We start from the raw sequence: 69,197 nt of genomic DNA, 5'->3' as shown, positions 1-69,197 counted from the left end.
ATGTTTGAGAAGAAGCAGGATCTTCAGAAAGCAAATAGTTCTAGAAAAGGGTACATTAGGGCTTAGTTCTGAGAGGATGAAAAGAGATGTAAGTTTCCAACATCAGGGCAGTTAAGCTGGGGCCAGGTGTAGAGATGAGGATGCAGAGGAGGTAGGCATCAGATATGAAACAGAAATGATGAAGAGAAACCTAAAATGGTCAAGGAAAACCTCTAATCTTTAGCTTACAATAAGGAAACTAAATCTTCAGGCTTTCCGAGTAAGCTATGCCTTTGGGGTTTGGATCAATATGCCACACAGGTATAGATCTGTCTCTATAATACCTGAACTGGGCTCTATTTAACATCTTTCTTCAGAACTTTTATTCAGTTACAGTTATTTCAAGCTGCACAATAATGGATTCTATGTATATAAAAGCTTAAAACAGCTAAAAGAGACAGAGAATGGAGACTCAGGGAAACAGGTAGAAAATAGTAGTGTATTATAATACTAAAGTCATCTCACCACTGTGGCTACAAAAAAGAGATAAAGTAGGATGAGGGTTTCTAAAAAGGCATTGCACTTGTGATAGCGAGGTCATCGTCATTTGTCTTTTGTTTTTTTTCTTTCTTTTTTTTTTTTTAGAAAATATTTCAATAGATTGGAGAAATTATCAGTAGGTGGAAAAGAATAAGTAAAAAGTGTATATAATTTGTAGTTTTCCTCTAAGACAAAATCTACAGAATGAGTGAAGATGTCAGGATATTTTGAGGAGGGGAGATGGGGAGTTCAGGGTCCTGTTTTAAATTTTTTTTTTTTTAACGTTTATTTATTTTTGAGACAGAGAGAGACAGAGCATGAACGGGGGAGGGGCAGAGAGAGAGGGAGACACAGAATCGGAAGCAGGCTCCAGGCTCTGAGCCATCAGCCCAGAGCCCGACGCGGGGCTCGAACCCACGGACCGCGAGATCGTGACCTGAGCTGAAGTCGGACGCTCAACCGACTGAGCCACCCAGGCGCCCCCAGGGTCCTCTTTCAAAAGGCTTTTATTGGTCCTCTTTCAAAAGGCTTTTAAGATGGAGGGACATTGGAGGGGTGAAAATAAAGAAAGAAGAAAAGTTCTTACCCAGCTTTCACTATTCATGCTTCAAATCAAAGCAAGTAATAGTAAGATCATGATGCAATAATTAATGTGATAATAAAACCCCTCTTATTTTTTGATTCTGAAGGAAAAGTGGGGAAGTAATGAGAATGGAGGAAAGAAGTGGAGATGGAAAGTAACCAGCTGTGAAGGAAAAGGGACTATCACAGCATTTGCAGAGCATGCTGTGGGTGACACATGAGGACAAGGCACTCTCACTCTGATATCAAGGCAGAAAATGGCAGGGTGCCTGGGTGGCTCAGTCGGTTATGTGCCAGACTTTAGCTCAGGTGATGATTTCACGGTTCGTGTGTTCGAGCCCTGTGTCAGGCTCTGTGCTGACAGCTCAGAGCCTGGAGCCTGCTTCGGTTTCTATGTCTCCCTCTTTTTCTGCCTCTCCCCTGCTCACGCTCTGTCTCTCTCTCAAAAATAAATATTTTTCAAAAATTGAAAAAGAAAATGGCAATATAGTTTTTAAAAAGGAATGATAAAAAAGGGAAAATTTTCCATCATTTAAGGGGAGACTCAAACAAGAGTTTAAATATATGTGCAGCTTTTTAGCCAGCAGACTCACAGTGAAGCTGGTTTCCATCCATTTTCGTCCAGCCATTTCAGAGTTTGTGAAAGAGAAGAAACGTTTAGAGGTGATTTATTTCACTCCCATATCTCCAGGCAGGGAAGGATCATTCTGCTGCTTAGTGAGAAGTTGCATCTGTCATAAACCACCCTGCTATTATCTTTCCTTCCAGATATATTACTTGCATATTATATTTTGGTTACAGGTAAGAGGCAAGTGTGCCAGGTATGGCAGGGAAAAAATTATGAAAGCCATAACTAGCACTAGAGAAATGGAATTGCTGTAAGACTGACTACAGACTTCGAATCCTGGTACAGATTTGGAACTTAATAAAGTTTGCTGAATGAATGCCTAAGTGAACGGTTGGAAAAAACAGATGAGATGGGATTAAACAGAATTTTTAGTGCAATGACTACATTTTCTTCTCCAAGTCACTCACCTCCAGATTAATGGATGGAAGAACTGTCAGCTGGTTCCTTCACTAGACTATGCATACATCCTTGACCCTCCCTTCAACTCTAATTTATTAGCATTACAGAGATGTCATCCTAGGGTCTATGGCAGAGAACAGCAGAGATGGGCTGAACGGCAATTTCAATGATATTCTCACTCCCTCTAATTCCTCATATAATTGTACACAAGCTGTTCAGGATGTTTAGCATTTGTGTTGGTGACCATCTGCAGATCTTCTGGCAATATACACTGGAGTGTACCAACAGCTGGAGACACCAGGCAGAACTCAGGGTGAGTGCTAACAGCTACGAGAATACTCTCTGCTTAAAACACAGGGGCTTTTTTGAAGAGTCCAGAAGCTTCTCCCTAGGGAAGAAGCTCAGGGACTTCTGCTGAGACTGAGAATTCCCCAAAGAGTTCTCAAGATGTTTAGTTGAGAACGGAAGCCATGAGACGCTGAGAAATCCCAATCCTTTATGTGGGCAAGGGATAGCTTCAAGATGTTAGGGTGCTTCTAGTTCTAGATTTCTTTTTCTGAAACGAGATAAGCAAGATATAGCTAGGCTTGGAGTACAGTATTACAAAAAAGAGTGTTTTGATTCGGATAAAAAGATAAAACTGATTCCAATCTCTGATAATTTCTGACCATGTGACCATGTAACCTAGGAAAAATTAATGTCCCAGAAAAATCATTTCCTTATGTTCTAAAAATGGAAAATTTCCCTCTTTTTTTTTTTTTTTTTTTACTCAGACTCTAGTACTATCAGGCATGTTTTAGAATCATCTGCCAGTGTAATTTGGTTTGAGTTTAGGGAGAAGAAAATGTCCACCTTGGCCTTTAGTCATAAACTATGTGTTTCTTAATTACTACTGGCCATTTCCTGTGTATTCTCCACTGTACACGTGTGGTTTGGGTCATAATTCAGAAACTCGTACTTCAAATACCAGCTTAATATCTTAAAATAGTTCATTAGCCCATTTTAACTACAAATATGTATATCAGGAGATTTTCCAGCATAGATTTAAACAATTAGAGGGAACAAATACCTGAACAGAACAGCTGATACTTAATGGATACTCAGTAAACACAATTATTAAAATAATTAGTAGGGTAACTGTGATTCTAGTTTGCCAAGAATGGGCCTAATTTACACTTATTGATTTGGTTTCCCAACCAGTTTGGGAAAACAAGCTGGGATGGGTTGGTAGACCTCCACTTCAAACTCCAAGTTTCTGCTGCACATTCATCTAATAGCCTGTGCAATACATGGGCAGTGACCACAGTGACCCTACTTTAACTCATTTCTAAATCTGAAAGATGACCCATCTCTCTTTTCTTGACCATTCCCAAAGTAATGTTAGTAAAGCTGCAAAGACAGTAGGCAGGGTCGTTACTGGCATGCAAGCACATAGACACAGTTGGCTCCTTGCAGGTTTAGACAATGGTACTTGACAATGATCCCCCTAACAGAGGCTTTTTTTAAAATTATTTTTTTATTTAAAAAAATTTTAATGTTTATTTATTTTTGAGAGAAAGAGAGACATAGAGTGTGAACAGTGGAGGGGCAGAGAGAGAGGGAGACACAGAATCCAAAGCAGGCTCCAGGTTCTGAGCTGTCAACACAGAGCACAATGCAGGGCTTGAACTCACAAAGCACGAGATCATGACTTGCACCAAAGTCAAATGTTCAACCAATTGAGCTACCTAGGTGCTTCACTTCCAGATGCTTTTTATTGGAGCCAACCACTTGTGTCACTCCTTGTGCGAAAGCCTGTGGAATAAATGAAGTCATGAGGCTGCCAGCAGCCTGGGATCAATAGGAAATACTTTGGTTAAGTGATCCAGAAAAGAAAATGTTCAAGGAATAAAGACTGATGAATGTTTAGTGTTTATCACTTCTTGTAATTGTATAACTTATTTCATTGTTTGATAAACTAATTTTTAATAAGCCCACTGGCAGCAAAGATCCTACAAAAATTAAAGTTCATACTTTTTAAGTTCTCTGTTAGAGCTTCTTAGGAAATTTGATAATGAATTCATAACTTGAGCAAAATCTTTGCAAATGTGTGACATCACTATAGTGGCTAACTTGATAGAATTGATCCCATAACAACCAGAAGAAAAAAAAATTAATATCTACTTCTAAAGTAGGTGAATTCTCTTAAGAACATTGTATGTGATGGTGATAATTTACCATACATAGATACTGAAGGCAGATTTCATGCTACATTCTCATGATTTTTCAAAAAGATTAAATAATTGTCTATTCAAAATAAGTGTATTCCATTTTTATTACACATTTTTCAGTCATTGTGAAAAGGGACAGGATAGCTGTTACAGTGTTGATTTCATTAGCATAAGCTAAATTATGTTCATTTTAAATGACTATTCAGATGCTTTAAACAGAAAATAATTTTTTTTCAACTTTGTGTTTTGTATTTATATTCTTAAGCTTTACAGAGATATAATTGACATACAACATTGGGTAAGTTTAAGGTATATGATACACTGATTTGATACACTTACATGTTGCAAAAGGGTCACTACTGAGGCATTAGCTAATACTTTTATCATGTCATACAATTACTGTTGCCATTTTGTGGTGAGAACATTTAGGATCTAGTGTCTTAAGAACAGTCAGGTTATAATACATTATTGTCAACTATCATCACAATACTGTGTGTATTAGATCCTAGAAATTATTCCTCTTCAAACTGTAAGTTTGTACCCTTTAACCAACATCTCCCCATTTCCCTGACTCCTTATTCCCTGGTAACCACCATTCTACTCGGTTTCTATAAGTTCAGTTTGGATTCTATATATAAGTTATATCACACAGTATTTGTCTTTTTCCCTTTGACTTATTTCACTTGGCATAATGTCCCCCCAAACCATTCATGTTGTTACAAGTGACACACTGTCCTTATTTCCCCTAGCTGAATAAATAATTCATGTATGTGTATGTAGCACATCTGTATCCATTCATCCATGGATGGATGCTTAGGCTTTTTCTATATCTTGGCTATTGTGCATAATGCAACAAACAGAAGAATAGATGTCTCTTTTATATCTTGCTTTTATTTCCTTTGGCTATGTACCCAGAAGTAGGATGTTAGTTATATTTTTAATATTTTGAGGGACCTCTATACTATTATTCATAGTGGTTGCACCAATTTACAAAGCCACCAATAGTGCACAGGTGATCCCTTTTCTCTGTATCCTCACCAGCACTTGTTATCTCTTGGCTTTTTGATGACAGTCATTCTAACAAGCATGACTTGCAATTTTGACTTGCAGTTTTGACTTGCAATCCCCTGATGATTAATGATATTGAACATCTTTTCATGCACTAGTTGGCCATTTGTATGTCTTCTTGGAAAAATGTTTATTCAGTTCCTTTGCCCATTTTTTGAATCAGGTTTTTTTTTGTTATTGAATTGTATGAGTTCTTTACATATTTTGGATATTAATCACTTATCAGATATTTGTATAAGGGCAGAAACAAAATGGACAAAAGATTGAACAGATGCTTCAAAGTGAGAAAATAGAAATGCCCGATAAACATATATGAATACAGGAGTGTGATTTTAAGTTAGCAGAAAATTAACATATGATATTGATGGCCGATCTTTTTCAAGATTTGGGATTCTAGAACACCTAGCTGACTTGTTCCAGGATATGCTAGCAACTGAATCAAGAACAAGAGTTGATGTGTGTAGCTGTTAAATTTGAATATGGCCTCCAAGGTCTTCTACTCTGTTTGTCCATTTTCTATTGGATTATTTGTCTTTTCCTAATGATTTGTAAACTTTTTCTTTTCTCTCTTTCTTTTTTATTTTTAATAAATGTAGGCTAAGCCATTTGTTGGTAATCTGTAATACATATTTTCTAAATCCTGTTTAAACTATTGTAATCAGATTTATATGCATTCCATATGTCTTTGCTGTTTTTCACTTGTGATTAAGTATTGTTAATACCTTATTAGTGAATTTTTTTACTTTCCCAGAAGGTTTCTATCAGTCTTCCACTGAATGCCTTTCTGAGGGACTTCCCCGACATCAGATTATCCCCAGGTATAGCCTAACTCAAGGCAATCTGGATAACCATGGGATTAACTATTTAGTTTGACAATTACATTTAGACTAGGGTTCTAATTATGATATTTGGGCTGGATGGTTATTTTTTGTAGAGTGTACTGTGCATGCAGGGTGTGTCATGTAAGATGCTCTGGCAGCATCCCTAGCCTTTACCCAGTTGATGTTGATAACATACCTCCCTCCCAGGTTACAAAAACCAAAATTGTTTCCAGATATTGCCAAATGTCTCCTGGTAGCTAAATTGTTCCCAGTTGGGTACCATTGTTTTAGGAGGCCCAGAGTTCGGCTTTCATTCCTCCAGGAACATGTGGAAATAATCATGGTGACTGTAAAGTCCCCCATCCCTACTGGCATTTTGTAGCTTCATCTTCCTTTTGTTTTAGTTTATTGAGGAGGACAGACACAACCTGAGATTGTTTCGAGAGTGCAGAGTGTGACATCGCTGTACAGTAACCCATGAGAATTTAATACCTCTCAAATCCATGTTATTATCCCTCCTCTTATTAATAGACACTGTTGAAGCCTTCACTTTGTGATGCCTATCTTCACACTGGAAAAATATGAGCTTCCATTTCTTATAATTAATAAAGTATGTCTAACTTGTGCTTTGTTGTGCTACAGCCCTCAGTGCCCATGGCTACATCTGTAAGGTTATGGGAAAATTATGCAAGGCACAGAAGCACGTAGCACCCTGATCTGATGATAGAATTATGGAGACAGATGCAATGCTGAATGTGAAGGCTAAAATGTAGCCCAATGGTACTATCCTGGGGTATAAAAGATGAGGTGTCACTCCCAACTTTTGACTTTCTGTCTTTGCGAATTCAGTAAGACAATTTCTCAGAGCTTCAATCTCTTCAACAACTGAAAAAATAGAAAGAATGATAAATAAAATTGGATACATGAGAATCAAAGTAGAAAGTGTGCCTAGAGGTAAATTTTACATATATTAGCATTTCAAATGCAATGCATGTATCTGTGAAAGCTTTTCATTAGTTGCGAGATACTATCTCCTTACAGGCTGAGTATTATTCTTAAGCATATGACACTGCTGGAAACTGTCTCTTGATTTACCTGAGGATAAATTTGCAAGAGATTGTAACTGGTTTGTGGTGAGGACTTGGGTCAATGAGTGGGCATAAGAAAATGTAAGAAACTTTTCTATAATCCACAAGGTTTTTAGGTTGTATTAGGAAGAGAATTTGAACCATTCATCACCCACCAAACCTAAGGCAAAAATTCCTCCCTAATCCCATATAATTTATTCCTACTTTCAAAATCTGTGAGCATCTGTAACATGCGTACTTTTGCAATAAACAACTTAAGAAAGTTTTGTCCAATCTTGGAGTACTTTTGAACTCTTTAACAAACAATTTCCCGTTATAAAACATGGCCTCATTTCCACATTCATTTGTTAATAGTTATTTATCAGAGATCTATTCTGTGCCAGAAATACCTACGTATTAGACACAAAGACATAAAGAAAATAGATATGGTTCTTCCTTCACTGATAACAGACTCTTTTTTTGGAAGAAGAAAAAAGAAAACTCATTGCAAATCATATAATGAGTATAATGTATAAAGAATAAAAAAACAATTTCATAAAGAGAGGGTCATACTTTGAATTGAGGGTATAGATAATCTATGAGGAAATTATAAAAAAAGTGAATACAAATGAGTTATATGAAATTTAAGTCAAGAGCAGTCTAAGAAAAGCGGACAGATAATGAAAACTTACAAGAAATAGAAAAATTTGTAAATGCAACAAATTTTCAGAAGGCCAGTTTGGTTGTAGTTTGATTATCCGACAATGTTGGAGAGACAGAGACGGTCTAGAGCATGTATTGTTTTATATTATGTACTTTATTGATTTAATTATTTAAAATATTAATTATAGTCCCAAAGAAATTCAAGTTCATATTTAAAATACACATTACTTCATTCTATACTTCTTTTTTAAAAAATAACTCGCACGGATGATCAGTTAGAAAGCAGCAAAAGTAAACATTTAGAAACTAAATAGTTTCTTGCAGTATTTTACTAAAGAGATGCTAGTGAGGTGCTAGGATGAGTAAAACAATGAGGTGAGAAAATTAAGACATAATTTGAGGCTAGAATCGAAAGAACTAAGAACTTAATATAAATAGATTGAACGCAGGGATGAGGAGTACACTCCTGGTAGACAGACACTACCATTTCACTATATTGTTGAAATTTGTTGTTTTTATCAGAGGTGACATCATAAGGTATCTATTATTATTGTGTTAACTGGGATAGAGTCCCAGGATATACTTCTTGTTTCCTGTTTTATGTTCATGTTCAGCATCCAGTTTGAATAAAATAAATCTGCTGATAAAACAAGAAAAGTGTATTGATGATTATTTGTGGCAAATATTAGCTTTTTCACAAACTGACCTTGATCTCTTATATAAGAAATTTCCCCAGTATGCATCCTACATTGTCTGATTGTTACATCTGCTTCTGACATAATTTTGCTACAACTCTTACTCTAATCTGTCTCGTTTTCACACAGTACACAATGGGATTCATCATTGGAGGCACAAGTAAAAGAACATTTGCCATGAGAACATTGAAGAGAGGTGAGACATGTCGGACAAACCGATGGACAATGGAAAGGTTAATGATGGGCAGATAGAAGATGATCACTGCACAGATGTGTGAAACACAAGTATTGAGGGCCTTGAGCTGCTCCTTTCGGGATGCAATTCCCAGTACAGTCTTGAGGATCAGGAAGTAAGACACAGCAATAAGCATAAAGTCTACCATAACCCACAGTACTCCAAAAAAGCCATATATGACATCAATTCGGTTGTCAGAGCAGGCCAACTTCATGACATCCTGGTGGAGACAGTAGGAATGGGATAATTGGCTTTTATTACAATATTTCAAACTTCTCAAAGTGAAGGGGAAGGGTAGCACTAGGAGGACACTCTTAAGGGATATCACTATTCCTATTTTGACAACTCTGATAGGAGTAAGAATGGAGCTGTATCTCAGAGGGCTGTGGATGGCTAGGAAGCGGTCAAACGACATGATCAAGAGCACTGAAGATTCCACTGCTGCAAATCCATGGATGAAGAATTCTTGGGCAAAGCAGGCATTGGCAGAAATTTCAGGGGCATTGAATAAGAAGATCCTCCACATGGTGGGTAGAGAAGAGAAGGACAGGCCCATGTCAGACATGGCTAACATGGAAAGGAAGTAGTACATGGGCTCATGCAAAGAGGGCTCTGTCTTGATGACCAAAAGGATGGTGCAGTTTCCCAGAATAGCAAAAATATACATGCTACATATGGGGATAGAGATCCAGATGTGTGCATATTCCAGCCCTGGCATCCCAACCAAGAAGAAGGTGGTGATTTCAACATCTGATGTATTAATAATGGACATCATACATTTAAAGGACTCTGCAATGAAACAGAGATTCTTTAGTTGGTAAAATATGAATATCTGGAAATTTGCTAGAAAAAAATGCAGTTGTTGAAATTTCTGGCTCTTTTTAAGCTCTCTTTTGGAAGAATACAATATTTATGTGACTATCATATAGTGAGAAGTGGATGCCAATTTAGACTAAAATCTGCCTGTAGAATACATGAAGAAAATTTCTTTTGGCCATATTTTTCCTATAGAAAAACTAGAAATTCATTTTGTATTCAGATATTAATTTAATTTAATTTTCCCTTTAAAATATTAGTAAACTCTAGTCAAGTAATGTGGAATTCCCTATTTCTTGCTTTCACATTACAGGTAAGAAGTTGGGTAAAATATATGATTTCTAAAATGACACTATGAAGGCAAAAGAATCTCACAACCCAGTATCTTCCTACCTATTCCACAAAAATATTCTTTCACAAACTACCCTTAGTTCTATTCCCTGCCATCTGAAAATTGTTGGTTATTTAAAAATGCTTTTAAAAATTCCCACTGTTTCCAAATCCTGTATATATTTGTAAGGGCAGTTACTGCAGAGATTACTGACGTATTATGTCTCATGTTTTCCTGACCGGGAATTTGTGATCACTTGTGTAGTGTTGACAGAAGAATGATAATAATGATAGAGTATCACAATTTAAGAGAATCTGAATTCTGTTGAAGAATGATTTCCTATTTACATAGTCTCCAAAGGACAATTTTCCCAGAGATATGGCCTTTGGAGTCTTCTTCCTTTTGTATACGAAGTTGTATGTGGTTGATTGTCAAAAAAAAAAAAAAAAAGAGTGAAAACAAAATAGATGAGGATATCTGAGTACTTACCAAAAAGCGGACATTTTGGAGAACACTTCTGAGAGTAGCTGAAGGATTCCAACAAAGTCCAGAAGTTACCCAAGGCACTTCCTTATATATAAAGGCTTGCCTCTTTTTCTCTTTCTCAGTCTTGTACCTGCCCAAGGGGCACTGAACCCTTGGGGAATTCCAACCAGGACAAGTCTTTTCTGAGAATAAGAATAAACTTGTGCAGATGCAATAAATCCACAGAGATGGTTAATACCAAAGAAGTGAAATAAGTATCTAGACTTTGAATTAAGGGCCATTTTGTTTGGAGAGAGGCCTTTAATAACCAGGAGTGGTAAAGACCTGGTAAATCCTGTGAAAAGCCTCTGACACTTCCGTTGGGTTTTTGGCTCAGATATTACTCCTTTGTTCTGAAAAGTGTCAAAGCAGAAATGCTGTGAGTTCAATCAGTGCTTTCAAGGAAGTGATGTAGGACAAACACCTTATGATATACATTTTTAGCCTTCTGGTTAACTCCAGAGCCTGTATCCATCCTTCTAGATCCTTACTCCTAGACATCATTAACTAAATATCCCTTAAAATCAACTTATCCAATAGACTTCATTGTCTCCTTTTCCAATTCTGATTTCTTCTTAGGGAGCTATCTCTATAAGAAGCCTTTATGCTTAATATTTAACAAACCCCAAATCTGAGCCCTTTAACCTCTTCTCACTCACATTTTGTTCATAGCAATAGCCAACATTTGTTGAGAATTTAAATTGTTCCACTTATTTTCATTCATTATTGATGATGATTTTGAGTCCTTGGATCTTTTAAATATGACAAGTACACTTATTATCTTCATTTTACTGATGAAGAAAATGTTCTCAAGGAGGTCAAGTAGTCTCTCCAAGATCATTGTACAGTAGAGGTAAGGTAGGAACTCAGGTCTTCTGGATTCCAGATAACTAAGCATATTTCATGCAATGGGGATGGCCAATCAATATTTATGGAGTTATGGATCAAATGGATGGTAGAATTCTATAGTATTTTCTTCACTCTAAACTGCCTATTAGTTAATTCTAGGGATTATATGGAACATGTAACCTCACATTTGTTGACCTTTCAACAAAGAAAATACTTAAGGATTCCAGAGAAAATTCTCTTGAAGCAAAAAATGTATATATATATATATATATATATATATATATATATATACTCACCTCCATTAATACAGAGTCTTGGATGAGAGCTAATATTGAGTAGATCAAAGAGAGGAAGTATAACAAAGTATTACCATAACCCTCTACAATAACCTCTCTTTAACTTTTTGAAAGTCACTTTATTTTACAAAGGTCCTATTGTTTTCATCCTCCTCAGAGGATGAAAGTTCCTTTGGCTATATTGTCAGGAATTCTCCATCTTCAACTCTTGCTTTGTATCTCAACTTTCCAGTTCCTTCTCATAAAGGAGATGGCAGAGTGCATCTGGGTTTTTATTATTATTGTGTGTGTCACAACTGCAATAATGGTGTTATATGTTTATTGGCTTATTGCCCAACTTTGGAGACTGATTCCATTTGTTCTATGGTAATATTAATAAGCTACAACAGAGAAGTTATCACATCTGTTATTGTTATTTTGATATGTCCAGTCCCTAGCATGTTGAAAGGCATGTGGTAGCTTAGTAGATGTTTGTTGAATCAATTAATGAATGAACTGCATTGTAAAACATGGCATCTTAAATCATATACTGTTTTTAACTTCGTTGTCTTTAGTATCTTTCCCATTTGGCTATGCTTGCTATGAAGTAAAAGGATAGATTGTGGTAAATCTAACATCTGTTCATATGGACTTTTACTGTGTAAGCTGGCATTATTTATATTTTTGCATACATAATTTATATAATCTTATTTTGAAAGTTTTATCCGCATATAATTATTCAAAGATAGAATATTAATAGGCAATAGGATTAATTATGCATATATATCATAGTTATTAACATTTGATCATATAAGTTTGAAGCATTTTTTAATAATAAAAAGACATTACAGATTAATTGAAGTTTCTTGGCTCTATGCACCAAATGTTAATAAAAATATGCATGTCAAACAGATGGGACAGCTTAAGCAATCCCTCAATGGAAACATATAGGTAAAGTTCATTTATTAGGAAAGAACAGTTAAAAACAAAGATATAACTTCAGTTATATTCAGGAAGAGGGTTTCATGACTCTTGGATAGGTGCTGTCAGTGAAGATAACATACAGCTAGGGGCACCTGGGTGACTCAGTGGGTTGAGCCTCCGGCTTTGGCTCAGGTCATGATCTCACAGCTCATGGATTCGAGCCCCACATCGGGCTCTGTGCTGACAAGCTCAGAGCCTGGCGCCTGCTCCGGATTCTGTGTCTCCCTCTCTCTCTGCCCCTCCCCCACTCACGTTCTGTCTCTCTCTCTCTCTCTCTCTAAGGATAAATAAACATTAAAAAAAAATTAAAAAAGATAACATGCACCTGGATGCCTGTCTCTATTCTTAAGCATAAGATTCCAGAGATGACTACTTTTTCATTAAGATTCACGATTGTTACTAAATACATTGGTTTGTAATTACTCGTGTAATGATGTTTGTATTTTCTGGGAACTACCCCTACAATCCCTATAGGCCATCATATGAGCTCATTTCTCATGTATATTTTAATAATCGTTTTCCTTAAGTAATGGTTTTGACATATTATTTCTCACTGATATCATTCTGCCAACTTTGGCAGTTCTAGTAGACATCTACTGGGTTTGTTTGCTATCATTTTCATTTATTTGTTTTTGTTTGGTTTATTCCAGTCCATTTCAGCAACTTTTCTAGAAAGAGAAATCCTTACTTTATATTTGTAATCACAATGTTTGAGGTAGTGGCATAGGACTAATTTTGTACATGACTAATTTTGCCATTGGCATTAAACTTGTCTCCGTGGATATAGTGTCCATTCTCTTTAGGATATTAAGAAAGCAGTATTCAACCCCTTCCCTAGATCTCTAAGTGGAGATGATAATATGAATTCTCTCTCCTCTATTAGATAAGATGTAAGAAGTGTCCCCACTGCTTGTTTATCCAGCTTGTGACCACTTACCATACCATGTGGGTTAGCTTCATTCAGAATACTGACAAAGTAGAAAAGAGAGGTGAAGACAGTTAGTGGTGCTAATGACCTCTTTCCTGCACTGAAGTATGCTGTAGCCACCCCCCTTGCAGGTTCCTATAACTTTTACTCCATATCCATGTGCCATTTTAATATCTAAATGTTTTGTTTTTGAGATAATATTATCTGGTTTGTTGTCACTTGTATTGGAGTGTGTACCTCACTAAAGCAAGCTTTTTGATTTTCAGAGTTGAGTGTGGATTAATATATTCGTTTATATTAGAATTAGGTTTAAATTCAGCAGGGAACTTTTAGTGAGATCCTATAGATCTGATGAGATCTTATATATATTTGATATTACTCCATTTTAAAAATTAAATTATTTTTTCAACACTTTAAAAACATTATTTTAGGGTGAGAGAGAGAGAGAGAGAGTGAGAATCTTAAGCAGGCTCTACACTCAGCACAGACCCGGACACAGGGGGCTCCATCCACAACCCTGGGATTATGACATGGGCCAAAATCAAAAGCCAGGTGCTCAACTGACTGACCCACCCAGGTGCCCCTTAAAAATTAAATTCTAAAGAAAGTGCTCATCAAGATAAGCGTACTTTTAATCCCCTTTACCTATTTCACTTATTCCTGTTTCCTCTGGTAGTGACCAGTTTGTTCTGTGTATTTAAGAATCTGGGTTTGTTTTTATCTCCTTTTTAATGTTTGGTCGTTTGTTTTGTTTCTTAAATTCCATATATGAGTGTTTGTCTTTATCTGACTGACTTTTTATTTCACTTAGCATTATACCTTGCTACAAATAACAAGATCTCATTCTTTTTATAGCTGAGTAATATTCTTTTGTATACATACATACATATATATATATTTTTTCTTTATCATTGACCTATTAATGGACAGTTGGATTGCTTCCCTATCTTTGCTATTACAAATAATGTTGCAATAAATATAGGGGTGCATATCTCTTTTCAAATTAGTGTTTTTGTTTATTTAGGGTAAATATGCAGCAGCGAAATTACTGGATTATATATGGTAATTCTATTTTTAATTTTTTTAGGAACCTTCATACTTTTTTTTCCACAGTGGCTGTAACCAATTTACATCCCCACCAACAGTGCACAGGGGTTCTTTTTTCTCCGCATCCTTGCTAACATTTGTTATTACTTGCCTTTTTGATTTTAGCTGTTCTGGTGGATATAAGGTAAAGGCTCGTGGTAATTGTGATTTGCCTTTCCCAGATGATTAGTAATGTTGAGCATCTTTTCACATGTCTGTTGGCCATTTGTATGCCTTTTTTGGAAAATGTCTCTTCAGGTCCTCTGGTCATTTTTTTTTTTTTAACGTTTATTTATTTTTGAGACAGAGAGAGACAGAGCATGAACGGGGGAGGGGCAGAGAGAGAGGGAGACACAGAATCGGAAGCAGCCTCCAGGCTCTGAGCCATCAGCCCAGAGACCGACGCGGGACTCGAACTCACGGACCGCGAGATCGTGACCTGAGCTGAAGTCGGACCCTTAACCCACTGAGCCACCCAGGCGCCCCTCCTCTGGTCATTTTTAATCAGATTATTTGTTTTTATGTGTTGGGTTCTATAAGTTCTTTATCTGTTTTGTCTATTAAACCCTTATAATACATATCATTTGCAAATATCTTCTCCCATTCAGTACATTTCCTTTTTTTTATTGATAGTTTTCTTTACTGTGCAAAAGCTTTTTATTTTGGATTAGGGTCTAACGGTTTAATTTTGCTTTTGTTTCCTTTGCCATGAGGATACATATGTAGAAAAATGTTTCTATAGATGATGTCAAAGAAATTACTGCCTATGTTTTCTTCTAGGAGTTTTTTTGGTTTCATGTCTCACATTTAGACCCTTAATCCATTTTGAGTTTATTTTTGTGTATGGTGTAAGAAAGCAGCCAGTTACATTCTTTTGCATATCGTTGTCCAGTTTTCCCAATACCCATTTGTTAAAGACATTATCTTTTTTCATTGTACATTTTTGCTTTCATTATGGTATTAATTGACCCCATAAGTATGGTTGTATTTCTGGGCTCTTTGTTTTGTTACTTTGATCTATGGGTCTATTTTTGTGCTAGTACCATACTGTTTTGATAACTACCACTTTGTAGTATATTTTGAAATCTGGGATTATGATACCCAGATTACTCCATTTTAAAAATGATGTCTAAGTACTATTTACATAGCTTTTATTTTCCTTTCTGTCCCAGTTAGTTAATTTGTAGAATAAGTGAGTTCCACATTAACAGGGTTCCCCAGACATAGTTTAATTTGATTCTTTGGATTTACTATCATACATTTTATTCATATTTGCAAAATTGATTAGAACCATGTTATTTTTTAAGTATTACAAAGTTTATGAAAAGTAGATTGCAAATGAAATACAGTAAAAATGGAAAAGTACAGCAGTTTTGATGGTTTTTCACAGTGATACAGTTATGAAAGGCACATATTCACATTTGACCTAATCATCTAAGGATGGCCAAATCCACCTGTTTAGGCTTTACAACCACATGTACAGGTATCTCTGTATGTAAATATTTACATGTATTTGCATGTACTTATTTGTTGTTCTTCTGTATATTAACAGAACAGTAATTCAACTGTATCTTTTTCATTAAAGGATGTGTAGATTTAGTCCCCTTAAGGCTACCAGTGTTCCCAAGCTATCTGAGAGGAGCCTGCTTTTCCTAGAACCTCTAGAGCAAGCATGCACATCCTTCATAAACACTTAGAACTATTTTATTCTCTTAATCAAGGGAAATGGTGAAAGCACACTTCCAAATAAGAACGCTGATAGACATAAAAATATTTATACTTGTATTTTAGTGATTTATCATACAGCTCTTATTAAAGTGATTTCTAAGGCTATAAATCCACTCCCTCTTCTACAGGTACAGAAAAATCATCTAGATCCCATAGCAGGGTTTTGTCAAATAGAAAATTTGCTCTTAACATAAAATGTTTAATAAACACACAAACAACTAGGATATTCCAGGTCCTTTGCTGGGTATTGACAAAGACAGAAGTGAAACTCTGCTTCTTTTTTTTTAATTTATTTAAAAAATTGTTTTTAATCTTTATTTTTGAGAGAGAGAGACAGAATGTGAGTGGGGGAGGGGTACAGAGAGAGGGAGACACAGAATCTGAAGCAGGCTCCAGGCTCTGAGCTGTCAGCACAGAGCCTGACACGGGGCTGGAACTCACGAGACACGGGGCTTGAACTCAGGAACCATGAGATCATGAACTGAACTGAAGTCAGATGCCCAACCAACTGCACCACCCAGGCACCTCATGAAACTCTGCTTCTTAAGTCACTCATACATTGATTAAAAATATAGACAATTTAAAATAAATTTAAAATACTGTTTAAAAATGTAGATTTAAATTTAAAATTTAAAAGTACTATTGTTTAGTATCATAACAGTAGTAAACAAAGAATGTTGTGCAGACTTAGGTAAAGCATAGTTAACCAATATACACTTAAAGGAGGTCATTTGTGGAGTCTATTGCAAACTATTGAAAATATAAATAAGTGAAATATCTGCTTATCTATGTTTTGAATTTAATTTAAATTATTTTATGTATGTGAGGCTTACCTCTCCAAACACATCTCACAGTCCTATAGGGCAGAGAATTTTTAATAGATTATATGAATTGCTGATCACACACACACACACACACACACACACACAAACGCATACACACTAGATATTCAGAACTTGCTGATTCTTTTGTGGGTAAGTGTGTGAGCTTAATCTTCCAGCACATTTTAGTCACTGCTGATTATGCCTGTGATAATTAAAGCCACAGACATGTTATTTTATTTTTTTTCTATTTTTGTTTAGAATCATATTTTAAAAATCTTTTAAGTCCTAATTAGGACTGCACTGCTATTAAGGTTGATAGATAGGTGGTTGCATAGAGAAATAACAATCAGAAAAGAGGTGGGACAATTAGATATAAGAAGACTATAACCCCACGCCTAACGCCTAAGACATCTTATCTAGATTTTGTTGCTGCTTAATTCAATCAATAACTTGACATTTGAGGGCCTACTTAGTATAGGCAGTGTAGCTTTGCGTTCAGTCTCTATTCTGTCATTACTATCTTCAGGTTCCTACAATCGTTCAGAAATTGCTGAGTTGAGTTTTCATTGTGGCTGACAATGCTCATCAACCTTGTTATCACATAGTTTTGCCAGGATCCGATTTCTAATCTGCTGACTCATCACTGAGTACACAGTGGGATTCATTAGAGGGTACCAGAAGGAAAATATCAGCTATAATGGCCCTAATGACTGGGGAAACATTTTTTGGCAAAGCGATGAAGGGCAGCCAAGGTGACGATAGGCACATAGAAGATGAACACAGCACAGATGTGGGAGATGCAGGTGTTGAGGACCTTGAGGTGGCCCTTGTGTGAGGCAATGCCTAGAATAAGTTTCAAGATCAACATGTAAGACACAGAAATGCACCCCAAGTACAATAAGGATGTAAGAGCCACAAAGAGTCCGTAGATAACGTTGACCCTGTTGTCAGAACAGGCCAGCTTCATGACATCCAGGTGGAGGCAGTAGGAGTGGGATAGAAGGCTTTTCCTACAGAATTTCAGCCTCTTCAGAATAAAGGGGAAAGGGAGGGCAAACATGATACATAATGCAGCAAATATGAGGCCGATTTTAAAGACTCTGGCACTGGTCAGGATGGAGGTGTATCTCAGAGAGCTGTAGATGGCTATGAAGTGATCTATGGACATGATGAGAAGAACTGATGACTCTATAGCTGAGAATCCATGAATGAAAAACTCTTGGGCAAAGCAGCCATTGGGGGAAATTCCGGTGGCATTGAACAAGAAGATTCTCAGCATGGTTGGAAGGGAGGAGATGGAAAGTCCCAGGTCAGAAAAGGCCAGCATGGAGAGAAAATAATACATTGGAGCATGCAGAGAGGTCTCTGTTTTTATGAAAAAGAGGATAGTGCAGTTCCCCAGGATGGCAAGGAGGTACATGAGGCAAATAGGGATCAAGACCCAAATGTGAGCATGCTCCATGCCTGGGATCCCAATGAGGAAGAAGGTAGAGATTTCCATTTCAGAGGTGTTCAAGACTGACATTGCAGGAATGTGAGGGGCTCATAATATGAATCTCAGAAGAAACTTCCTGAAATGGCCTAAATAGGTTAGCGTATGCTTTAAAATGTTGGTGTGAAATCTTAGGATTGCACTTTTTTTTTCTTTGTATAAGAATTCTTGGACTAAAACAACATATTTTATAATATACTTGTAGGAGTAATAGCAGGACTCATATAGATAGGATATGAAAAGAAACATGAATATAGATTAATATGCAGTAATTGCTATCAGATAGATATTTCAAATATTTTAAATGCTTTTCCTAATCTCATTATACAAGAAGGAAGCAGTAAATTTCACAGCTTCTATAGCCATCTTTTTAAGGATTGTCATGCCTTTAAGTTTGAAACCTGTTTGGAGAAATATAGGATCAAAGAAGGATGTCACTTAGTACAATTGCATTTATAGTTATAAATGAATATTTTTAAAAACAGTTTTCTTTCAAAAAACGGGGCTAGCAAGGGTTAACATCCATATCTAAAAGGATGAAGGTAGACCTGTATGTCACATTTTATGCAAAAGTTATCTCAAAACACATTATAGAGCTCAATCAAAAAAGAGCTACAACAATAAATGTCTTCGAAGGAAACTTAGTTGGTAAGTTTTTGTCATCTGGGGTTGTGCTGTCTGTGAGGTCACTGCTGCTCTTTGTCTTCCCTCTGGCTTCACAGAATCTCATATAAGCAGATACCATTTTGATGTGCACTAAATGAATGAAAAGTTATACCCTCAATGCAGAGGTATGTATAAATTAAATTTATAAATGTAATTATATGTATAAATTAAATCATAAAATGAATTTTATACAAAACCCACCTTCACACCATTGCTTAAAAATCTGTGAACTCATAGTTTTTTGTTAGAATTGTACAGTCCCTTTCTGTTCATATATAGAGAGAAAATGTAAAGAGATATTTAAACCTATAAAGAAGCATGCTGAGTTAGGACAGACAATAGAGCAAGTAACTCTTAGTGGTCCCTATAGCCTTCTCACTGATGCCCCTGAAAACTCAGTAGTTTTGCATGTCTGCACCCAGAAACACCTATACTAACCTGTGAGGCAATAACTCTACCATTCAGCAAACATGTCACCCCACAGCCAGCCAGGTTCCAGTACCTGTCTCTGAATTTCTCTCTGTGCCAGGTTAGTGATTCTGGCCTAGACTTGACTGGTTGCTATCATTTAGCAGGACTCTGGACTTCTACCATGCATTTACAGAATTGTTGGACTTTTTAGAGGGTTAGGGTAATGGCATCCATCCTAATCACTTGGAAACCACAGCCAGCCAGATACCGTGTGAAATTTTTGCTTGAGCTGGTACAAAGGCAAGTGGCAGCTATGAACATTTGGAAACTTACCAGTAAGTTGGTAAGTGGTTGTACCCACATGGAAGAGTAAAGAGGAAATGGAGGTGGCATGCAGTCACCAGAATTTCACTGCTATGTAGGCACAACAGTCCATCCTGACCTGCAGAGTCTAGTCCTGCCTCCCTGCTGCTTTCCTATTTGCCCAGAAAGCGTTGGGGATTCCAGCTCAGCAGGATGTACCCAGAGAAAAAGAAAACTCCCTGGAGGTGAAACCTCAAGAACCCAGGAGAGTCATCCAACCCCCTGTAAATGAGATGAACTAATCCTTTTAGCAAAACATCCCTTAAGCCTCCTCTGCCCCCTCTGGCAGAATATGCTCCTGGCTTCAAAGATCAAGAGCATCATGTGAATACTCTTAGAACAGTTTCACAGTGTCTGATAACTATGCCTGTATGTGTCTGCCTCCTTCACTACACTTTACCCCCTTAAACTTATGTGTGTTTCCTTCTACAAACTGACAAGATTTTGAACATTAAATTTGCATCTAGTATTTTCAAATATGGTAGTTTGCAACTGCATTCAGACTTCACTGTGGAATTTTATAAACATAGAGATTTCTAGGCCTACTCTAGAGTCACTGAATCTCTTTACTTGACATTCATGGTATAGTCTTTGCATTTTCTTCGTATAGTATGTGTATTAGTTCCTATGATTATTATGTTATATATGAGTATTGTTTTCACTGTAAAAGTGAAATTGTCAGTTGCATTATATGTACTATGAGCTCTCATTAGACTTTTTATATTTGAATGGTGTAAGTAAAATTAACAATGAGCATTTTAAGATAAACGTAACACTCTTCCATTAGCTTAAAATCAATATCTTTTTTTAACTTTTTAAATTTTTTTAAAATTTTTTTTAACGTCTATTTACTTTTGAGACAGAGAGAGACAGAGCATGAACGGGGGAGGGTCAGAGAGAGAGAGGGAGACACAGAATCCGAAACAGGCTCCAGGCTCTGAGCTGTCAGCACAGAGCCCGATGCGGGGCTCGAACTCACGAGCCGTGAGATCGTGACCTGAGCCGAAGTCGGACGCTTAACCGACTGAGCCACCCAGGCGCCCCTAAAATCAATATCTTAAAACAATAGTTTTTGTTTGACTCTGATGCATTCATGAAAGCTCTACAGTTAGCAACAGTCCAGAGTTTTATCTTCAATATAAAAGGACCCAGTCAGAGCTTGTGGAAAAGGCCTGCACCCAATACTTCAAACTTCAAAGGACAGACTCTTAGGTCTAAAACTTTCAGCGGGTTGAGTTGTGATTTCCAGAACTCTTTTCATTCAATAGACGATATTTCATGAGACTGCTAACCCAAGATCCAACAGAAGAGTTCATTGCATAGGACTGGCTGAACTGATGGGTAGCATCCTAATATGTTGTTTGGAATATTGTTGATGTTATCATCTTGTTCTATTTTCTGAATATATAAGGAGGATTTTTCTCTTTCTCTTAAGCTATTTCCAACCAATCATAATCTAGTAGACTCTGCTTTTGTAAAATGCAATGAAACATTTTGAAGTTATAACAGATTCTCATTAAATCCTCAGTGTTCAGGAACTCTTACTGAGTGTCTTTGCTTTTCATACTACGTGTATTTGCATAGGTGCAATAAGATCCTGTCCTCTTTTCACCAAGGTATGATTTGGAGGATTGGTTATGCAACCAAGTCCTTTCCTAGAATGTCATATTTGAAAATGTTGCTCATTTAATCAAGTATGACTAGTGACTTTTAGTGAACGAAGTTTGACTGTATAAAATCTGTGCTGACAAAGCCCTCTCAAATAAATCACCCTGTTCCTTGGTTTATAGGCATAGCCAGTAAAACTGGTAAGGGAGATCACTTCCATGACAGAACAGGATACTGGGACATTTTGGGGATATGAGTGAAGAAAATACTGCCCAAATGTATACATACCTGAAGGAGTAATTTGGTGAAGACAACTTCTTGGTTATAGCTCCCTATTCTGGATATAGCATATGATAGCAGCTTTTAAACATCTAATCTGATTCTGTATGGAAGTCTCTAGCACTGCAAACTTAAGAAGGCCCATCTGGTATATCATCATTCTTTCTGCATCTGTGTAAGTAATGAGATAAAATCTAATGAAAGCCCAATCAAGAATAATCTTTCTTTGAAATTATATTTAATTTAATTTAATTTTTTAATGTTTATTCATTTTTGAGAGACAGAGAGAAGGACAGAGTGTGAGCAAGGGAAGGGCAGACAGAGAGGGAACACACAGTATCAGAAGCAGGCTCCAGGCTCTGAGCTGTCAGCACAGAGCCCAATGCAGGCCTTGAACTCACAAACTGTGAGATCATGACCTGAGCCTAAGTCAGAGATTTAACTGACTGAGCCACCCAGGCACCCCTGAAATTATATTTTATTTAAAATGGGGGAGACTATACAGGAAAACCTGTGCTTCCGTGGGAAGCTACATTTTTATAGCATGTTCTTATGGGTTATCTGATTTTGATATGCAGGGACTTGGTATTTTCAATACTTTTGAGCTATTTTCCAACTCTGTAAGTCTCTGTAAGTTGTAGATACTAACAGCAACAAAGTAATTCAGGTAGGTAGACCAGCAAATAAATTCTGACTGGTGGAGGGTCAGTAAGCATGTCTCACAAAGTGAAAGAGACTATTTGTAGTCATTTGCCAAATAATGTCAACATTCCTATCTATAAATATATCTTTTATATGGGATCTCCTTTGAACAGTTTGTATTATTTGCCTGGTTCTTTCATTAAAAATAAGTTAAATTAGTTCTCTAATGGATGTTCATTTTATGCCATTGTGAGAGCTATTATTTTTACCTTTTTTGAAAATTAGTCCTTTTAAATTTTATTTATTTATTTATTTATTTATTTATTTATTTAGTTTTAGAGAGAGAGCATGAGAAGGAGAGAGGAGCAGAGGGAGGAGGAAGAATCTCAAGCAGGCTCTATGCCCAGAGCAGAACCTGATGCAGGGGCTCAATCTCATGACTGTGAGATCATCACCTGAGCCAAAATCAAGAGTTCAACGCTTACCCAACTGAGCCACTCAGGCACCTTGGCTTGCTTGCTTTATTTATTTATTTATTTATTTATTTATTTATGAGAGAGAGAGAGAGCATGGGCATGAGCGGGGGACAGAGAGAGAGAGGGAGAGAATCCTAAGCAGGCTCCATGTCCAGTGTGGACCCCAATCAGGGCTCCATCTCATGACTGTTGGGATCATGACCTGAGCCAAAATCAAGAGTCAGAGCCGAAATCAAGAGTCACATGCTTAACTGACTGAGCCACTCATGCACCCCTGAAAATTGGTCTTAGTCAGGGTTTATATCTTTGCCTGAGAGAGAGGCAAATCATATACATTATAAAGAGTTATGACATTTAGAACTCCCACAGAAACCGGGAAGACAGGAAACTTTCTATGATGTATAACATAGACAGTGATATTTTTAATGCTCAGGAAGCAAATACTGAAATAAATGAAATAGGTGAATGAATTAAATTCTTCTTATATTTTTGTAACACTGGATGTGTTTATTGTCTTTTTTATTGGTTCTATGTGTGCTCATATCATTGTCCATTTCAATTTTAGTTCCTGAGAGCATAGGCATATTTAATAAAAGTCAAAACTATGAATTGGAGAGCACTATTTTATTTATTTTTTTAAGATTATCGACTTATTCTTGGTGGGGGGGGGGATACCAGGGAAAGGGGAGAGAGGGAGAGAGAGAGAGAGAGAGAGAGAGAGAGAGAGAGAGAGAGAATCCCAAGCAGGCTCTATACTGACAGTGCATAGCTCAGTGTGAGATTTGAACTCATGACCCCATAAGATCATGACCTGAGCTGAGATCAAGAGTTGGACATGTAAACGACTGAGCCTCCCAGCACCCCTGGAGAGCACTATCTTAAATGAAGAGGCAATCCTCTGTCACTTCTGATTGCTATCCAATTGTTATATAAATGTATACTGTTAATTCTCAAATGAATATATAGGATATTACTTTAAGTATGATGAAATTGACAAGCATATATTGTGTTCATGAGGCTGGTTAAAGCAAGCTAGGTGAAAGTGGACACTTAGAATACAATTTTATATTTATATATGAGCCCTACTCTTAAATCTTAATCCAAAAACATTGCAAGGCTGATTCTTCAATCTTAATAAACATGTTGGAAAGATGATATTGTAATGCAATTAATATATGGCATGATTCCTTGTTGATTCATTCTGTTTGTTTTGTGTCATTCACTGATTGAGATTTCATTGTGGTTAAGCATGGCTGTCAGCTGTGTTTCTGACACAGCTTCCCTAAAACCATATTTCTTATCTGTTGGCTCTTCACACAGTATACAATGGGATTCATCAGTGGAGGTACCAACAGGAAAACATCAGCCATGAAGATCCTAACTATTGGGGAGCTGTGTTTGGCAAACTGGTAGATAACAGTTAGAGAGAAAATGGGAACATAGAAGATGAGCACAGCACAGATGTGGGACACGCAGGTGTTGAGGACCTTGAGCCTTTGTTTCTGTGATGCTATGCTCAATACTGCTTTCAGTATCATCATATAGGACATGAAAATAAATCCTAAGTCTAGGGTGCCTGTGACAGCCACAAATAAGCCATAGATGACATTGACCTTGTTGTCAGAGCAGGCCAGCTTCATGACATCCTGATGGAGGCAGTAGGAATGGGAAAGGAGGGTCTTCTTACAGTATCTTAGATGTTTTAGGGTCAAAGGGAAAGGGAGGATCAACAGAACATTTTTGAAAGAAAAAGCAAGTCCAATTTTGGTGACTCTGGCACTAGTCAGGATGGAAGTGTATCTCAGAGGGTTGCAGATGGCAATAAATCGATCAAAGGACATGATGAGAAGAACTGATGACTCCATAGCTGAGAATCCATGAATAAAAAATTCTTGGGCAAAGCAGGCATCAGGGGAAATTCCTGGAGCATTGAACAAGAATATCCTTAGCATGGTAGGGAGAGATGAGAGGGACAGTCCTAGGTCAGAGAGAGCCAACATGGAGAGAAAATAGTACATGGGTTCGTGCAGAGATGGTTCTGTTTTTATGAAAAACAGAATGGTACAGTTCCCCAGGATGGCAATGAGGTACATGAGGCAAATAGGTATGGAGACCCAAATGTGGGCATGCTCCATCCCTGGGATCCCAATCAGGAAGAAGGTAGAAATTTCAGTTTCAGAGCTGTTGACGGTGAACATGACAGGTAAATGAGGGAAACAAGATGAGAAGCTTGGGAGAGACTTCCTGAAGTGCTGCAAATAGACTGGCTCAGATGCCTGACTCTACCATTTTGGAATCATTGAGGTATTGTGAATCCAAGGGATATGCACATAATTCTTAGGTATAAACCTAAATGGAGAAACCTAGGAAGAGAAGTATTCATCAATGTCCATTAAAAACAAAAACTGAGAGAGAAGGAAAACAAATTTATATCAAAATTGAACATTACAACAGAGGTTATAATAGGTATAATAAGTTCTATACAAGAGCTGATTGGTCAACTAAGATAATTATATTCCAACTGGAGAACTTGAAACTTTCACTTTTTAATGTAAATATTATACTTTACATACTGTTAAAATTTCAATTAATGTACATAAAATTCAGAGATAAAGTAATATATTTTTATACAATGTCTTCTAACGTAGACATGGGTTTTTTCCCTTTCTTCTAATTTCCTTTTATGTCTTTCAGAAACATTTGGTAATTTTCTCCACAAAGATCTTACATCTTTTGTAAAAAATTTTTTTTAGAATCCTTATGCAATTATTTATAAGAGTATTTATAAGATCATTTATTCTCTATTACTTTTCTATTTTTCATAATGATTACTGGTCACATAGAGGAACACTGCAGATTTTTGTTGTAGAAGCCTGTTATAAGCCTGTCTATGCTGGCCATTCTCTTTTTGTCTCCTCCCTTCCTACCATAGAGTCCTGAGTGTCTCCTCATCTTCTTTTGCACCTTTGGCCATATATACACGTCTGTAAAGAGATCCTTCAGTAAACCCTCTTCAATTGACTTCCTCATGTGTCTCTGTGTCTTGCTGGCACATGGTCTTTCATTCCTTTTAGTTAAGATTTTCTTCACCTCCTCTAGTCTTTAGGCTGTTATCTGCAGTGCAAGATGGGGATTTGCAATTAACTTATTTTGCTTGTAATTTAGTATTCTTAACCTGAAAAGCCATGTATTTTTTCAGCGTTGAATATCTTCTGCCATTATAATTTTCAACATTGCCTACTAAAATATATCTAGTTGGAACTTGTTGAAACTTCCCAATCTAACTTCCTATTTAGATTACTTCATATCTTCAAACTGTTCATTTGTTTTTGTTGCATTTTGGTGAATTCTTTAGTACCACTTCTTATTTACTAATTCTGTTTTCATTTGTTACTGGTCCCAAATGTATCCCAACTATTGAGTTTTATTTCAATTACTCTATTTTCTTTTATAATTCATATTTATATTTTTAATTTATATCTACCTACCCCCATAATTTTTCATTCATTTTATTGTTATTATGCCACCTTCAAGTTTTGAGGATCTTAAGAATGGCTGCTTCAAAATTCATTTTAAATTGCTTTAGTTTTTCTTTTCTCATCAGTGAATGCTATTATTGAAATTGTAGAGTTTCTTTTTCAGTGTTAGTCTTCATACATGTTTCAGAATTTTACTTGTAAGCGCACCTTGAGTGAAAATTTCCTTGTTTGTTTGATGATTTATTTTGTTCATGCCCCATGTTTAGATGTAGCAGTTGACTCTTCCTCACTTCCTTAAGTTTGTCAACTGTACTAAGTCTTTTTATAACGGTTAAAGGATACTGTTTCAAATGAGAGTTGAGGATGGTTTTGCCCTTCCCATCTCCCACCCTCAACTATCTCAAGACCTGGCTTGTTATGGGGAATAGATTTGAGCTGTGACAACACCTATTTCTACTCTCCATGTGGATTAACAGCTTCATGTCCCAAGTAGGGTAACTTAGACTGGTCCCTTGTCAAATACAGAGCACTGTTGTGCTGAGTCCCATGCACATGCTGAGCTGCCAACCACCAATATGCCTCTAGACCAGGAGCCACATTGGTTTCTGGATTCAACTTCAACACAAAATTATGTATTTTTACATGGCATCTCATTTCTCTTTCTCTCTCTCTCTATCATCTATCATCATCCATCTATCATTTAACATCTATCAATTATCATGTATTTTCTATCTATTTGTCTATCTAAGGAGCATGGCAATATCTCTATAATTTTTATCTTTTATTTATTATTACTACGTGTGTAGAGTAGAATGGAAATTGACATACCAAATTTAGCTCACTATACCATATTGAATAAAATTCTCCACCAAAACTTCAATACAATTTAAAAAATATAACCTATTAATGTTCAAGAAAAATAGTTTTGAGAATTGTTTGATCATATGCTTTTTGTAAAATAATGAGTTAATGTATTAATTTATTCAATGATACACTAGAGCTAATTGCAGGCTTCATCATCAATTTTTGTCATGAGGAATTTGATAATGTCTCTCAGATCTGAACTATTTAGGCCATTTCTTAGTACTTCCATTCTTATTTTTACATAGATCTTCAACCGTTTTGTCACAATGATTCTGTTGTCATGATGGAAAATACTTAAAAGCTCATGTTCCCTTTTTTCTTAACTATTTTTTCCCCTGGAATTCATCTCTCCTATAATCTCAAATGCCAAGCATTGTAATCCACCTTCAGTTTTCTCTAGGCTATTGTTGCTTCTTGATCTTTCACTGCCTTCTGAATGAGTTTTCTGGACTGAACCCCACCTCCAACTTCCTGTATTTATTTTCCTCTGCCCAAATTACTTCCACTTCTGAGTTGTCTATAAACATTTTAGTGACATTTATTCCCCTTAAGAATGAGATGTCTAGGAGACAGACAATTAGAAAGAAATGCCTAGGAAGTTTTGCATTATATAATACATTATTTGCATTTTTTAATAAAGTAAAAAACCTGTCAGGTGTTTGGATATTGTTCACTTTAGAGTTTGGCAAACTCTCATACAAATTCATAGTAAAGTAATGAATAAACTGTACTTTCAGTGACTGGTTTGTGATAGCTGTCTGCCTAGACACTAATCCAGTTGTGTCAAATCACACAACAACCAATGAAGGGCTATCCGTTAGACCTAGTGTCTTCAGATTCCCCAGACTTGCTTCTGACGTTAATCTGGAAGGAGTAAGATTAATGTTTAATGAAAACTGAAGTTTTATTTTAACAAGGATTGTGTAAGGGTTTTGCTTGTTTGGTTTATGTAACCACACAGAGTTATTGGATCATTCCCTTTAGGACAGATAGCATCAAAGCATGTTTACCGTCAGATTTGTTGAGCTAAGTGAGACGTTTGAGAAATGTTGCTTTGCTGCCCAGGGTCCCTCTTCTGCCTAGCTTGTCTTTGAACTCACCTACTTCCCTCTTTACTTCAGCACCCTTCCTGCCAGTGTCTCCATCCCCGCTGCAGACAGTTCTTCCTGGGCTGTAGAGGGGACTCTGCTCTTTCAATTTTCTGCTAGATATTATCTAGCAAACTTTCTCCCAAACTTCATAGGTTGTCAATAACTTAGCACTGGTTTTGCACAGTAATCATGTAATAATTTTGAATCTTTTAATCAATTTAAGCATTTTGAGATCTGAGTTATTAATTTTTCCATACCGAATCCTATCAATAACTTCGTGTTTATAAGTTCTCTTAATGTAATAAAAACTTGTTTACTGATAAATCAAAAAAATGGAGTAATAACATTTTCAACAAGCACATTATTTATTCTTCACTATCAACCTCTACTTCTCCTAAATGAATATATATATATATTAGAAAGTGCTATATGTCTCTGGAAGAGCCATTTTATTTGCTTTGAAGTGTGACATTTTTAAAGAGTCTACAAGAAAGTAAAACACTGCACAGAAAAATTTCTAGTATGTTGTTTTCATCTCAGAAGGGCCTACCCAACCCTATTCTGTACTTCACAAAAACATAAAAAATGCAGTGTAAATAACAGATACAGAATGTCTTTAAAGGATGGATTTAGAATAAAGTTTACTGTTTATATGGAAGTTTTAAATAAGGTTGTTTATCATGTTCTTTAAGTTAAAGGTAGAGTGATTTTCAATGAAGGCATTGGGACTACTTCAGGTGTTGACTATATCCTGATATTGAAGCAGGCACTGAACAGTGAAATCATGATAGCTTACCAGGGATAAGAGATGCATCTTGTGGTTACTGACTGATAAGATCATGAGGGTTTTCAGGTACTTACCAAGGTGTTGGCCACTGCATTTATATTCTTTAAGTTCAAAAAAGAGATGAACACAGGATGAAGTCACCCAAATCCCATTTGATAGACACAACAAGGGTTGATCATGACAGTTTGATTCTAGTCCTTCTACCTGGATGCCCTTTTAGCATAACAAAGGCCTCTGGGGATGAGAACTCTGGAAATTACCCAGAAGGGTTAAAAAGCCCCCAGACAAGTCCTTAAATGAATTAGTTCAAGAAACATTCAACTGAATTCCCATTATGCATATGAATTAGCCATTTATGTTTAAGGCCCTAAGAGGCCTCTCCTGTTGCTCCAAGCAGAATTGATTCCTATGTCACCTGCAATTTTAGAGACTCTGTAAGTGGCTTTTCTGCAAGAGTGTCACATTTTGTTTTCCGAGGTCATTATGTTTGTGCCTGTAATTGAGTGTTCAGATTCAGTTTTGCTACTGCTGGTAAATGCACTTTGTACCCTATAAAATAAATATTAGTCTTCTTTTCTCATTCAAGAGCATTTGAATTTATTTTTAGAAGCCAGTTAAGTATGCTCTTTTAAAAAAAATTTAGTTATTAGTTTGTGGGTGTGCTTTCTATATTAAAGAATATAGCCTTCTATTTTGATGTGCTTGCAAATAATTTTTCCTCTTATGTCACTTGCATTTGTCTTTGTTAGTGATGGTATCATAGGCTGAGTTCTCTTTGAATCAAATACTGAGGTGAATATTTGTGTGCAGAGTTTATTGGTTGAGTGCTCTCAGGTTAAAGACTTATGGGGAAAGAATGAAGTAGTGGAGAGAACTTTGAATTCTATGCAATGGTAACAAAGACTACACTGCCTTGGCAATCACTACCTCTAATCCTGCTGAATCCACATATGTGAGGACAGAAACACAACATCCCCTGTGATCTATTTTGGGGTGGGGAGGGGGAGGATGTCGCAGTACATATAAAGGCCTTTGATTCAATGTATATATTGAATATATGAGAAAATCTCCAGCAAAAACAAAATATGAGGGTGGAAAACATTAAAAAAAAACAAAAAATCTAATCTACGAGTTCGTATGTCATCATTTTAATGGGAGGTCCTGGAATAAGGGTTACCTAATTATGGATTTTTAAATATCCATATTAAACATATTGTGAAATTTTAAAGGAATAATGATAAAGATAGAATGATAAATGTTATTAGAAAAAAACAAACATCTAAAAATAATATGTTTGACTACAAAGCAAATATAATTAGATGTGGGTAAGATATTGCAATAGCTAGACAAGAGTTTAGAAGACAAAGGGGTTAATGTTTTCTAAGTACTTAGGTGTAATTAATTTAACCTAAGAAGTTACTCGAGGATGGTTTCCAGTAAACTAAGTGAATTGATAGAAGAATACATGAACCCTAATAAGCAATGCAAAACCATAAGGTAATTAAAGTAAGTCCCAGGAGGGCATTTGTGCCACGAGCTAGAAAGCTTCAAGTCTAGTTTGGAGAAAGACTAGGAAGAGCTCTAATAGGGCAATATCTAGAGGAATAAGTGGATATCTAAGATTTGTATTGTACTTAAAAATTTTAAACAATATAAGGTGATTAAGGGAAGATAATTCAAAGAGAAGAGAAAATTAATTTAAAAACTGAAGAACATTTAAGTAGTTATGCAAATAAAATGGGTATGCGATAATTATGTACCATGTATATGTCCATAGTCATAAAATTAAGACTATTATTTGTATATTTTCAATTTAAAAAAATTTTAAAACTTTTATTCATTTTTGAGAGACAGAGAGAGAGAACATGAGTGGGGCATGGGCAGAGAGACAGGGAGACACAGAATCCGAAGCAGGCTCCAGGCTCTGAGCTGTCAGCACAGAGCCCTACACGGGGCTGAAACTCCTGGATCAGACCGCGAGATCATGGCCAGAGCTGAAGTTGGATGCTTAACGGACTGAGCCACCCAGGCGCCCCAGTATATCCTCAACTTTAAGGAAAAAGTATGAGAAGTTTCTCTGCGGTAACAACTTGTAAGTAAAAATAGAGTCAGTCAAAGGAAATTTCGTGGACACAAATACACTAATTTTACTATGCCAGGAATTATTTCTTTGAATAACAAATACAACTATAAACATATTGTTCAACCGTTTAAAATAGTCCATAAAGAATTCAAAGTAATGATACAAACATAAGAACAGGGATTTCTGTTTTCTGGTTCCACATGTAAGGGGCTTGGAAACTGCTTCTCCACCCTAACAAATAAAAACAGAAGTGACTGAAAAATCAACAGCTCTTGTAGAAGCACTAAGAGAGTTGAGAATGCAGGATAAACCCCTGTGACCAAAATTGGAAAGACAGAAAAGTGCACAGGAGTCACAGTTTACTGGAGCAGAGACTCATTAGCAGAAATCAACTTGGGAATCAGTGCTGTGTTAGGAAAACCTGAAATGATAAAGATTATAATATAAATTAGTGAAATGAAGAATAGAAAAATAATTTAAAAATTGATAAAATAAGGAATTGCTTTTTTGAAAATATAAACAGAATTGATAAACCCTTAGCTAAAGAACAAAAGAAGTTTAAAATCAAATTAGTGTCATCAAGCAAGGTAAATATCAAAAAAACTACACATAGGCATATTATTTTCAAACTACAAAAATCAAAAATAAAGAAAAAAATCCTAAAGCACTCAAAGGAACAAAATAACTTACCTATATGGGAACAAAGATAAGAATTACATGTGACTTCTCAGAAACCATCTGCTAAATTTGGGCTTAGGGTTTTTTTGTTTTGTTTTGTTTTATTTTGTTTTGTTTTGTTTTTCCTGGATCCTTGAGATGTAAAGTTAGATTGTTATTTGAGAGCTTTCTTCTTCTTTAAAATAGGTATTTATTTCTACAAACTTCCCACTTAGTACTTCTTTTCTTGCATTTCATAAGTGTGGTGTGTTATGTTTTTATTTCCATTTGTCTGGAGTTATTTTACAGCTTTTTAAATGTCTTTTTTTAACCTATTGTTTAAGAGTGCATTTAATTTCCATGTATTTATGAATTTTGCTGTTTTCTTTCTATTATTGATTTCTAGTTTAGTTGTGTTTGGAAAAGATACTTGGAGTGAGAATGATTTCAATCTTCTTAAATTTGTTAAGACTTTTTTGTGACTTGGCATGTGATCTTATTAATAAGTCACTTATTTAGTTTCTTAGGTAAACTACGTATCAGCACCCAGCACTCAATTTACTTGAGAAATGGGTCAGTCTTACAGGTGGCTACTTATCCGAGTCTGCCCTATCAGATTGCAAGGTGCACCCTGGGAGAACCAGAAACAGCATCACTGACACGTGTCACACCACAAGTGATGGAGCCATCTCTGAAATTGGCAGTCCAGGGGCATCTGGGTGCTCAGTTGGTTAAGTGTCCAACTTCGACTCAAGTAATTTTCTCACGGTTGGCAAGTTTGAGTCCTATGTTGAGCCCTGTGCTCACAAACATATTTTTAGCATTTTTAGCATTCTGTGTGTTCCTGTAACTCTTCTATATGGTTCTTAGAGATTTTTCATATTCTGATCTACATCTTCACTATTGTGGTTGCTACTCTCTTCTTCTCTATAAATTTCAGCTCTTGTGTTTTAAGTTCACTGATAAGGGTGAGCCCATGAAATGCTAGGCCCTTACCCTTGACCCCAATAAAAGAAGAACCCAAGGCCCACATGTAGGAGTGGGCTCTATCCCCTCCCCCAACTTGAAAAATCATAAAGATGTGTAATGAGTAACTTTTAGTTAACAAATATCTAAAATATACATTTTTAGATTAACATAGCTTATAAAAATAGGCAAAGGGAGAAATAGAAAATCCAAGTAGCCCTACAAATGTTTAAAAAGGTAATCTATAATTACATTTCTTCACAAGTAGTTTCAAACTTGAAGAAAACTTGAGAAAATAAATCACTTGATAATAGAGACACAGAGATTTACAGAGCACAAGATTTCAGCTGATATGATAGCCTTTGAAACCACACAAAAAGGAGTACAAATATTAACTCTGCTACCTAAAAGCTGATCTGCTTTAAGCAAGTCATTTAATACTGAAAAGCCTCTGTTTCTTTCTGTAGTTAAGGAAATTAATAATATTCATATATTTGATAGTAATGGAGATGGAAACTGAGGACTGGGTTTGGTAACAGTAAATCAAGATTGATAAGAGCTGTTTTACAATTATCATTACATTCACACAGACACAAAAATTGAAGCAGAAACAAAGACCCATAGACACTGAGAGAAGATGATTCAAACACCAGGCTTTATTGAACATAAAGTTCCCAGACCTGGAATTACCTATGCAATGAGGAAGACACAAAGTGAATGGATGTCATTGCATGACTTGCCCTGCAGGAGCCCATCCTCTGGTAACCACACAGACACCTGCTGCACTGGCCCCCAAGGACAGGGTTTACAAGGCACTGCCTCTCTCCTCCTATTTCCACCAGTTCTTGCAGATAAACCAAAGAGAATAAAGCGACTCTGTGAAGAGAGGGGAAATAGGATAGAAAATAGATGGGGCAATAAGGGGTATTCATTACTTCTGACTCACCCCCAAAACTCTAGATTCCTGCCTCTACATCAATTCCTCCTGACAAGTGATCTTAATCAAATTTCTTTCTTCTTCCAAGGACTGCTACTCCCTTTCTTCTTCCAAGGACTGCTACTCCCTAAACATGATACCATCCAGTCGTTGTCCTTGCAAACACAGGCTCAATAAGTCAAATTGGCTTGCCTTCTCCTATACTCTGAAAACATACCAGGTCTTTCTAGGGCAATAGAATTTCCACTGGTGCTCCTGTGGAGAATTGTAGCTGTGTCCCCATCCTTATCTTCTTCATGGCTGTGAAAGACACCATGTTTAATTGATACTTCTCTGCCTTGGCAATATTTGGCATTAAGGAGTGGTGAAAGAGAGGGTGTAAGGACTGTGCCAACCATGATCTTGGCCTACTACCAGGTTCACAATTTAATTAAACTTTAGCCTGGTGGCAAGATGTGATAGAAGCCATAGGTCTGGTTGGTCTTTCTCAAAACTGACAAAGAAGAAAATATGAGTGTCTTTTAATTGTTCTATTGAAACTATACTTTAAAACTACCTCTGGGTAGCCATTTAATAAAGAAATCATGCCAACCATATGAAAAATCATCCAGTTGGAAAAAAAAAATTCCTAAATTATTTTCAAACTCTGCTATAATTTTATAGCAAAACATGACGAAAACATTGTAAGTAAGGAAAATTTCAGGGCATTCTCACTGATGAACATAGATGTAAAAATCCTAAATAAAATATTAACAAATTAAACCTGGCAATAGATAAAGGATGGTAGGAGCATCTGCGTGGCTCAGATTGGTTGGTTAAGTGTCCAACTCTTGATTTTGGCTCAGGTCATAATCTTATGGTGAATTCCAGACCGTAGTCAGGCTCTGTGCTGCCTGGAGCCTGCTTGGGATTCTCTGTCTTTCTCTTTCTCTGCTATAATACTTACCAAAAGCATAACATATAGATTTATTTTATAATAGGCCTTCAATAATTGCATGAGTTTCACAAGTTTTTATATGATCCCCAATTTCCATCCTTAACACCTGTTATTTGATTTTTGTTTTTACTGTAGGCCTAAAGCCCACCCAACAACCCTGCTCTGTGGTCCCAGGTGTGCCATGTAATTTACAGGTCCAATAAATAATAAGCCATTTTTTTCTTCAAAGTTTCCTAATGGTTCTTGCTGAGGGTATCTTGCAGTCATCATAAGAATCACAAAGGGTCAAACACAGCATTAGTTACCAATAATAGGCTGAGACCAGCACAACATCAATAAATATAATAACAGATATAAAAATTGGAAATAAGGGAGAAAGAAGCTAGCATTATTTATGATGTTGTGATTGGTACCAAGTAAGGCCTAAAGATTATACAGATTATGTATTATAAAGAAAAGTAAGCTTAGCAGTTTCTCAGACAAAAGACCAAAAATAAATCGATCTTTATGTATCAGTACCGAAGATTTAGAAAAAGTGCTATTTTAATTTATAAATGCTATTCATATTAGCGTGAATTAATATCAAATACTTAGGAATAAATATAATGTAAGATATATAATAGCTATTATTTTAAAAGTTTATAACCATATTGAGAAAAAATAAAGATTTGATTAACTGAGGTCTGTGTTCTTGGATTGAAAGACCTGGTAACCTAAAAATTTAAATTCTCCCAAAATTGATCTGCAGATTTCATACATTCACAATGAAAGTCACAACATATATCTTTGTGGAAATTGATAAGCTGCCTATAAAATTTATAAGTAAATGCAGACAGGTGGATAGCCAAGGTATAAGCTAAGAAAAGGAATGTATTGGGAAGCCATGCTCCAGGCTAAGCACAGTGGCAGTAATGATGAACCAGGTAATGATTTTTGCCTTTTCAGAATTTAGTATGGAGATGTGAACCCTGCTATTGCTTAATAAGTGATTATCAAGTACATAACTGATGAATATCCTGTTCAGTGAGAAGCTGCAAATACCTTGTAACAGAGGGGTCTCTCTGCATTTAATTACCACAGCTCTGTATGGATGCCCCTAATGAAGCTGCAGTTTCAGTATTCTTCTGGGTTAGAGTAGTTATCATGCATTCATTCTCATGCTCATTCCAAAAGATAAAACTGTTAACAGTTTAAGGAAAGGACTGGGAATGGTGGGTAGAGGTAGGGACTCATAATCATATGGGTCATAATCATATACTCTTGGCACAGCTGTGGTTAAAGGTTGATTATATTAATTTCACCTCCAGGGACCCATCAGACTCTGACACCAATCCCCAGTTTTCTATCCTAAGATAAATCAGGAGTGTTTATAGAAAGGTGGAAGTATTCAAGCCTTACTACTCATGGAATCAAAAGTTTTCAGGACCTGAGTTTCATGGAGTATCAAAACTGGGCCATTTGTAATCAGGATATGTGTGACCTTCAGATAGAGATGGGAGCTCTTCTCAGGGGAGGGATGAATCAAAGACAGCCAGAACTAAAAGCAGAGAAATGAGAAGACAGGGGCAATGAAAAGACTGGGGGAAAAAAGAAAGTTACATGGTGAAAGGGCACAAATTTAGGTGAAACAAAATAGAAGAAAATGGCAGCAAGGAACAGATTAGACAGGATAAAAATGTTTAGAAAGTAAATTAAGTGGCAAAGAGAGAGAGATAGCCATGGAGATAGAAACAGAGGATATGACTTTACTTACAATGTAGGAAAGTTTAGGCAGAGAAAGACCCAATGAAACTGGATACTTTGGGAAACTGGCCACTGATTGCATGATTAAGCATTCATATTGATGTAACTGCCTTATGTGTAAATTTCAGGTAAGTGTCCATTTTTAACTTACAAATAAACAGCTAGTAGATTTTGGCACAGTGTATGTTACTACACAAAAGCTAAAGAGAGTAAAATCATTAGGACAATGCACGGTTTATGCAGGAGGATAAAGTAGGTGTCATTTTCTTTAGAAGTAAACAATTTGAAATGTATGAAATATAGAATTGTGGTAATATCATAATGTCTTTTTTCAACAATTTTAAGATAGGCTAGTCAGTGGGCAGAAGGCAGTTTTTGAGGACTACAGGTAAGACCACAGAGATAAAATGGTGTCCTTACCCTCAGTGGCTCTTCCTTCATTCCTTGGAATATGTGAGTGTGTGATGGAAGTCTTTTTATGCTCTGCCCTTGAAACGTCTTGACATCCGTCTTAGCCTCTTCTGACCATTTCTTTTTCAATTAGCAATGATTAAATGATGTTAAAATAAATCAAGAGCCCTGTAGAATCATTGCTAATGACATGGAGTCATAGGAAAATGAACAAAGGACAACCATAAAGGGATGAGAAAACGTGAAAGATATGACAGATGCTCAGTGAGAGAGAAGGACAAGAAAGACCACAAATAGGGATATTCCTGTCTGCTCCAGCTTTAAATCCATGAACAGTCCTGCAGCTGATTTTCTAAACCTTGCAATCTGAATTTAGAAGGCTCAGATCAGGGAGGAAGACATGTCTGAAAACCAGAGACCTACTTTATTTTCTGTAACTTCTCTGAGAATTAAGGAAAATGTGATTTATATCAAGGTTGAAAAATAAAGCATAGGCTAATTTCCTGGCATGGGGTAAAGCAAACTACTTTTCTTTTTTGGCCACAGCACAACCTCTTTGTGTGTGAGCACACCCTCTTGCATTATATACTTCATTGTTAATGTCTGGAGTATTTTCATGAGCTGAGCTTTAGAACAGAAATTAGAACAAACGTTTCTGAGTGATGAAGAAGAAAAAAGAAAGCCACCCAGGAACTTTAGTAGATTTTGAAGACTAGAGAGAACAATGTTGCTTGGGGGTAAAGAAAAAGAAATGCCTGGAACTCATATTCTGCCTGGTCCATGAAGAGCAGGGAGAGTTGCTGACTGCTTTCTTCAGGATAAGGTCCCCAGTAAAAGCTCAGTTTGGAACGCTTGGGACTGGAGAAGAGGACTAGGGAGGTGCCCCACTCCCAGAGGATGGGATGCCTGGACTTGGAGGAAAAAGGAGAAAATGACAAATCTGTCTTCTTACAGATAGCTTCATATTTCCTTCTGTTTCTCAGCTGTAGATTCTAACCTAAAATCTTCTCTGGAATGACAGATTGTTCAGTCTGAGAACTTTCAGCATTCACACTATAAAATGGGGATCAGAATCAGTCAAGAGGGGAAAATTTAAAAAAAAAGTTTTTATGAAATAAAACAGAGACAGTAAAAGGTCAATGCTGGACAGATGGAGCCAATGAACAATCTGGGGCTACTTTTGGAAAGATCTTTACTTCAGGCCAGAGCTAAAATCTGTGTTAGACGTTTAAGAGTTCAAGACTATGTGTCTCTAAGGAAGAATGAGGGAGATGCTGAGATATTGCAGGAGAGATCTGACTTTAAAACGTGGGGTAAATGAAGAATTTTCTCAAGGACAGTCAATGGCATTAGACAGGCTTAAAATAAGGACCCAGAGAACTAAAGGGGCAGAGAATCTCATAGGGTGTAGCTGTGCCCAATGCCATCAACCCGGGGAATACCAAGGCCAGTATCAGCAGAGGCAATTACAGTGAAGATTTTTCAGGGAAAGGAAAACCAGACATTAGAACTCTATTTTGAAAAAGGAAAAAGACATTGGTTGTTTCTAAAGGGCACTGATGGCAGATGCTAAGGGCTACACTTCTGGGGTTGCTGTGGATTCATGGAGGTAGGTGCAAATGGGTCATAAAATTGGAAAAACTAATATTTAGGTTTAAATTTTTAAAATAATTTATTTTATTTTATTTTTAATGTTTATTTGTTGAGAAAGAGAGAGCACAAGAGGGGGAGGAGCAGAGAGAGAGAGAGAGAGAGAGAGAGAGAGAGAGAGAGAGAATCCCAAGCAGTCTCCACGCTGTCAGTGTGAAGCCTGATGCCAGGCTTGAATCCATGAACCATGAGATCATGACCTGAGCTGATATCAAGAGTCAGATGCTTAACTAGCTGGGCTACCCAGGTGCCCCTAGGTTGAATATTTTTAAAAATGTGATTATAAGCATCATTTTGAGAAAAAAAAAGCAAGAAAGGATAAACATAAATGAAGTGGATATTACCCATTATTACTGATAGATGTCTGATTTAAACATATGGTTTTAATTTTATTTTGTGGGCAGGCATAACTTTAATAGTCAAATTGTTACTATTATGATATATTTATCATAATAAATATCTTCCCCACTACTGTGAGGAGTTTAGATTAAGGAAGAATTGCTATATTAAACAGCTAAAAGATATGCAAGTGTGCTAGGATTATGGACTTGACTCTTTATCATTTCCCCTTTTTATATAATGTGGTATTTACTTTTTTAATATTAAAATATTAGATATGCTCAATTTTTAAATATTATAAAGTATTTAATAAAAAATAAATATGAAAGGAAATTATGTTGAGTCCCTGGATACAATTCAGTTGCTCTGAATGAAGAGATAGCCTAGAAACAACAAATGATTAACTCAAGAACATCACTGACAGGAAGCTTATGCAAATCCATAGACATTTACTCTCACTTTTCTCTATTTTCATTTTTATGACGTTTGGTAAAGATGTCTTCTTTTCCTCTTTTGCTGTTTCTATTTTTAGTGTCCTCGGGGCAAATTCATCAGAGTTCTTGTCAGAGATGACCAGATGACCAGTGTGTGGTACACATTTTTGTTCTGGAATTTAGTGCTCTTTGCTACTCGGAACTGTTTCTTATGTAGGACCCATAAGAGGTACCTCCTTCCTTTCTCTGTAAGGTTAGAGGAAAGATATGTTGTATACAGATTGCACTGCTTATGTTCACAAGGGATAACTTTGAGGGATAAAAAAGGATAACAGAAAAGATTCTTCACTGTATGCCAAGGTTCACCATGGTGGTCTGGAATAACAATAACACCATGGAGCCTATATTTATTCTGAGGGGATTTCATGGATTGGAGTGTGTCTATTCTTGGATCTCAGTCCCATTCTGTCTTGCATACTTGGTAGCATTTATTGGTAATGTTACCATCCTCTCTGTCATTTGGATAGAGTCATCACTCCATCAGCCCATGTACTACTTCCTTTCCATCTTGGCACTGACTGACCTAGGTATGTCTATGTCCACACTTCCCACCATGCTTGCTGTGTTATGGCTGGATGCTCGGGAGATCCAGGCAAGTGCTTGCTATGCTCAGCTCTTTTTCATCCACACATTCACATTCCTGGAGTCTTCGGTGCTACTGGCCATGGCCTTTGACCGTTTTGTTGCTATCTGCCGTCCACTGCACTACACTACCATCCTTAACAACAGTGTAATAGGCAAGATTGGTTTGGCCTGCTTGCTAAGAAGCATGGGAGTTGTACTTCCTACACCTTTGCTACTGAGACATTATCACTACTGCCATGACAATGCCCTTTCCCATACCTTCTGTTTGCACCAAGACATTCTGAAATTATCCTGTTCAGATGCAAGGATCAGCAGTATCTATGGCCTGTGTGTAGTTATTACCACACTTGGTGTGGATTCAGTCTGCATACTTCTTTCTTATATCCTGATTCTGAATGCTGTGCTGCGGATTGCATCTCATGAAGAGCGGCTGAAGGCACTCAACACATGCATATCCCATATCTGTGTTGTGCTCATGTTCTTTGTGCCAGTAATTGGGGTGTCAATGGTCCATCGCTTTGGGAAACATCTGTCTCCAAGAATTCACATCATCATGGCCGATATTTACCTGCTTTCCCCCCCAGTGCTTAACCCTATTGTCTATAGCATCAAGACAAAGCAGATTCGTCTAAGAATTCTCCGCAGGTTTGGACTGCGGAGGGGGCATTAAATAACCTCTATCCTCAAGTTTTCCCATTAAAAAATCTTGGGGCAGCTATCTGAGTAGAAGAGAAGTAAAATATTTGGAGTGTGATCATCTGATTAAATCTATAATTCTTTCACTTTCTAGATATGTGATCTCAGTTAATCATTAACCCTTGTTTTCATAGCCAAATTGAGATAAGAATGTTCTTTTATATCCCCCAAATAATTATGAGATGTATAAGAGACAATGTGTCTAAAAAGATTCTTTTGAAAAATATACAATTTTGTTAATATTATTAAATTATTGGTATGAATGACAATAATAGCAATAAGTTTCTTTATAAAATATAGCTGTTTATATAGTTTCTCATGTTTATGAACCAGAAATCAATATCTGTCTCTGATCTGTCTATATTGTGTTTCTCATGCCAAAGTTTCATACTTATTTATAAAAAGATTTCTGACTTCTTGGGGGCAAGTTTGGAACTTGAGTTTTTGACCAGACTTTGAACTGCTACTGTGGCCATTGGCTATAGACCAGTTTTCACCTCATCATTGGGCAGTAATGTTTCTTTTCTCTCCTGGCCATATCTGTCACCAGATAGATCTATCAGCTTTTTTCTATTTATCAGCAAATACTGAAGCAGACACATGTGAATTGCTCTAGAAAGCCTGACCATCTAAACATCTGACAAGTGTGTAGATTCCCTGTTCAATAGCATGGAATTTCATGTCTGAATCAGTGAGAGGGTTGGGACTTGTGCAAAGTAACCATCCTTATCTTTTAATAAGGTTTTCTCCTCTTGTTCTCCATGTCTGTGTAGATTTTCAATAGCATCGTCTTTCTCAGTTTCATTATTGCCAATAACCCATTACTTATTTTTCTCCTTCACTGGTAAGATTTATACATATGCCTTCATTGGTGATATTTTAGTATTTAATACATATTCACTTTCTTCTCAGCTGTTCTGAAAACTTTTTGAGCATGGGGTCACTGCTACACTAACACATCTCTCTGGGGCTGGTCTCTCCAACCAGCGTGAGTACTCATAAAATAGTTCTAAGTGTAAAATTATATTGCCTATTCACTCATCCAAGAAAAATATACTGAGAAACATGAAATACCTCTTGTGGCAGTTATTTCTTTCAATACTGTGGATATATAAAATATGCATGATCTTAATGTTAAATAATTAATATTTAATAGTGGAGACATATATGTAAAAGGATATGTTAGTAGTTAACAGATGCTGTCACTGAAATAAATAAATAGTGTAATTTTGTTATTAAAGATTGGACTGAAGTATTTGACACTTTAGTTGTGCCTTGTGGTTCAAATTAATCCTTACTAGCTGGACTAGGTATGAAAGAAAGTGGTATGCTAAAGTTAACTTCTCTAGTTTATGAACGCCAATTGTACAATATCTTATTCCAAATCCATGTTCTGTAAAACACTGGGAGTTTGAAACTGGTCATGATGGAAATATTTACACAACAGAAATAGGCAAACAGTACATACCTGGGCTTTAAAAAGTTTCCTAGAGAGTTGGTTGTTAAGCATTTACCAGCATACCTCTGGGTATGGTACTCCAGGAAGGGGAGGTAGCATGAAGAAAAACAAAGACTGTAGACAGAGCATGTGTTAGTAATATACTCCCATCTCCAGGAGAAAGTTGAGACCTGCCCAAACTCTTTCACATTATCTCAAAAGAGAAATGACTCTGGGGGCACCTGGGTGGCTCAGTCGGTTAAGTGTCTGACTCTTGATCTCGGCTCAGGTCATGATCTCATGGTTCGTGTGTTTGAGCCCCACATCAGGGTTTGGGATTTTCTCTCTCTCTCTCTCTCTCTCACTCTCTCTCTCAAAATAAATAAACTTTAAAAAAAAAGAAGAGAAAGGACTCTGAAATGGGTTGTAATGGACATGAACACAAACTGCCCAGATCCCACTTCGGTGAAGGATTTGTAGCCGCAGCTGCTGGAAGTGTTGTCAGGAGAGAGTCTTGGACTTTCAGCCCCTTCAAGGATTGTCTCCATTGCAGATATGACCTATCTAACCACAGTGATAGGCAGAAATGCCTGACCCTACGGCCCAATGCAAAACAATTCACTCGTACAACTTTTACTTCCAGCACTCTCCGTGGTATTGAACAAAGGTGGCATCAGACCCGACTCACAGCTCAATTTCTCCTGGCAAACCAACTTCCATCCCATCTATTATTAAGATGCTTATCCTGAGGACTCTCCATATGATACATATTGCACACTAAATTTTACCTCAAAGTCTGCTTTTGTAGAGAATCCTGGGATTCTCCCAGAAAACCTGTGACAAAGATGAAATAAAATTCTCAGAGACATCCTTTTGCAAGCAGGTGGAGTAAAGTAAGAGGATGTAGCAATGATTTTTGACTCTAAAGTCTTAAGTAGAAAGCCAAACTCAGTGTGTGAGCCTGGGAGAAGGGAAATAATTCTTATTCTTGTACTCCTAAGCATTGAGTATATGCACAGACAGAAAATGGTTGTGGAAGCTCTCACTTGGATAAATTGATAATAGGAACTGAATATTTAGCTTATTTGTGTCAAAAATTTTAAATGACATTAGGTCAAATGTCTAATTCAAATGATAATTTCTTAAAAAGTCAACCCCTAATTTTTTTTCCCTAGCCTCTGTTGTTGTTGTTTTTTTTTTAATATTTATTTATTTTTGAGAGAGAGACAGAGACAGAGACAGAGAGACAGAGCAGGAGTGAGGAGGGACAGAGAAAGACACATAGAATCGGAAGGAGGCTCCGGGCTCTGAACTGTCAGCACAGAGCCTGACGTGGGGCTTGAACTTACGAGCTGTGAGATCATGACCTGAGCGGAAGTCAGATGCTTAACTGACTGAGCCACCCAGGTGCCCCCAGCCTCTGTTTTTTGGGTTAAAAAAATAATGTTAGGTTTTGCCTGTGGATTTTGGAGTAACTAATCTACACTGGCATAAGATGTGAGATTTATTCTGTGGAAATACTGAACCAGAAAATCTCTGGGCTCAGGGACATGAAATGAAGTCACAAAAGCAGAGAGATCATATTTTCTTTCTATATATTATTAAATTTATTTAATTATTAATTATTAATTTTTTACATTATTAAAATTTCCATGATATTAACTTTCTATATTTTATTAATTTTAACTTTTTTATATTATTCATTTTCTATATAATTTATTTCTTTTAAATCTTGGATTGTCAGTTGTCTGTACTTACCGTAGAATATTTGTCCATTCACCTAAGGAAGGACATCCTGATTGGCTTCAAAGTTTTGGCAGTTAATAAAATTGCTATAAACATCTGTGTGCATGTTTTTGTGTGGACATAATATTGAACTTTGGGTAAATACCAAAGAGCATGATTGTTGTCTTGTATGGCAAGAGATTGCCAAAATGTCTTCTAAAGTGGCTGTACCATTTTGCATTCCCACTGGCAGTGAATGAGAGTTCCTATTGCTTCACTTCCTTGTCAGCATTTGATATTGTTGACGTTCCAGATTCTGGCCCTTCTAATAGATGTGTAGTCTCATCACTATTTTAATTTTAATTTTTCTGATGACGTGTGATGTACAGCATGTTACATATACTTATTTGCTATCTGTATATCTTACTTGACAAAGTGTCTGTTAAGGTCTTTGCCCCACTTTTTAATTGGGTTGTTTGTTTTCTTATTGTCGTATTTTACGAGTTCTTTGTGTGTTTTGGACAACTGTCCTTTTCCAGATGTGTCTTTGCAAATATTTCTTGGTCAATGGCTTGTCTTCTCATTCTCTGGACACTATCTTTCATAGAGAAGAAATTTTCATTTCAATAAAATCCAATTTATCAATTATTTCTTTCATGGATTGGGATTTTGATGTCATGTCTAAAAATCATTGCCACAGCCAAGGTCATGTACCTTTTCTTATATTATCTTCTAGGAGTTCTATAGCTTAGCCTCAGCCATGTCTAATGTACTAAAAAGCCCTTCAAGGCATTCTCCTTTCCTATCACAGTGCTTCTGATCTCTAGCATTTCTTTTTGGTTCTTTCTTAGTATCTGCCTTTCTCTGCTTAGGTATTCCATCTGTTCTTGCATGCTGTCTACTTTACTCATTAGAGCCTTTAGCATGTTAATCATAGGGATGTTAAATTCCTGGTCTGCTAATTCCACCATCACTGTCATGCCTACTTCTGATGCTTGCTCTGTCTCTTCAAATGATATTTTTAGCATTTTAGTATGCTTCACACACACACACACACACACACACACACACACACACACACCAGCCCCCAATAGCTGGACATGATGTATCAGGTAAAAGGAACGGCTTTAAATGGGGCTTTATTAATGTCTGATAAGGTACGGGGGAGGGGAAACATCCTATAGTTTCAATCTTTTGGTGAGCCTATGCCTCTGGAATTTGAACTTCATAAGTGTTTCTCACTTTTGTTTTGTCGTTTTGTTTTAATTCTCCTCTCTTAGACAAAACAGGATGGCTAGAGTGGACTGTGGGTGGGTATATCCTTCTCCCACATGGAAGGCTAGAGGGGCCTGGAGTTGGCTTTTTTTTTCTCCCTATGGTCATTTAGGTGCTAATACCATACCAGGTTAGGCTCTGATTAACTAGTTTCTCCTGAGGCCTTGTTAAAAGGAACAGAGTGCCATGACATGTTTCAAAATGGTTCCTTTCCCCCTCTCCTTGCTAGGAGCATGAGGGGATTTTTCTCAGATGTTTACTGTGGGAGCTTTGAAAAGCTCCTGGAGGCAAATATCACAATATCTTACCCCTCCCTCACCCTGCCATTGTTGGGTCCCCCTGGGTTTTTTTTAACCCTCAGACTTGTCTACACCGAGACTCCAGCAACCTGTTAATTTAGTTCAAATTTTCCTACCTTAATGGTGGTTCCCACAGCCATCTTGCTTATGAGCCTCTACTCTGTACTCCCTGTAATACAGGGAGCCAACTCCCTGTATTCCCTGAGTCTCCACTCTTGGGGGTGGTAATGTGCCCCATGTCCTTTCCTTTCTCATGGATCCAAGAAGAGGAGATGTTGATTTTCAGTCTGCTCAGTTTATCCTCATTGTTACGACAGAGTGATGACTCTGAGCTCCTCACATGAAAAACCGGAAACTGGACCTCAGGTTTATTGTTTTTAAAACCAGATCAAGGAAATTCTCATGTTTTTAGCTTAATGTTTTAATAAGCATTGTCAGTATTAAATTTAGTCGAATATATTTTCCTTATCAATCTAGATTATCACATGATTTATTCCTTATATTCACTATATTACATATATACTATATTCACTATATTTCATATATACTATATTCACTATGTTACATATATACCATATTCACTATATTACATGTATACTATATTCACTTGTATATACTACATGTATATAAATCACTGTGTGATTTTTGCATGTAAAACATCTTTGATGCTTGAATTAAATGCACGAAAAGGAGGAAATCATTTGTTATTCCAGACTGATGTAGAAAAATATTTGATTAAATTTAATACTGATTATGTATTTTCATAAAAATCCAATAGGATCATGGACTGTGTGTGTATGTGTGTGCACACACAATTACTGGATTATATTTGATGATATTTTGTTTTGGATTAAATCAATTTTAAAGGATATTTTGGTCTTTAATATTTATTTTCTGTGATGTCATTTTCTGGTTATGGAATACAGGTTACACTTGCCTCATAAAAAATCATTAAGAAGTGATCCTTTTTATATTCTCTAGAAACACAGGTGTAGCATTTCTGTTATTTTTCTTTTCTGTTTTGGGCTATTCATTAAAGATGCCTTCTGGCTCTGGGGTTTTCTCTCTATAAAACTTTCAAATAGGGGTTTCAAGAAAGACATAAATTCCTGATAATCTGCAGAACATTAGTTTCAGATGGAAATTTCTCAGCCATTGTCTCTCAAATATTGGTTCTGTGACATTCTCTTTTCTCATGTATCTTCACCATATCTTGGAATCTTTGACTGTCTCACATGTCAATTATTCTCTGTTATGTATGTCTGTTTTCATTGTAATCTTTTTTTCCTTTTGGTGCCACACTTTAGGTATTTGCAGAAGGTTATTTCAGTGAATGCTTGATCAAGATACCAAATAAAGTGCCTTGAGGAAAGAAGTTATGATTTCTCTTTCCCACTGCTCTGAACCTGGTGTCTATATTATGTCTCAATAAAGTGATTCAGAAAAGAAAATGTTACCCAAGAGCCAATAAGATGGGGTTAAGAAATGCTCAGTATTAGGATATAAAATTCAAATACTTTCCCATCTAATAACTGGTTTTCATTAACTTGCACATCTTAAGCCACACCACTCTCCATTGTCAGTTTTCACACATCCTCTACATGGGCTCTTTGAATCAGGTTCAATGAAGATCTTGTGTTTCTGTGAATATACCATGTGTTAGGAAAATGAAAGCTTCCCAGATTTCCCAACACAAGCACATACAGATGTGCGCGCACACACACACACACACACACACACACACACACACACGTACACATACTATTATCCTAATTCTACTTATAATATTAATTAATAGCAAGAAAATTTTAAGTCTGGATGATATTAAATTAGACAACAAATCTATCAACCCTTCTACTTAAATACACTAAATATTTTTCTTTGGTAAAGAACCTCACTGTGAAATGAGGCATTGCGCCATTTACTCCCCCCATCAGCTCAGTCAACAAAGTCTATAAAATTTTATTTCAGAGAAAGATGAGTGTGACTATTGGATTATATGGTAAAGATTTGTGATAAATAATGAGATTGAGATTTGGGAGAATGGTGTAGCCTGGAAAACTGGGACTATGGAATTAGTGATTAATCTTCAAGAGGAAAGAGTGAATAGTGCAACTCATCATTTAAACTAAATTATCATTGAGTTAGATGCAGGTGAAAAGAAATTGAAAAATATCATTAAGCAGATTATCAACTGTTTTTTAATTCATATTATCCTTAGATATTTCACCTTTCCAGAAAAAAACAATCTTATTAATATTTTATGACTAATAAAATATCAAGAGAGCAGAAACCCAAAAGCCAAACTTATCTGATACAATGTATATTTTAGAATGCCAACATGTTAATATATGAAATGCAACTTTTCTAAACTGGATGCATACCTCCCAAAGGGAAGACAGTTTTCCTTCTGATAATAAATATATATGTAAATCCAAATTGTGGTTAAAAGGCACTCTAATACTCATTAGATCACATCCAGACAAATTATCCTTATGACTTAATTATTTGATAGCTACAAAATTTGATGTACCCTTTGAAGAGTCTTTGAAAGAAGTTTCATCTCAGGGCACAAAATAAAGGATCACAGAAATGGTAGCCTGGCAGAATACTAAGAATAATTAATTTAATAGCAATTATATATCAAAGGAACAGGCAGTAAATTTTTGATTATCTGTTATTGAGTATTCAATATGTTCTAAATGCTATATATGTTAACTCATTGAACATTTAGAAAAAACATAGGAGATAGAAAAAAATATTACAAACTCCTTGTATACATAAGGAAACAGGGGCAAAAATGGCTAAGTAATGTCCCCTAGGTTACATAGTCCGTAAGTGCTGGAACTGGGATTCAAAGATAAGGACCTCTGGATCTCCAATCCATGACCTTTCCTGTCATGGTTCTGGAGCCTGTGCTCTTTGCCTTTATGTCACCTTGAGACTTACACACAGAATTGATTTTTAGTTTAGTTTTGTTGCCCCTCTTTTCTTCCACCTGCCTCCTGCTTAAAACAGGGGTTTTCAATGTTGGCACTATTGACATTGGACATTCTTTGTTTTTAAAGCCTGTCCTGCTCATCGAAGGATGTTTTGAAGCATCCCCTAGCATCTACAAGCTAGATATCATTAACATTTCCACAGTTTTGACCCCTAAAAAATCCCCCAGACATTGTCAAATATTCCCTGTTAGGAAAAAATTCCTTCTTGTTGAGAATTACTCCCTTAAATCAATGATTCTCTCAACTTCCATTCTCAAACTGAATTCTGCAGAATACAAATTTCAGATCTTAATAAGTGCTGTCTGGATAAAATGTGTCTGGAGAAGGCTGGGTTAAACTATGTTAAATAGGTTTTGTCAGTGCTGGATTTCTCTGAAATATTGGCATACAATATAAATGTTTACATGCAATGGTATTACAATGTACAGGGTTCCTTAGGCTGTTTGCTTTTTAAAAAAAATATATTTAACATAAAAAAAGGGGGGTGCCTGGGTGGCTCAGTCTATTAAGCATCCAAACCTTGCTTTAGGCTCAGGTCATGATCTCACAGTTCGTGAGTTCGAACCCCGTGTTGGGTTCTGCGCAGACAGTGCAGAGCCTGCTGAGGATTCTCTATCTCTCCCCCTCTCTCTGCCCCTCCCATTCTCGTTCTCTTAAAATAAATAAATAAACTTAATTATATATGTATATAGGTATATATATGATATATAACATTGTATAATTATATTTGACATGACATTTTCTGTAACATGTTGATTACATATTACAATATATTAATGATTAATATATTGTAATATGACTTTCATTGTAGTGATAGTATCCCTATCACATCACATAATTATGATCCCTTTTGTGTAGTTTAAATAATTAAGATCTAGTCTTTTCAGCAAGTTTGATGATTGTGATATAATATTGTTGTCTATATTCACTCTACTGTGCATTAAGACCTATAGATCCTATTTACTCTAATAACAGGTTTGTATCCTTAAATATTATCTATCCTATCCACACCCTCCTCCTCTCCCAGCCCCTGGTAACCAACATTTTACTATGTGCCGTTTGCCCCAAGCGTAATTGACTGAGGCTTACTTTATTTATTTGTTTGATCATTAATTCTATTCATATAGAGGTTTATTGTACATTTTAGGAAAATCTTATATAGGCACTAACATTTTAGAGCAGGAAGATACCAAAAAATCAGATTTTGGAAAAGTGGAATTTCATGGGGCAGTATAAAGAATATATTTGGAGGCAGCTACGGCATCCCTAAAAACCAGCATGAAGTCATGTTGCCCTCCATTGAGATTTTATTGGAAATTACTTGAATTGATCTGACATTGAAGATAGTGGGAACAAAATGATGTATTCTGAGAGGTAGTTTACTCTGTGAATAGAGAAATGTTGGTAGATACATTATGAGTTATGATCAAAAGAAAAACCAAATCGGTCTCAGGTGATGGCACCTGCGTAACTGAGGTGACTTTCCTAGTAGTGAAGGTGAACAGCAGTGGAAATTGGGCAAACCCATCCTCTACTCTCATGTCTACTGCTCGTGTAATTTTGGAATGAACAGATAAAACTCCTTTTACAATAGGACCTTCATTTCTTTGCTAGATAGTGAGGACATAGGTGTGTAGCTCTTTTTGTATTCTACCACACTTTCGTCTTTACGATTTAGTATAATAGCTCAGGATTGTTCAGAGGCAGATTTGTGGGCCAGAGTAAATAGGACATTTTGCTGGATGAAGAGAGTAGGATGTCTACCCTTCTATCAGATTGCTGGTAAAAGCGTTAAGTATTATGGACTGCCGTATATGAATCTCATAGCTCTTTATTGTTTATAATAAATTTACACTCTACACACAAGTTTTCGCACTCCTCACAGCGGCTCAACAAAGTGGGTTTCAAAGTGGGAGGACTACTGTGATTTTCCCACCATTCAACAACTAGTAACTGCTGTCTCTGGTTATTCAAAGCACAGGCTTTTTTAAGTACATTATTCTGACCAAGTCCATTGCTTTTCCCCATCAGATTATCCCAGGGACACTGCTCAATTGCTGCCATATCTGGACTCCCAGTTTGGGAATTTGGCACAATCATCTCCCTTCTCCGAGCAGGAACAAAAGCTCCAGTGACATTTATCCTCCCTGAAGGTTGCATTAAGAAAAGAAATTGGCCCTGAGAGGATGGCTAGTGAAGAAAGGGAGTGCAGCTTGGAGTAGTCAAAGCCCAGAAGTGTAGTGCTAATAAAGCGCTTCGTTGGACAGAGTCAAAGATGCTGAAAGCAAACCTGTTGTCTTGGGTCTGGAGTTGCTGAAGGAGAAATGGATGCCTCACCCCAGACATCTATGCTTCCTTGAAGAACTATCTCCCTTCAGATACATTATGTTTTTTATTCTTCTCTTATGTCCATATTCAGTGGCTTGGTCTACCTGCAACAAGTCCGCAGGTCTGGCAGACTGGAGCCCAGCAAATCTGTAACAGGGTGAATGGCTGCTTACACTTGAAGATTTAGGTATGTCTAAAGTAAGGCTTCTGAAGTGAGAGAAATGGGCAGGAGATTAGTACCTAATGTATTTGAAGAATCCAGGAAGTAGGAGAGCAAGTCAAGAGGTAAGACTGGCCATTGTACGTGTGAATTCACAGTTTTAGGATAGGTCAGAGGTACAGAGTATCATTTCCCCAAAATGAGCCAGAGTATCATCCTCAAGGCTGCTCAGAAGAGCCCTGGGACTGTAAACTCATCTGTAGGTGTAGAGAATGCACATAATGGGAACCCATGTACTGAAATCTCTGTTCTCTGAAAAACTGATATTAACTAAAAATTATGTTAAAATGATGATGATAATGCTCATGGTGGTTTGTGTATCTCTTCTATCTTATTCTCACATATATCTTACACAATTAACAATATTATGAGCTAAAAAAATGAATTAGGCAAAATAATTCTCAAGAGAAACCCTGAGGAGTAATATCTTTATAAGTGGTAACTTGGGTACCCTTGGTCACACCTGCCTTTGGGTCACTGTTATATTTGGCTGATATGCTTAAGATTGTCACTACTTCAGCACCTCCCTTAACATTTTGCTTCACTTAGCCCAAAGTATCTCCCAAAGGTCTTAACACTTTTTCTTCACTTAAGCTCAAAGGTCTCAGATTCTGTGCCAAGCATTTTAGATACATTTTCTTGAGTACTTTCTGAAGTAAGACAATACAGTTCCTAGTTTTTTGTTTTGTTTCATGCTCAAAGAAGTTTAGTAATGTGTCCAAAGTGATAGAGGTAGTGAATGACAGCTGTCATCAGTCTTCTTCTGACTCTAGAGGAGTAGCTACTTGAGAGCAGGGTGCCTGTACCTACATCCAATAGACCCATTTATGGAAGACGGATTATGAATATCTGAAGTGAAAGGAGTCTTTAAAATGAGGCAGTAGGAGAAAGTGATCTAAGAGGGAGGACTTGGCATACTTGGGCAGGATGAAGTCTCTGAGGATATTGAAAGATTTAACGGAAGGTATAAAGGAAGAATAAAATAAGTGTGCACAAATGCCAGGGTGATGACAATTATTGTTTAAGTGATGTTAAAGGAGACCAGGAGAAGACTGTAACATGATGAGCTAGGACAATGAGGGAAGTATATTAAGACTAGTCACCTAATATGTTATAAATAGAATAATATATAAATCACAAGATGAGGATATGTAAAGCAGTTCTGCTCTTCATTGTTATCTTTCTGAAAATGGAAGGAAGATGGTTTCAGAGTGGAAAAGCTCCTGTGATCACTGTAGGTGGTTAGGGAATTACTTACTTTTATTAAGTCTGTCAGAGAAAACTATGAACTGTAATTGTATTAGTGGAACAAGATATGTTGGGGGCCACGTGAATTTTGGAGGAAGTTTGACATCAGATATGCTAAGTGAAAAAAGTATTTTTGATGTTTAGTGCCTAAAGTAACTGGAATTGGGTGGCCATCATGTTGCTAAGTAATCAGTCTTTAGGGTTCCTAGTAGAATACCTCATCTTCTCCAGTTCCTGATAAACTCTGCCTCTTATGTTCCCTACAGCACATTCCATCTGCTGGGTACCTGAGCCCTGAGCACTAAAGCTCTTTCACTCTTCTTATAATATGCCATGTGTTCTTTTTTGGTTATTGCTAGTTTTATTTTTTTTTAAGAAATGTTTTCTCTGTCTCCTTGCTCCATTAGCTATCCTTCCAAATTTTCTAGGAATAATTTCCCTTTTGACAACTCTCTATGGAACCCAATATACCACTAGCCCCTGGACACACATGCTTCAGATTTATCCTAACAAAACTGAATTATTCTTACATGCTAGTTTCACAAACTATTCCTGAGGTCCTTCTGAATTTTTGCTTTTTGTTTGTTTCAATAGATGAAACCAAAATCTACCAAATAACTCATTCCTACCATATGATCATGAACCAGTATTTTTTTCTCTATATACAACATTTATATCCATTTATCCTTTATTATCCCACATATTACTTTCATCCACTTAAAAAAATACTACAATAGCCTTCAAAATGATTTCCATGCCTTCTCTTTTGCCAAACTTTAGTCCATTCTTTACATTGGTTCTTGTTTGACAGCAATATAATATAGGTCTGTTTACAATATATTGTTTACTTTTTATTAAAATGACTATCTTGCATCTTCTAAGATGAAGAGGGAGTTCTTTATATTTATACATAAGTTCATTCAGAAATTCTGGTCTATTTTTTTTTTCAAGCTCTTTTTTTTTCAATATATGAAATTTACTGTCAAATTGGTTTCCATACAACACCCAGTGCTCATCCCAAAAGGTGCCCGCCTCAATACAATTCTGGCCTATTTCTATTCAGTCTGCACCTCAATACCATCTGAAGAGCCACCCTATCCTAGTTTTGCTGAATTATATTCATTTGCACTCAGACTTGTAATATCTTCCTGCACTTGTCTGGGAGTCAATCAGCACAGAATGCCCAATACAGCCCTTTGTTCCCATCCAGCTCATATTTGTCATTTGAGACCTAATTCAAGAATCACCTTCAATAAATCTTCCCTGACATATTTGGGTCAGGTTTCTTTCCTTTTACTGTGTTTTTTTAGGCCTTATATTAAATTACTTCTTTAATTTTAGCTTTATTTTCTAGGTTATAAGTATTTGAACACAGTTTTTATATATTTCTCTATATTATAGCACTGTCAATTTTCCTTTTATAAACTATGTTCTCAATAAATATACAGTGATGAAAGAATAAATTAACTGGCAAAATAATAAATACAGGTAGTAATTATACACAGTGACCAAAGGAATGATTGGAAAGAGTCCATAGAGTGCAGCATGCGTCAGAGCATTGCTGTTTCTTGCAATATTGACTGTACCCGAATTGTTCCAGGTTCTCATCTTCCCACTTAGACTGAAGACACCTCCATCACCACAATGTCTGTCTTCAATAGCTCTGCCCTGTACCCTCGCTTTCTCCTGACAGGCCTCTCAGGCCTTGAAAGCAGATACAGCTTGATTTCCATCCCCATCTTCTTGGTGTATGCCACCTCAATTGCAGGAAACATCACGATCCTACTTATCATCAGAACTGAGCCTTCCCTCCACCAACCAATGTACTACTTTCTATCAATGCTGGCACTTACTGACCTGGGCCTATCTACTACAACCTTGCCTACGATGTTCAGCATTTTCTGGTTCCATGCCCGGGAGATCTCTTTTAATGCCTGTCTGGTCCAGATGTACTTCATTCATGTTTTCTCAATTATTGAGTCAGCTGTGCTGTTGGCCATGGCCTTTGACCGCTTTGTAGCAATCCGAGAGCCCCTGCGCTATGTGGCCATTCTAACCAATGGTGTGATCACTGGGATTGGGTTGGCAATTGCTGGAAGGGCCTTGGCTCTGGTCTTTCCAGCTTCCTTTCTCCTAAAGAGGCTTCAATATCGTTCTGTCAATATTCTCTCTTACCCATTCTGCCTGCACCAGGACCTTATAAAGACAACTGTATCCAGCCGTCGGGTCAGCAGCATCTATGGCCTCATGGTGGTCATCTGCTCCATGGGACTTGATTCAGTGCTCCTTCTCCTCTCCTATATCCTCATCCTTGGCACAGTATTGAATATAGCCTCCAAGACAGAGAGGGTGAAAGCCCTCAACACCTGCATCTCCCACATCTGTGCTGTGCTCACTTTCTATACACCAATGATTGGGCTATCTATGATCCATCGCTATGGGCAGAATGTGTCCCCAATTGTCCATGTGCTCATGGCCAATGTCTACTTGCTGGTCCCACCCCTCATGAACCCCATTGTCTACAGTGTCAAGACCAAGCAGATTAGGGATAGAATCCTCAAGAAATTCAAGCAACAGAAATTTTAGGTGAAAGAGACTCTAAAATATAACTTCCTTCCCAGTCCTTTTATATTTATGAATGCATTTCATATTAATGTAGAATTTTGAATTTAAATATTACTAGTAACATTTTGCTTTTAAGATAGTAGATATAAACCTCAATAATAGTAAGCTCTGTTGAACACCTGAAACTACATAACACTGTATGTTAACTACACTGGAATTACAAAAAAAAAAAAAAGTTAAGGCCTTTGGGAGGTGATTAGGTCATGAAGGTGGAGCCCCCATAAGTGGGATTAGTGGTCTTATAAAAAGGCTACAGAGCTCCATTGCCCCTTCAGCCGTGTGAGGGCACAGTGAAAGGAGGGCCATCTATGAACCAGGATGTGGGCTTTCACCAGACACCAAATCTGTAGGCACCTTTATCTTGGACTAACAGCCTTCAGAACTGAGAAATAAATGCTTGTTGTTTAGAAAAATATATGTGCAAATCCTGTATTTTCAGCATAGAGAATAAAGGCATGGTTTTGTTTTGTATGTATGTTGACATACTAGGGAATATGGTCACTAAACCCAGGTTAAGCTATTCTTAGCAGAAGTACATAACTTATCTTTTAATAACTAACAATAAATGTGAAACTAAGAGTCATCAAATCAACAATCTAATGAAGTTGTTTATTATATTTTGGGAAGGTCCTCCATTTCTGAAGAAAATTTAGGTTCCAAGATGGCTTTTGATCCGTCAGTTACTGAAAGAGAGCTATTAAAGTCTCAAAATATCATAGTGGATTTGTCTATTTCTCCTTGTCATTCTATCATTTTTATCCTGAGTATTTTGATTCTCTGTTGTTAGGTGCATAGACATTAAGGTTTGTTATGTCTTTTGGAAATCACTTTATCAAAATATAATGCGTTTTATTTATCCTTGATAATTTTTCTCATTTTAAAGTATGTCTTTTATGAAATTAATATAGCTTCTCTAGCTTTCTTTTGATTAGTGTTAGCATGGTATATCTTTCTCTATTCCATAAATGTATAATTTGCTAAGTATATCTTTTAATATTAACAACTTTCTAAGATATGTCACATACCATACAATTCATCCATTTAAAGTACACAGTTCAATGTGTACTTTTATAAATTTTAAAATATACTTAAAGGTGTATGTAACCATCAAAGCAGTCAATTTTTCTCATCTCAAAAAGAAATTTCATACTCTGCAGCTATCACTTCCATCCCATATCCTCCATGGAGTAACTACTAATGTACTTTCTGGCTCAGTAGAGTTCCATATTCTGCACTTGCCTATAAATGTAATAATGTAGTATGTGGTATTTTGTGGTTGATTTCTTTCACTTAGCATAATGATGTAACATATATCGGAACTTCAGTACTTTTTATGGTTGAATGATATTTCATTTTATGTTGTTATATAAATGGGTAAAGGATAGCCCTTGCACACAGCATGTAGGACTTTGAGCTCAAGCCCACTGGCACCAGATAAAAGAAATATTTACACATCCAAATGTTTTAAATACATCCCAAATAAATACAATTATAACCATATAGAGACTTCTTTATTTGCATATTTCACAAAATTGTATTTGATTTCTGCTAGCTGTAGATAAGACAAAGTCTAGGGCTATAAAAGACTTTGAACTACTTCTGGTTCAGACACTACCTTCCATGTCGCTGAAAATATTATCAAGAAATACGTGTCCTCTCTCCAATTGCCCTGTAACCCAGGAGTTACTTTGCCCTTTTCTCCTTGGGGTGGTGGCCCTGACAACCACCCCTGGAAGATCTCCTGCTGTGTGGGACTTCCTCTACCAACAACCTGTCCAAGTTCTGCCTGAGAAACCTCACTGTGTCACTGCCATCTCATAGTCAAGGCTTTTCCTTAGTCACTCCCCAGATCCTCAAACTCACTACAATGTATAGCATACATTTTTTGTTTACCATTCAGACAGTTGATGAACATTTAGTTTGTTGCCACCTTCTGGTTATTATGAAAATACATTCATATATATATATATATATATATATATATATATTACATATTTTTGTGTGGTCACAGAACATTGTGTTATTTCTATCATTTTGAATGTATGAATATATATAAATATATATAATATTTTATATATAAAAATTATATTATATATTATATATTTTATATATTATATATAATATATAATATTTTATATATTATAATAATATATAATATATAAATTATATTATATTAATACATCTTTATATTATTAATATATTAATATTTATTAATTAATAAATTTATTTATTAAAATTAACTATTAATTATTTAGTTAATATATTAATAATTGATATTAATATACTATATTATATTTATATATATTTATATATACGTATATTCTTCCATCTCCTTGTTGGATCTTCTGTCCAGTTGGTTGTTCTGTTCATCATTGATAGTGAGAAAGTGGGGTATTAAAATCTTAAGCTTCTGTTTATTCCTCCCTTCATTTCTGCCAATTTTTGCTTCATATATGTTGCTGATCTGTTATTATGTATGTATATGCCTATCATTGTTAGACTTTCCTGGTGGATTGATCCCTTTTATCATTATAAAATGGACCTCTTTACTTATAATATAGTATCTTTTTTACTATACTATAGTATATAGTATAGTCTACTGTACTATATACTATTTGGTTTGGTTTTTTGTTTTTTGTTTTGGTTTCAAAGTCTATTTTTTTCTCATGTAGTATAGCCAGCTTTGTTGTAGTTGCTATTTGCATATTTTGTTTTCCATTCTTTTACTTTCAATCCATTTGTATATGTCCCCTACAGAAAGCACATGGTTGGCTCATGTTTTATTATCTAGTCTGACAAACTGCTTTTTGATTGGAATGCTCAATCCATTTTCCATTACATTCAATGGTAATATTGAGAATGGTAAGGTGGATTTACGTCTGCCATTTAATTTTTTGTTTTCAGATCTCATGTTTTATTTTTAAATTTCTCTGTTGGTTCTTTTGCTACTTTCTTTTGCTTTAAATTAATATTGCCCTACATAGCATTTTAATTTCTTTAATGACTTTTTCACTATATATTTATGATGGTTTTCCTCAGTGATTATAATAGGGCTTACCAAAATCATCTTGCCAAAATCAGCTTCACATGTACACTAGCTTAATTTCAGTGATATATAGGACTATTTAAGTTATTACTCCAATATAGCTGTCTTCCATTTCCCCTTTATTTGTGGTATTGTTATATACAATACATCCATTAATGTCACAATGCCAAAATTTATTGTTTTAATTATTAATTTACCATCTGTCAACAATTCTTTCATGTTTTTTTAATTATTTATTTTTCAGAGAGAGAGAGAGAAAGCACAAGTGGAGGAGGGGCTGAAAGAGAGGGGGACAGAAGATCAGAAATGGGCTCTGCACTGATAGCAGTGAGCCCATTTGGGGCTGGAACTCATGAACCATGAGATCATGACCTGAGCCAAAGTGCAGGCACCCTGCATCTGTCCACATTTCTTTTTTATTAAAATTTTTTTTTTAATGTTTGTTTATTTTTGAGAGAGAGGCAGAGTAGTGGAGGGCAGAGACAAGGAGACACAGAATCCAAAGCAGGTTTCAGGCTCTGAGCTTTCAGCACAGAGCCCAACACGGGGCTCGAACTCACAAGCTGTGAGATCATGACCTGAGCCGAAGTCGGAAGCTTAACCAACTGAGTCACGCAGGGGCCCCAACATTTCTAAGAATACAGCATTGCATCTGCCTACCTCCTTTGTGCTGTACTCTCAAATATATTATACACACATTGTATTTCTATATGTTATAAGGCCAGTAGTGGATTGCATGCATGTTACTTTATAAAATTGCTTTTTAAGACTGTTAAGAGGAGAAAAGAGATAAAATATACATTTAAACTGTCTTTTATAATTACAAAATTACATTTACTGGTGTTCGTGTTTGTGTGTGTGTGTGTAAATTCAAATTACAATCTTGAAGCACGGACTTTTAGCCTACATTTGACTATAATGCTAAACCATTATCTAAGAAGAAGCAATTGGTAAGTTAGATTTAATGACATTAAAATATTCTGTGCCTCAGACATAGTGTCAGAAAATAGACAAGCCAGAAACTAGAAGACAAAAATTGTAAAGATCAAACTGGCCCCTATTGCAGGATTCAAAGGACAAATGTGGTCAACTTGTCATGAAGTGGTTGGTTGGTAACCATGAGAAATGATGCCATATCCAATCCTCAACATTAGTCTCTATTGCTAGGAAGTCTGACATTTAGCGGTGGCAGTAGCTAGATCAGTCTTAGCTATGTGGGATTCCATAGCGTTCGACCTTTGTCAAACCCATGCATCCTCTATGGCCTCCAAGTTCATGTACCCATTGTTCAAACACTGTGGTGGCTGAAAACAGAGGATGACTGATAACTGGTCGTGCTTTTCTATAAGGTTGGCTGCATTTCCGTGGTGGATACTCTCTGGTGGGCACTAACATGTGATGCAAAGATCTTCAAGATATATACCGGTATAATTCTACCACCCCAGATCTCCTGGACTCTGGTCTTTCAATCTTTTCCTGTCAGTCTCCTAACCAGCCCTAATTTACCACTGCCAATGATTCTGTACATGTTCTAACCTCAGGATACTCCCATTTCTGCACAATGTGAATCACTACCTGCACCACCTAAACCTCAGTAGAGGAGGGATTTTATTAAAATAAAAGCAAAATCTGTTTATGGAATGTACATCATGCAACCAAAGGGAATAATGTGGATGCATATGCAGTGATACACATTTTATATTTGATTTGTTGCAAAAGACAGCTGAATAACAGTGCATATAGAATTATTTCAATTCTAAAAAAACTAATTCAAACAAAACGTGTGTGTGTGTGTAGTGTATGTGTCTGTGTGTATGTTAAGAGAGAGATTCATGGAATCAAATATTTCAAATGGTCAATGGAGATTATCCTTGGTTATCGGTGAAGGGGAAAAGAGAGGCCAACATTCACTTTTGTATTAAACATGTCAGTATTATTTATTTCAATATCAACATAGTATTTTAAAAGTAAATACTATCCCCTTATTATTTACTTATTTATTTATTTATTTAAAGTGTTTATTTTAATGTTTATATTTATTTTTGAGGGAGAGAGAGACAGAGACAGAGTGCAAGCAGGGGAGGGGCAGACAGAGGGAGACACAGAATCTGAAGCAGGCTTCACACTATCAGCATGAAGCCCAACGTGGGGCTTGAACCCACAAACCATGAGATCATGACCTAAGCCAAATTTGGACGCTCAACCAACTGAGCCACACAGGGGCCCCTTGTCTTTAAAAAATAATAATCTGTTCCTTTAAGAATTAAAAAACCCAATAGCTCAAACGTAGTATCACTAACATAATGACATAGAATAATACAATGTGACAACAGCTGGGAAAGAGCCAAAACCAGAATGCTCTGAAACTGTAGGTAAGGAAGCAATTCAGCATAATGGGACTGGGACACTCTCCTATTCTTTTTTTAAGGCCCCTCAAAATGACTAAATCATTTGCATTATGGGAATTCAGTTGAGTATGTCTCACTTAACACTTAAGGATTCATTAAAGTATTCGACTGGGCTTTGTAGTCCTTCTGGGTATAGCCTCCGGTGTAATCATTCCCAAAGTCCACTAACAAAGCATCAGGGAGGAAAGACTAGTATCAGAAAGTCATAATAATCCCGTGTACCTGAGACTGGGATTGGGGGATTGGACTGACTTCATTCTTGTCATATATATAGTGCCTGAGGTATACCCTAATGGCACACCTTGGTAAGTACCTGAAAACCCTATTGTTCCTATTATATATCATCAGTGAAGAACATTAAGATGGATAAGATGTTTCCTTGATAAACTGTTAATATTTTACTATTGAATAATACCTGCTTAAATCTCAAGATACACTTAAGACCTTGGCAATACCATTGTATAGGTCAGAGTTGTCCAGAGAAACAGAAGCAATAGGATATGTACTGGGGACTGAGGATTATATATGGAGGCTGGTAAGTCCCCCAATCTGCCTTTTACAAGCTGGAGGTCCTAGAAAGTTGGTGTAATTCAGCCTGAGTCTGAAGACCTGAGCACCAGGGTGCTAAAGGCAGGAAAAAAAATCAATTGATATCCTAGCTCAAAAAATCAGGCAGGAAGGATTGAATCATTCTTTCCTCCCCCTTTCTGTTCTATTCACGCCCTGCCCTGATTGGATCACACCATCCTATATTAGGAAGGGAAAACTGTCTTATCTATGAGTTCACGGATTTTCATAAATCATGTGTGGATGATTTTTTTTTAACAAATTCCATTTAATAACTTAATTTTAAGATAGAGGCCTCCAAGTTAATGATATGATCTTTCATTCATTCACTGAGTTTCAGTGTGTATTAAAATGATATATGATTATATAGGATACCATAAGCGACAGAAAGGATGAAAAGCAGAAATATTATCATCAAAAGCATACTATGCCCCGAGTTACTATTATCTCATTAGTGAGTTAGGCCTGGACCTAAAGTTTGGATTAATTTGTGTTTACTAGGTAGGCAGGGTTAAAACAAACAACAACAACAAACAACAACTGGTATTCCAAGCAGGAGAAAAAAACGAGTGTTGCTCAAGTTTTGTAATATTGAAAATGTCAAATTCGGGGCGCCTGGGTGGCTCAGTCGGTTGAGCGTCCGACTTCAGCTCAGGTCACGATCTCGCACTCCGTGCTTCGAGCCCCGCGTCGGTCTCTGGGCTGATGGCTCAGAGCCTGGAGCCTGCTTCCGATTCTGTGTCTCCCTCTCTCTCTGCCCCTCCCCCATTCATGCTCTGTCTCTGTCTCAAAAATAAATAAATGTTAAAAAAAATTCCTTGTAAATGTCAAATTCTATCCTAGGTTCCTCTATGTAAAATAAAAATGTTATACTATTACATAAAAATATGCATCCTTTAAAGAAATTATTGTTTGCAATAATTCAGATTATCTTCTGAAGCAATAACATGGAAGCAAGGAGTATATGTGTGTTTATGGGCTAATCAACTAAGCTGTAGCAATAGGGGACCTGAGTCGGGGTGGGGCAGTCCAAGAGAATGGAAGTGTATATACCTAATAGGAGAGAAGGCAAAGCTTTGCATTTCAGCCAAGGTATTTGACTTGGGAAGTGGGGGTTATTCTGATTTTCTTAAGAGAAATAGAATGACTAACATTACAGAAAGACAAATCTGGCAGCTGGCACAAAGACATGTTCTAACACCTGCACACAAATGTGGCCTCCTTGATATTGGTGGTGAGTGTCTCCCAAACATGAATGTAATAACCATTTAATCAACTGCTTGTAAGGTTTTTATTTTCTTCTAGTGTGATAACTGCATTTAGAACTTGCTCTGTATTCTCCACTATTTAGACTATTATTCTACATCCATTTACTTCAAAACTAAATTTTTCTGTGATATATTTATCACTTAATTGTTAATAGGTGACATAGAGACGGAAGCTAAACTAAGCAAGGAATTCAATCTACAAAGATGGAATTAAACCCAGGGGAATATATTCAAAAGCTCAACAAAAGTGGTCACAGAAGTAGCAGCTCAGAAATGCATCAGGCATGTGCAGCAGTTTATGGATTGTGAGGCTAGAGGTAAGAAAAGCGTACCGGAGACAGATGTGGAGACACACACACACACACACACACACACACACACACAATATGTGCAAGAAAAAGAGAGGAATGGAGAAAAGCATGAAAGCAAGAATGAGAGGTGAAGCATGTTTAGAAAAGAGAGGCAACAATAGTTGATACTGATCATATACAAAAGATATCCACGAGACTTTTGCAACATATGTGAGAGCAAGAGAGGACAAGAAGAGAACAAGGCAAACAAAGCAGTATAATAAACAACTGGCCTGTATATCACTTTATGGGATAGTATCAATTCCCTAGTGATCAGGAATTGGTATAAAAGCAAATCATGTGTGTTAAATTTATGTTTATTTGCAATGTACCTTTTAACACCTTCGAATATTAAGTTTCTTTAAATAATATCAACAAGTTATCTTCAATAATATTGCTTTAATCCTCACACAGAGTGATAGCCAGGCACCAATTATATCAAAATGTGTCTCTCTTACTTAAATGTTTCCACTTATAACTAACATGGACTCTCTGGGATTCCCTCACTCATATGGATTGGATAGTAAGCCAAGGTTTGAGGTATCATTGCCAGCTTGAGGCAATCACCCACATGTAGCAGTTATCCTAATATATTTCATTTTAGTCCTTCATTCCTTTAGCCTCTAGCTAAGAAAGATCATTTATACTTATCCAGCAAATATTTATTGAGGATCAAATGGGTGAAAGCATCAGGGAACATCAAGATATACATAAAATATACCCTGGCCACAAAGAGATCAGTCAAGTAGGAGGAACAGATGTGAAATAAATGTCAAATAAATATTTATATAATTAATGTGCCAAAGGTCACAAAGAAAAACATATTCTATCTTGGGTGGAAGGTGGAGAAGTGTTCCAGTAAAGGATTCTAAAGGACATGATACCAAATTTAGGATTTGGACAAAGACCAATGAGAAAAAGATGAGCATTTTTATTACAGATAAAAGCAAAATACTAGAAACAGCATAGCATTCAGGAAATTAAAAGTTGATAGGGACACAAAGAAGAGAGTTAGTCATGGAAAGGTAGGATACTGGTAATTAACATTCCTCTCTAGCCAGGATTATACTGTGATCACTATTATAAATATTTAGTAATATCTGGTCTTGGACTCTTATTTGTTGAGAGATTTTGATAACTGATGCAATTTCTTCGTTGGTTATGGGTATGTTCAAATTTTCTATTTCTTCCTGTTTGAGTTTTGGAAGTGTGTGGGTGTTTAGAAATTTGTCCATTTCTTCCAGGTTGTCCAATTTGTTGGCATATAATTTTTCATAGTATTCTCTGATAATTGCTTGTGTTTCTGAGGGATTGGTTGTAATAATTCCATTTTCATTCATGATTTTATCTATTTGGGTCATCTCCCTTTTCTTTTTGAGAAGTATGGCTAGAGGTTTGTCAATTTTGTTTATTTTTTCAAAAAACCAACTCTTGGTTTCGTTGATCTGCTCTACAGTTTTTATAGATTCTATATTGTTTATTTCTGCTTTGATCTTTATTATTTCTCTTCTTCTGCTGGGTTTAGGGTGTCTTTGCTGTTCTGCTTCTATTTCCTTTAGGTGTGCTGTTATTTTGTTTTTGGTATTTTTCTTGTTTCTTGAGATAGGCCTGGATTGCAATGTATTTTCCTCTCAGGACTGCCTTCGCTGCATCCCAAAGTGTTTGGATTGTTGTATTTTCATTTTCGTTTGTTTCCATATATTTTTTAATTTCTTCTCTAATTGCCTGGTTGACCCACTCATTCTTTAGTAGGGTGTTCTTTAACCTCCATGCTTTTGGAGGTTTTCCAGACTTTTTCCTGTGGTTGATTTCAAGCTTCATAGCATTGTGGTCTGAAAGTATGCATGATATGATTTCAATTCTTGTATACTTATGAAGGGCTGTTTTGTGACCTAGTATGTGATCTATCTTGGAGAATGTTCCATGTGCACTCGAGAAGAAAGTATATTTTGTTGCTTTGGGATACAGAGTTCTGAATATATCTGTCAAGTCCATCTGATCCAATGTATCATTCAGGGCCCTTGTTACTTTATTGACCATGTGTCTAGATGATCTATCCATTTCTGTAAGTGGGTGTTAAAGTCCCTTGCAATTACCACATTCTTATCAATAAGGTTGCTTATGTTTGTGAGTAATTGTTTTATATATTTGGGGGCTCCTGTATTCGGTGCATAGACATTTATAATTGTTAGCTCTTCCTTATGGATAGACTCTGTGATTATTATATAATGCCCTTCTTCATCTCTTATTACAGTCTTTAATTTAAAGTCTAGTTTGTCTGATATAAGTATGGCTACTCCAGCTTTCTTTTGACTTCCAGTGGCATGATAAATAGTTCTCCATCCCCTCACTCTTAATCTGAAGGTGTCCTCAGGTCTAAAATGAGTCTCTTGTAGACAGCAAATAGAGACCCATTCATTCTTTAGTAGGGTGTTCTTTAACCTCCATGCTTCTGGAGGTTTTCCAGACTTTTTCCTGTGGTTGATTTCAAGCTTCATAGCATTGTGGTCTGAAAGTGTACATGGTATGATCTCAATTCTTTTATACTTATGAAGGTCTGTTTTGTGACCCAGTATGTGATCTATCTTGGAGAATGTTCCATGTGCACTCGAGAAAAAAGTATATTCTGTTGCTTTGGGATGCAGAGTTCTAAATATATCTGTCAAGTCCATCTGATGCAATGTATCATTCAGGGCCCTTGTTTCTTTATTGATTCTGTGTCTAGAATATCTATCCATTGTTGTAAGTGGGGTACTAAAGTCCCCTGCGATTACCACATTCGTATCAATAAGGTTGCTTATGTTTGTGATTGTTTTATATATTTGGAAGTTCTAGCATCAGCAATCAGACAACAAAAGGAAATCAAAGGCATCAAAATTGGCAAAGATGAAGTCAAGCTTTCACTTTTTGCAGATGACATGATACTATACATGGAAGGCCCAATAAACTCCACCAAAAGTCTGCTAGAGCTGATACATGAATTCAGCAAAGTCGCAGGATACAAAATTAATGTACAGAAATCAGTTGCATTCTTATACACTAATAATGAAGCAACAGAAAGACAAATAAAGAAACTGTTCCCATTCACAATTGCACCAAGAAGCATAAAATACCTAGGAATAAATCTAACCAAAGATGTAAAAGATCTGTATGCTGAAAACTATAGAAAGCTTATGAAGAAAACTGAGGAAGATACAAAGAAATGGAAAAAAAAATCCGTGCTCATGGATTGGAAGAATAAAAATTGTCAAAATGTCAATACTACCCAAAGCAATCTACACATTTAATGCAATCCCAATCAAAATGGCACCAGCATTCTTCTTGAAGCTAGAAGAAGCAATCCTAAAATTTTTATGGAACCACAAAAGAACCCGAATAACCAAAGCACTATTGAAGAAGAAGACCAAAGTGGGAGGCATCACAATCCCAGACTTTAGCCTCTACTACAAAGCTGTAATCAGCAAGACAGCATGGTATTGGCACAAAAACAGATGCATAGACCAATGGAATAGAATAGAAACTCCAGAATTGGACGCACAAAAGTATGGCTAGCTAATCTTTGACAAAGCAGGAAAGAATATCCAATGGAAAAAAGACGGTCTCTTTAACAAATGGTGCTGGGAGAACTGGACAGCAACATGCAGAAGAATGAAACTAGACCACTTGCTTACACCATTCACAAAAATAAACTCAAAATGGATAAAGTACCTGAATGTGAGACAGGAAACCATCAAAACCCTAGAGGAGAAAGCAGGAAAAAACCTCTCTGACCTCAGCCACAGCAATTTCTTACTTGACCCATCCCCAAAGACAAGGGAATTTAAGGAAAAATGAACTATTGGGACCTCATCAAGATAAAAAGCTTCTGCACAGCAAAGGAAACAATCAACAAAACTAAAAGGCAACCAACAGAATGGGAAAAGATATTTGCAAATGACATATCGGACAAAGGGCTAGTATGCAAAATCTATAAAGAGCTCACCAAACTCCACACCTGAAAAACAAATAATCCAGTGAAGAAATGGGCAGAACAGATGAATAGACACTTCTCTAAAGAAGACATCCAGATGGCCAACATGCACATGAAAAGACGCTCAATGTCATCCCTCATCAGGGAAATATAAATCAAAACCACACTCAGATATCACCTCACGCCAGAGTGGCTAAAATGAACAAATCAAGAGATTATAGATGCTGGCAAGGATGTGGAGAAACGGGAACCTTCTTACACTGTTGGTGGGAATGCAAACTGGTGCAGCTGCTCTGGAAAACAGTGTGGAGGTTCCTCAAAAGATTAAAAATAGATCTTCCCTATGATCCAGCAATAGCACTGCTAGGAATTTACCCAAGGGATACAGGAGTGCTGATGCATAGGGGCACTTGTACCTCAATGTTTATAGCAGCACTTTCAACAATAGCCAAATTATGGAAAGAGCCTAAATGTCCATCAACTGATGAATGGATAAAGAAGTTGTGGTTTATATACACAATGGAATACTACTTGGCAATGAGAAAGAATGAAATATGGCCTTATGTAGCAACATGGATGGAACTGGAGAGTGTTATGCTAAGTGAACTAAGTCATGGAGAGAATGACAGATACCATATGGTTTCACTCTTATGTGGATCCTGAGAAACTTAACAGAAACCCATGGGGGAGGGGAAGGAAAAAAAAAGTTAGAGAGGGAGGGAGGCAAACCATTAGAGACTCTTAAAAACTGAGAAGACTGAGGGTTGATGGGGAGTGCGTGGGAGGGGAAAGTGGGTGATGGGTATTGAGGAGGGCACCTGCTGGGATGAGCACTGGGTGTTGTATGGAAACCAACTTGACAATAAGTTTCATATTAAAAAAAAAAAAAAGACAGACACGTGAATTCCTGGCTATTCTACTTATCAGTTATGTGACCTTGAACAAATAAGTAGACACTTCTGTGTTTTACTTTGTTTTTATATGGTTACTACAGTAACTAAATAAGATAAAGTATATATTTAACAGAGGGACCAGTGCAATATTATTCAAGAAATGATAGTCTAATTTTAAATATTGTTTTTAAATTTGTATTGGGCAATATACATCAGTATATATTAAATGTTATATTTTTTGATTCAGTGTACCCCTTTCTGAAAATCCATGCTGTGGAAAACCTTAAAATATGATAAAAAATCATATGAAGATATGCACGCAATGTTAGGTGCTAAAAATAGTGGCCTAGAAGATTATTAAAGAATATAGAGATAGTACATTATATAAAATGACAAAAGAATATAATAGCATTTACACAATTAGATCAACAACTACATAAAAAAATAAAAATACACTGGTAAATAATATAGAGGTCAAAAATAATGAATATAAAGCATCATATCCTCTCTGATTATCTGTTCCAATTGGGTAAAGTCTTGGAATACCAAAGAATTTATATTCTAGTATGCACAATTCAAATTTATCTGGGAGTTCAATAATTCATTTTGGGATTGTTATATATTTGTCTAAGTCAGATGGATGACAAATAGAAAAGCCTAAAAATTATCATCATCAAATAATGGGAAAGATAAATAAAATTGAAAGGCAAAAAATTCTGACTTACATTTAATCCTACAATTGTTAATATCAAAGAGACACATGTATAAGAAGGTCCATTGTGTGCTTTGGGACCACATAGGCAGGACTAGTCAGGTTCCTGGAAAAAGGAATAAATGATTAGAAATTTGAAATTGTTTGATATGTAGATAAAAGAACTAATAGATAAATCATTTGCTTTATCTGAGAAATGTGTTCATAAATATGATCACCTTTTTTAAAACTGAAAAACATTGTGAAGTAAGGAATGCTAAAGAAATAAAAGTATAATAAATCATTATTCTTATTATTAGTAAAATATGCCACTAATATTTTGTCCTTTACTATTAGGTTTTAATGAGTGAAAATGTGTGTTTAATTAGATTTCAGAGGGTCATTTGTGACCTATTCTCAGATTTTCTTTCTTCATGATGATTTAATAAATCAGTCCTGGCTTCTCTCGCAACTGGAGCTTCCATGTTTTACAAAATTTCAATGAATTAAAGGTTATCAAATGTTAAAATTAATGACCTCTCTCTTCTTCATTGTGTTGCACTTTCATAGAACATATATGTCAATTTTTAGAAAAAAATATATGAAAAACAATGAGATTAAAGGTATAAGGGTAACCCTGAAAAATAAAAATAAGATTGAGAAATGATCTTCAGGCTAATTTGAAGGAGAGCAATACAGCTTCTTTATTTTTACTTAGATTTTGTTGTATTAATTACACAATTTATCTAAAGGTTTACATTTCTCTAGTTTGCATGTACATTGAATTTTTTCAAGGCTGTGGTATAAACCTGATAGCATCCTAGCAGTGCTCACATGTCCCAGTATACAGTTGTGACCAAATTTCGTATTTTATAAACTGTTCCCAAACTGATGATTCAGATGCCTGGGATGTCTTTCTTCATACTCACATTTGTGTAAGTCATTTGAAAAACAC

General features: G+C 36.3%; 5 protein-coding genes across 5 annotated transcripts; 2 read left to right on the top strand and 3 right to left on the bottom strand.

Annotated features, from left to right (window-relative positions):
* Window positions 1-8,717: 8,717 nt before the first annotated feature.
* LOC109267109 (olfactory receptor 51A4) lies at window positions 8,718-9,662 on the bottom strand. Its single transcript, XM_019449600.2, has one exon. It carries the CDS (start codon window positions 9,660-9,662, stop codon window positions 8,718-8,720), a length of 945 nt encoding a protein of 314 aa, XP_019305145.2.
* An 8,274-nt stretch (window positions 9,663-17,936) lies between these two features.
* LOC109267074 (olfactory receptor 51A7-like) lies at window positions 17,937-18,758 on the bottom strand. Its single transcript, XM_053899233.1, has one exon. The coding sequence runs from the start codon at window positions 18,756-18,758 to the stop codon at window positions 17,937-17,939; it is 822 nt and encodes a 273-aa protein (XP_053755208.1).
* A 5,668-nt stretch (window positions 18,759-24,426) lies between these two features.
* LOC109267073 (olfactory receptor 51A4-like) lies at window positions 24,427-25,368 on the bottom strand. The gene has a single exon (XM_019449578.2). The coding sequence runs from the start codon at window positions 25,366-25,368 to the stop codon at window positions 24,427-24,429; it is 942 nt and encodes a 313-aa protein (XP_019305123.2).
* A 14,532-nt stretch (window positions 25,369-39,900) lies between these two features.
* LOC109267021 (olfactory receptor 51L1-like) lies at window positions 39,901-40,863 on the top strand. Its single transcript, XM_019449531.2, has one exon. It carries the CDS (start codon window positions 39,901-39,903, stop codon window positions 40,861-40,863), a length of 963 nt encoding a protein of 320 aa, XP_019305076.2.
* Window positions 40,864-54,037: 13,174 nt separating this feature from the next.
* Window positions 54,038-55,010, top strand: LOC109267072 (olfactory receptor 51G2-like). Its single transcript, XM_019449577.2, has one exon. The coding sequence runs from the start codon at window positions 54,069-54,071 to the stop codon at window positions 55,008-55,010; it is 942 nt and encodes a 313-aa protein (XP_019305122.2). The 5' UTR covers window positions 54,038-54,068.
* The last annotated feature ends 14,187 nt before the right edge of the window (window positions 55,011-69,197 follow it).

Source organism: Panthera pardus, unplaced genomic scaffold (assembly GCF_024362965.1).
Source record: "Panthera pardus isolate Hobbes unplaced genomic scaffold, ASM2436296v1 HiC_scaffold_12, whole genome shotgun sequence".
NCBI classification, from domain to species: Eukaryota; Metazoa; Chordata; class Mammalia; order Carnivora; family Felidae; genus Panthera; species Panthera pardus.
This window is presented reverse-complemented; position numbering and strand designations above follow the sequence as displayed.

Bases quoted from the DNA above. Each gene is read 5' to 3' on its own strand.
- LOC109267109 (XM_019449600.2), bottom strand. From the start codon at position 9,662: ATGATGTCCATTATTAATACATCAGATGTTGAAATCACCACCTTCTTC.
- LOC109267074 (XM_053899233.1), bottom strand. From the start codon at position 18,758: ATGTCAGTCTTGAACACCTCTGAAATGGAAATCTCTACCTTCTTCCTC.
- LOC109267073 (XM_019449578.2), bottom strand. From the start codon at position 25,368: ATGTTCACCGTCAACAGCTCTGAAACTGAAATTTCTACCTTCTTCCTG.
- LOC109267021 (XM_019449531.2), top strand. From the start codon at position 39,901: ATGCCAAGGTTCACCATGGTGGTCTGGAATAACAATAACACCATGGAG.
- LOC109267072 (XM_019449577.2), top strand. From the start codon at position 54,069: ATGTCTGTCTTCAATAGCTCTGCCCTGTACCCTCGCTTTCTCCTGACA.